Consider the following 71,090-nt stretch of genomic DNA (forward strand, 5'->3'; position numbering starts at 1 on the left):
ACAACCGATTCCTGTAGCTGGATCTCTATGGAAGATGATTAAATAGTAAGTTGCAAACTTTGGCAATTCTGCAGAGAAAAACCTGTGGATTTTGATGCTTCTGGGTTAACTTTGCTGATTTTAAACTAGCAGGTCTTACTGAAACAGCAAAGTCACGAGAGGTAAAAGTCTCCTTTTGGAGGGAATGAGTCACCACTGAAAGCTGAGTTTAGAAAACAGAAGCTGCCCATTCCCATTACCTTTCAACATCAAAAAAAGAATCACAACAGAAGATTTGACTTCTGGTATAGCCTGTGAACTTGTGATCATAGAAGATGGTGGAGGGAAATGCCTTTGTTAACGCCTTGAACATGCCCCATCGAGATCCTTGAACATGCCCCACTGAGATCAGCTGAAGGCGATGGGAAGAAATGTCAAGAGGGAGCTGCAAATTCGGCTCAATGGTTTGGCTAGTGTTTCTCAAGGAAGCCATCTGTGTTTTATTTGACCAAAACCAATTAATGTCATTCACAGCATTGCCACTTTGTGAATAAGCAGTCCTCTGAGTGTGATATTAAAGTAAAGAAATTAAAAGCACATACTAGAAATGACAACAGCCACTGAGCATTGCAAAAGCCAGCCCCAGTCACCCTTCCCTTTGCTTGGAGGGAGGTGCTGGAGCAGGACCAGGCACCTCCCCTCTCCTGAGCCACTTGCAGGTGTTCCCGTTCCCAGTCAGGCGTTTTTCAAGGCTTAGGACAAAGGCATCCTCCATAGCCCTTTTTTAAAGGCAATGACAGTCCCAGCATGCGTGCGTACCAGACCGAGACCACTACTCCCACCTCAGCAGAGGGGGAAGAGAAGCAGGGAGTGATGCCCTCGGTGCTGGAGGAGCCGAGCTGCAGGGATTCCCCCAGGGTCTCGGGGAAAGCCCGCTTTGAGCCGTGGGCTTGTGCATCCCCGGATAGCGTCCCCTCACCCCTTGCTGCCCGGTCCTGTCCCGGGGCTGGCGGCTCCAGCTCTGGGGACAGCCCTGCGTGGGGCTGACCCACGTCCCTCCTGCGCCCTATTAGGGCTGGGCGTGGGAGTTAGTTCAGTCACAAGCCAAGCTATGAATAAAATGTCAGGTTTCCACATGCAAGTCAGATCTTGAATTAACAATATTTAAAGATGCTATAGGAGGCGATGGTCCTAGAGCAGCACCCAGCGAACCTATAGCACTACAATCACCCACCACCCAAACGATCGACCGATTCTCCAGGATGAACGGGGCGCGGGGGCTCGGGGAATAAGGGGCTAACCGGGCTACGCGGCTGCCGGGGCGGAGGGAGGGGGGAGCGCCGCGCCGTGCCGCGCCGCGCCGTGCCGCGGCGGTGACGGGCGCAGCGCGCTTCCGCGCCCGCCGCCGCAGCCCTGCCCCCGCCGCCTGCGCGGCCGGCCCGGCCCGGCGGAGAGGCGGGGGGATTTCCAAGCGCCGGCGGCCTCGCCGCTTCCTCTCCTTGTTTTGCTTTCGGTCTGGCCCTTTCTCCGCCCGGGCGGAGGCAGTTAACTTTTAGTTTTGCTCCCGCGATTATTCAGCGCCTGTTTTCATTTCCATTTCGCGTCCCCTGGCAACGGCGGTAACCTTGAGGAATTATATAAGGGCCGCGAAAACGGGCCGGCAAGGTAATTTAAAAAATTTTTTTCCATTTAAAAAATTTTTTAAATAATTTTTATTTTTTAATTATTCTTCGCGTTGCGGCTGTTTTGGCGTGCGGGGCGGCGGGGCTCCCGGGGAGATGCGCATCGGTTTAAAAACAAAAGGTCGGGCTGCCGTCGCCGGGGCCGAGCCCGGTTCCGCCGTTGCATTTGGGAAGGGGCACGGCAGAGGGCGGGGGGGAGAAGGCGGCGGGTTGCGGCGGAGATGGGGGTGGGTGGGTGCGTGGGGGGTACCCGCCGCCTCCGGGTGGGGAGCTCCGGCGCGCAAGACAAAGGCGGGGGCGTTGGATCTGGAGGGCCAGGGCGCGGCGCGGGCTGGGCCCGGGGGAGGGGGGGCCTCCGCACTTGTTGCGGGCTCGGAGGCTGCCGGTAGCCCCGGTAAGGAACGGGGGGCGGCGGCGGTAGCGCAGCACGGGCTGCGGGCGGGGGTCGCCCTGTGAGGGGGGGGCGCTGCCCCCGCGGGTGCCGAGGGCCGCGCGGGGCGGGGCCTCTCCGAGGTCCCGCCTCCCCTCCGCGCCCGCCCCGCCCCGCGGAAGCTCCGTTACACAAGCGGCGGGGCGGGGCCTTCGCACCTCGCCCGCCGCGGCCCCCCTCCTCACCGTCCCCCACGATGGCGGCTGCGGTGCCGGGGTGGGTCCTGCTGCCCCTGTGAGGGGACGGCAGCAGCGGTGCGGAGGAGAGGAGGGGATGCAGCGGGGCCTGAGCGGGGAGGGTTGTGCGGGAGCAGCGGAAGGAGGAAGGCCCGCGGAGCAGGGCAGGCCGCTGATGGGCGGTGGTGGTTCCTCCCTCCTGTGCGGCAGGCCTTGCCGCCTCGGTAGCTTAAAGTAAACACACCTCTCGAAAGCAAGCGTTTCAGGGCTTTTTTTCCCCTTCCTCTATGTGGTCTGAGTGAACCCAGCGTTGACAAGTGCATCACTCGCACGCTTAATGGCCTCGAACCTCGCTCTCCGCTCTGTTTTTTTCAGGAATAAGCTCTTTTCTTGTGGGTACGGGCAGCGCTGCCGCGTCGCGGCTCATTGCGTGGCGGTTTGCAGAGCGCTGTCCTGCTCCGTGCCAGCGAGTGGAGGGCCAAGCCCTGGACGCTTTCCCCCGGAGGGAATGTATGAACAGGGGTTTTGTTTGTGTGTAGCGCAGAGGGTCGAATTCCAAGCGTCTCGCAATGTCTGGGGTCAAAGTTGCAAGTGCTTGAAGAACTGGATCCCTCAGCCCAGGTTCCCAGAGATATTTAGCTCTTTAATTAACATTTTGATTAGTGTGAGCACCTAAACAGCAGAGTTTTTGAGGCTTATTTATTTAGGCACAGAGCTCAGATAAAGGAGTTTCGGAGTGCAGAACTTTGCTCCCAGTTAGTGTACGGCTATAATTTATAGCCCAGCTTACCATGCTAAGATCTTGCAGACAGCAGTCACTTGGACGTAGGAGCAGCTGTAAATGACAACCTCAGTTTCTGGAGATTGAATATGGCATGTTTAAGTTTGTAGTTATTTTAGTTAAGTCTTAATGGGTTCGCATATAATAACCTTTGCAGAATGCCTGCATTAGTACTATAAAAAGAAAGTTGAGAGGAGCAGCAACATTTAAATTCACCCTAATACGGAAATGGTGACATAGTTATTAAAGCAGCAGAATTGGTCTGTGAGGCAGGTGGTTTCCGTCTGAATCGCAATCTTTCCATGCCACCAGCCCCTTTGGAGACATCAGTGTCCTTCTCTGGCCCCTGTTGGTAACGTCCCCCAGGGGAATTACTTCACGTGGCCCTAGCGTGCAGTGGTTCCTTTTCACTGGTAAATGGTGGCGGAAGGTCTGAGAGCACCGACTCCTTTGACACAGTATTGCTTTATTGTGGTCCTGTGCCACGCTGCAGTTCTTCAGCTAGGTACAGGCACAGCGAGGTGTCAGTCTACTGACCCCGGTGTTACCCCTTTGAGGCTGGGGGTCCCAGCTGGTCAGCAGAGGTAGGTAGAGCAGTCAGCCATTATATTTGACACGTGTCTTTGCGGTGCCACCCGGTTACTTGCCAACTGCCAAAGTGACAGATTTCAGAAGATGTCAAGTCAGTCTCTCGAGAAGAGCTGTTCATCACAGGCCACATTACATGGAAAGGGGTAGCTAAGAGGTACGAAAAGTAACATACAGGCTGTTAGGAAGGGGGGTTAAAGACCCCAGTCTCCATTGTGTGGAGGTCTTTGATATGTGGGACCAGGTGGAGTTAGAGAGAGGCAGGGTCTTAATGCACGGCTGAGAAAAGGATGCAAAAAAAAGGAGCTAAGTTTCAAGAGGAAATTGAAATATTTTTGGTCTAGAAAGGTTCTACGTTAGAAGAATGGGCTTTATGTAAACAAACTTGCTATGTATGCCTCAAAACATATATTTATTTATATATACTATGTATATAATAACATAAGTTTAAAAACCAAATGGTGGGGAAAAGCTGACAGGTGAAGAACATAAAGTTTGCCATGACACATCCTCTCTTGAAAAGGAGCATCATCCCCGTGGTATAAAACTGGTATTAAAACATCTCCATGATACAATACTTGGAGTATCAGAAGCTTTGTGGAAGCTTAGATATTGGAGAGACAGACCACAGATGGCATAGAGAGGACAGAGTGGCTTGCACATGTGTCAAGTGGGATACTTTTTGTTAAAGAGGAAATAACTTTTGGGAAGGAACACAGGATCTCACGAATTGATGCTCTAGGCCTATATAGGAAGAGTAGAGATAAGGGCTGTATGACTGTCTGTGCAACCAAGATGCTGACAACGACTGTCAGATATTAAGGGAGAGTAGAGAAGCTACAGACGTAGGAAATACTGTGATAATGGGAGGCTTCAGTTGTCCCCACGTAGATTATGTCATGCTGCAACGTGAAATGTGCCCGGGTCCTAACTTTTTAGATGCCAGAAGACCCTACTTCCTAGGTGTAGCTGTAGGGTACTCAGTGGGTAGCAGGTCTGGACCAGGTCCTGCCCAGCAACAATTAAGTTCAGAATTTTACGTTAAAAATGCTAGCCAGTTATGATGTGACAGTGATCATAATGTACTTAGACTCAATGTTGCTTCAGGAGCAGTAAAGCCAAGGGTTGTTGTGGCAGTGTTTAGTTTTCCAAAGTAAATCTTCATAAAGCAAGGATAAAAAAATAATAAAATGGTGAGAGGCAGCCAAAAGTGTAAAATACTTGCAGATGGCATGTAATTATTCAAAGAACTATAGTAAAGGCTCAGAGCAATTGCATGGCATCTGTCAGAAATACCAAAAAATCAGAGCAGGCTGACAAGCAAAGTAAAGGAACTCAGTAGAAGTAAAAAGGCATCTTTCAAAAGTTAAAGCTTTGTCTCTAAATGGGAAAGGTGGAAAAGAACATAAAATCTGTGTTAAACACAATAAGGTAGGCCTTTAAAAAGAGTCATGGAACAAGTTGCTAAAGGCATGAAAACAATTAGTAAATCCTCTTTGAAATGCATCAAAAGCAGGAAGCCTGCTGATAAGTGATCCGCGAGTAGAAGAAGTGCCCAAGGAAGATAAAGTCATAGCAGAACAGTGAAGCACATTCTTTCAGCCTTGCTTCACCAAGGAAGAGTTTAAAGAGATTCCCTTGCAGGAGGCTTTTTTTTTTTTTAAGGAGTGAGCATGTTGGAGGATTTCTCCCAAATTGAAGTTTCTGTAAGAGAGGGTATCAGAACGAACCATTGAGAAGTATGAAGTAGATGGCAGGAGCCGGTGCTTGTTGAAGAGTGTTGAAGGAACTTAAAATATGAAATTGCTGATACACTTTCCTGTTGTGTGTAACTTGTTGCGTAGGCCTGCCTTGGTGCTCCAGGAATAGAAGGTGACAAACGAGCTGTCAGTTTTTCAAGGCTTCTGGGGAGGCTGAGAACTCCAGGGTGGTCCTTTTTTGTTTGTTTGCCAGGGGTTAGTGAATGGGATTAGTGAACACGGGTATAAATGCAATACATTGACAAAGACTAGGCCTGACTTTTGTTGAGGAGGAGTTGTGGGTCATGAGTCTTCTGGAGTTCTCTAAAGGCATTGCTGAGCTGTTGTTGAGGTCTGGTTGATACAGTCCTTCTTAAAGCAGGGCCAGTTTCAAAGTGGGGTCAGGTTGCTCCAGGTCGTATGGTCCTGGTCAGTTTGCTCAATGAAAGGAGGTTGCCAGTTGTGCCCCCTGCCCTGGAGTCTGCCCAGGGTCTCTGCCATTCAACGGGTGGAGGAAGGGATAGGTGGTGATGTGACTAAGTTTGCTGGTTGTATTAACTCATTCAGAGCATGAAAATCCTGAAGGCTGAACTGCAAAGTCTGCAGAATGATCTCATATTGAAAGTCCAGATATAAGTTTTTCGAATGAAATTCAGTACAGACCAAGGTAAGTGTAATGCAGATGGAAAGGAATGCAATCTTAACTTTCTGTAGACAAGGATGAAGTTTGAACTGACTTTTTACTCAGGAAAAGATCATACAACACAGATAATCCTATGAAAAAATAAGCTCTGTGCCCAGAAGTGACTAAGAAAGGAGAAGACAGGTTAGGAAGGAGTGAAAAAAGAAATAGAAAACAGCGTCACGCCACTATAAATCTGTGTTGCTCCCCTCTCCTGAATAGTGTTAACAATTTTTGTTCCCCCATCTCAGAAAGGATGCAGTGAAAGTTGATGAGCTACAGAGAAGGGTATCAAAGACAATCAAGGAAAGAGCTTTTGTGAAAGGGTAAGTAGGTTGGAAAAGAAGTGACTGAAGAGGATGTGGGGATGTTCTTTAAAATCATTAGTATCATGAAGAAGGTGAATAGGTAATCGTACAGATAAGGTAAATGCAGCCCGAATAAAACAATTGGGAGGCAGCTTCAAAACAACAGGAGGTGTTTGCCCTGCGATACATATATTGTGGTGCTTATGGCCACTGCGTGTATGTCAGGAGTTTACGTGGGTTCGCCAGTGATTAGGCGGTCTGTGGGAGAGAAACTTGCTGTGCAACTTAGCAGTCAGAACGGTTCAATATCAAATTTTGGGCACTGACTGCCCACAAAGAATTACTGCAGATGCTGATCAAGAATTATTGCTGGAAACTGCAAATAGAAACCTTCTCCACTGAGAAGCATAAGCTACAGTCCATTTGCAGATAACACAGAGAAGCAAGACCGTGTATTGCCCTTTGTTATGTGAATTTTGTGGCATAAGATCTTACGAAACCTCCAGCAAAAAAATGTTTCTACGATGATCCTGTTTGATCTGTGCTTGTTACCCCTGGACTTGTTAACCTGACACAAGTTGCAGTCAGGTAAAGTGCATCCTGTGTGCATTTAACATTGCATAGGAGTGGTACCCCAGCAAAATTCCTCTGACGTTTTCAGGATTAGAACCTCAACTTGTATGTTGTGGATCTTCTATTGAAAGTCACGGTCCATTTGTAGGTAAAGAAGTAAAACTAATCTCATATTACTCTTACTTATCTCTGTGACTCGTTTGTAAAGATTGCCCTTTTGAAACTCGATTCTTCAAAGGCCTACAGTGATTGTGATATTGAGGGCATAAAGGATAAGGTAGTGTTTACAGAAGTTTTATTGTAGTTTGTGGTGCTATAAACTGTAATTAGTGTAAAACATTTTCTGGTTTGTCCTTTGAGATCACAAGTGCGAAAGCAAAACAAGAAATAAGCAGGCCAAAAAGATTCTGGGTACAGTGAATGAGAGGAACAGATTTATTAAGTTGCATATTCCTCACGTATGAATAACATTATGGAAAAAATCACTCACTGTAATTAAATAATTTCTCCTTGGTTTCTTTTCACAAGTTTTGTTGGAACTGTATGAAGGTTCTTCCTTTTATTGACTATGTGTAAACTCTTGTCTTAAGATTAAATTAAAATAACCAGTAAGAAAAACTGGAATCAGCAATTAACAGTTATTAACAGTTAGTGGAAGGGAATGCATGTTAACGGTTAACAGTTTAATGTCTGCATATATATATGCACATATACATATCTACATATATATAAAAATATAAAATTAGGTGTTTTGTATATAGCATAATTAATACATTGCACAGCACACATTTCTTATTGATAGACTGTAAAACAGTTTTAAAACTTGCTCTTCCAGTTCGTGCTGGATATATTTTCAATTTCTTGGAAGCTGATGAAACATTACTGGTTTTTTGAATGAGCTAGGGAGAAAAGAAAGAAGTGGTAAGCAGTAAAGTAATGTTTGGTTTCTCAATGTGTAATATACTGCAAGCCCGGCTTTGTATATATTGGAAACCTTCTGACCCCTTTGTTTGCTTGGGGGCAGATTGCAACAAATGTACAGCAGTCTTTAGTACAAGGCAGGCATTCTGTCCTGTTGCAGCTTGGACACAGGCTTCCAGGAGCAAATTCGCCTGCATGTGGCGTGTTGTTTCACCCGAGGTACAGAACTAAAGTCTAACTTTAAATTATTTTAACATTCGGTTCTTGCTATATAGCTTTCAAGATGAGCTTGGAAGTAATAATTTCCATGTTCTTGCCCCGTAAAGAGTAGAGCAGATTATGGTTTGATAGTTTTTCAGCTAACCTTTACAGGTTTGGTTTGTAGCCCCCAGCATATCTGGTGTTAGGAATGGAGTTAAGCTGCGGCAAAAAGTATTTACATTTGTCCTCTAGTTTGAAGTGCGTGTGACAGTGGATGTTGTGTAACCATTTCCCCTTTGCTGTAAAATTATTTTAAGTACTTTTTAATTTAAAGACTTACATGCTTAACATTGATGTAGCACAAAAGAAGGAAGTACTGCTTACGGTTTGTTTTAAGAAAGTCTGAAAGTGTGGTGAAGTTCTGCTTTTTGATGTGTACGGAGGGATGTATGTGACTTGAGGGGCTTGATGAGTGCACAGAAGACGAAGTCTATACTGTGATATTCTTGTTGGTATTGGACATTGCTTGAAAGCATTACAGACAAACCTCTTACAGCTTTATCTAAGCAATATAATACCTTAATTCTTTAGTAAGTTCAAGTAGCAGTAAGTTTAGGTCATTACGTGCATTTCATGCCTATATGTAACATGCACTTGGTGCACTGGCTCATTGAATGATGTAAATGTGCTTTATATGCAACTGAGATATGAGTGCAGTGGAAAATACTAAACTACTGAATTTCATTGAATGTGGCATGTAAATTTGTAAAATCAAATCCAAACACCCCCTACCCTCAAACACGTTCCAAAATCGTGACAGCATCTTACAAAGTTTATCGAAAATAAAAATAATTCCACAGTAGGAAAAAAGGCAGGATAGGAGACTACCGTTTTTAAATTACTGAAAGCTTTCCCTCAGGATCTAAAATCCCAACAGTCTTACATGAAAAAGATGAAAGCAAAACTCGAGGATAAAATTGAAACCAAATATAAACAAAAGTGAAACCGACTCCATTGGTTTTCATTTCCTAGTTGGCAAAAATGAAAGAATAAACACAGAGCAGAGTGAGAGCTGAACTTGAAAAATTATTTCAATTTTGTTATTTATTTCATCTGCTGGTAAATTTGACTTCTGCATGACAGTACTCCTTTAGCAGATTATGCAGCAGGGAGTAGGAGTTGCTCTCCCTGGTTTATCCGGGTGCCACGTTTCCCACCCAGTGGTCTGGGCGACGGCCCCACAGTACGAGAAGCGTCGTCTTCTTCAGTCACAGAAGTAACGTTTTGAAATGCTGCGGCAAAAGCGTACAGGAAGTACAGTGGAGGTGATGACATCCAGTATGATGAAAGGCAGCCATTCAGCTGGTAGGTGCCCTTGAAATTTATTCATGTTGAGATGCGAATTGCTAATAGGATGAGGTATAAAATATGTGGTGGGTTTCTTTTGCCCCCCACCTTTGGGATCATCCACTTAGATCTGGGTCAGATCAACAGTAACCAAAAGATGTTATCTGATATCAGCTTTGCTGATGACATGAAATTACTGTGAATGGTTTCACTCTATTTCCACAGATCAGTCAGCAGCTAGAAGGTCGGTTTTGACCTTGAGAACTAGCTGGTGAATTAGTCAAAAGATGGCCAAACACTGTGTGGCTGTGGAAGCTCAAATGAATATCCTTCTCACACATAGAGAAGCATGCTCCTGGGCTATGTCAACAGAAAGACTAGATGTTGAGGAGAAGCTTGGACAGTCGCTGCTCTGCTGAAGCTGTACCGGGGTGAAATGAAAGACTAATTCCAGAGGTCTAATTTGCACACATTTGCAAACATTGCATTTGAGTATATCAGAACTAAGTTATTTGGATGCTGAGACTGTTCTGGAGATTTGAGATTGATGAGGGAAGCTGATGGAGACTAGCTTTATTTAGTTTAATAATATTTATCCAGTTTAGATGAGAAATGAAGATGAGTTTAGTGGTCTCGCTCTAGCTCAGTAGTATTTTAGGAAACTTCCAAGATAGAAATAGCTGCTTCAGATCAGAAATTGAGGTTGTCTCGTTGCTGTTGGTCTGTGGTTAACACAAAAACTTTAAATGAAGAGCACATTTTGTAACTGATCCTATTAACTATTCATATCTCTACATGAAAATGAGTTAAGAAGTTCCTGTATATCCTGTGGCAGTGGAAAGAGTAGCATTTTTATAAAAAAGGAGAATTACATCATACCATTTCAACAAGCGTCAGTATTAAGCATTTAGTACTTAGCACTATTTTAAGTGCAAGCCTTTCAAGTGTATGCACAAAAGAAAGACATTTCTCTGTTAAACTCCTCAGTGTCAAGCAATCTCTCTGTAATAACTAACTCAATTTATTTTTTGTGCTCAACACATCTGCTTCTTTCATGGTGCTATTTTTGTAACTGTAAATAAGTGCATGTGACAGACGTGTTTCCAGTTCGCAGTGTGGATGATTCAGAGGATCCCAGCCCCCAAGTCTGTGCCTGCTGTGGTCTGTCTGTAAAGCAAATGTCTAAGTAAGCGTGAGATTGTTTTTTACAAATCCAAAGTAGCATATACTTTTCTTTAATACCTTCTCTTGCAAGGAAAGGAGAAACTGCTTTCTTGAAAGGGCTGGTTTTGGTACTCGCTGTGAGATTAAGCAGAGGTAGTTTATGTCTTTTACTCTCGGTTCTGGGTGCTGCGCTAGTGATTAGAAGTTTGGGTAGCAAAAGTGGAGGTGTGGGTTAGCTATTAACTTCAGTGGTAGAAACTGCCCTTGCCCAGACAATAAAATGAAAGCTTTAAGCAAATATTAAATCGCACTTTAGTGTAGTGTGCAAATAGTTTTTGCTGTGTGTTGCAGAACAGTATGTTATACAAACAAAGGTAGCTGCGAGAAACAAGCCCAATCCGAGCAAGGTGGATTACATCAGGTGCAGGTCATGGCTGGTGAATGTGAAAACTCTTCCTTGAACACATTTCTCAGTGTTAGCTATCTGGAATAATTTTTCTGCTTCTCTAAGTGCCTCTAAAATGTCATTGTCTTCGCTGCAATCCTGCCTGAGCCTCACAAGCCACCAGTGTGGGAACATTGAGATTAAGAATTTGTGGTTTACGATGGCTGCTTTTCTTATATATAGCACCCTATAAAGCACTGACCCTGTACTTAGGCAGAAGAATGCTAGACAGAACACGGAGATGAAGTCTGCCCAGGCTTTAAAAAGTATTTTTACAATTTAAGATCCTGATCTTGCAGATATTTGCATGTGTGATTTTCCACTGCTTTCAGAGGGACACACGTAAGAAACATGGGCTTGTTAGAAGTTTTAGGGATGTCTCCTGTAAACATAATCACAGAGCACATAAGAGTGTATTGGTCTAACAGAGCCATGGAGAGACTTAAAAAAATGCTGTTGAGTTGCATCAGTATGGTAAAAGAAGTGATTCTTGATAATTGTTTGAGCCTTAATAGCCTTCTAGTTTTCACCAGGCTGGAAAATTCTTTATGAATCAGGTGTCAAATGCTGAGTTTTCCTGACAGCTTTCAAGAACGCACAGGGCTTGGCTTCTGTGAATGCTGACTGACACAGCTAAGCAGCAGCAGCTATTACGTGTGGGTATTCAGGAGTGGAGTCGTGTGTGAGCACTTAATTCCAGAATAAAATTGATTTATTGGGGGATAACTGCTCCCCAACACAAGGAATTAATTATTCCCTGACAACCATGCCAGCAATTTTCTTGTTGTAAACAAGCCCTTCTCAAACTTGTCTGAGTGCAGTACAGCTCTACTACTGAAAAGTCACCACCGTCTCTCTTCTAGACAGCTTTTGGGGGAAAAATAGTTAGACATCGCAGATAATGAAGACAAGTCTTGAGCAATCATCAGACTTAAAACAAAGCTTAAGAAGGATATAAATCAGGTAAAATTTTTGGCTGCTTTTGAGACTCCTGGAGGAGGTGGCAGGGGAAGAGTTTTCTGTAATCACATGCTGTTGACTATCACTTGCATTGTCATCCTGATGCCACCAGAATCTGGCATCTTCATCTTCACTTCAGGCAAGACCTGGGAAACAAATGAAAGAAACCCCCAGGAAACAAAGTATTCCTTTACAGCTGAAAGTAAAGCAATCATTTTGTCCTGTCACCAGACTTGCAGACATTCGTATGTGTGCAGATGATTGTTGTGGTAGGGATGCTGCGAAGATGATCTTTAACAATCTATTTGTTAGAAGCCTGGGCCAAGTTCCCAGTTGATGTAAGTCACTGAGATGCCGAGGAAGTTAACGGGCTCAGCCACAGACATTGTGTTGTTCAAGTGTCATGATAATGTTCAACATAGGACCCAGTGCAAGGGAAATTTTATTGTAGGTATTGAGAGGTTGAAGCATTGTTTCGTTACAGCTAAGTCCAGAAGCAAAAAAAACCTTCTGCTTCTGTTGTATTAAAATAAAATGTCTGTTCCTCAGTGCATTTCTAGCCTGCAGATCCAAGGGCTACCTTTAATGGTGCCTGAGATCACTGCAAAATAACAACTCACGTCTTTGCTGCTGAGGGAGGATAAGCTTTGCATGGAAACCAAAGGAAAGAGTCTGTTTTGATGTGTAATGTCTGAATCCCAGCCAGGGCATGTTAACACCCTTTGGGTGGGACAGAAATGCTATAGGGCTGATGAAACACACTCTATATAAAGTATGAGTTCCCATTGTATGTTTTCCTGGGCATGTTTATCATGCAGTCTGTAATGCTGATTTCAATACAGGCTTGAGGTGTTTGCTGCCTTTGTTTTGTTTGGTTTTTCAATTTTTTTTACAGGGAGTGTTGCGTTGATTGGGTTGGTTTTTGCTCTCTGTCTCTTTTCTTCCTTCTGCCTTTGTGTGTCTTTCTTGGGTACAGCAGCATGAGAGGAGGGCATGCTGAATGCTTCCCTCCTTCTCCATGTACCTTGCACCTCCCTACAGCCCGAGGTGGGCACAACCTGGCCCCTACCAAGCAGGGGCTTGGGAAGTTGGGTAGCCGTGGCTAGCTTGAATCCATCGCACTGCAGCCTCGGTTACCAGGTCTTTCACCACCCCACAGAGCTTTGCCTTTACTAGCCATGGTCCTGTTGTAGCCTTCCATGTTTGGTTTGGGAATCTAGGGAAGCAGGTGAAATATTGCTCGTTGGTTGCCTGTACAGGTTCTTCCTAATGGCCAGGCCGTGCCTTACACCGGTCTGCCCAGGACCTGCGTCCTCCCACCCTGCCTGCTGTCCAATTCTTGGCTTTCCAGCCTGTCTTGTTGGGAGTTTCCTCCTTCCTGCAGGCACCTGAGCAAATAAGATACCACCTTTCCTGCCTGCGGTGAATTATTTTTCTTGGTGGTGAACAGGAAGGAGATAGCATGGTCACGGCGTCTTTGCTGCTGCCACCAAAGTGTTAGGAAAGAGCAGGAAAAATACTGCCATTGCTACAGTGTGGATCAAGAGTTATAGCCAACACAAGAGCCGGGTCTGTGGACCAGTCAGCTATGGGGTATGCTGTAAGAGAGCGCAAGGCAAGGGGTGCTTAGCAAAATTTGATACGCAAATCTGCCAGCAGAGTCTCGATAAACATCCCTCCCTCTTCAACAGGGCATCACCGACAGAGTATTCTTAGGGAACAAAAGAGGCACCATTACATGCAATTAAAAGACCAGAGAGGGTAGGTTGTGCTGTCTATCCATGAATCCAGAAAGTCTCTCATAGGGTTTTATGTGTTTTCTTGCTTCCTATCTGTTTTCAACGCCAAGAGCTTCAGGATTTTATTTTGAAGCCTTAACCCTTGCACCTCTGAGAATGGCAATGCCCAGTTTCCTCATTTACTGATCCTACTTTAATTATGTGTTTTGCTGTTGGTTCCAAAAAAAAAGATAAAGATATTTGCATAATTCGGGGTTATCATAAAGAAGGCATGTTAATTCTGCTTCCACAGCATCAGTGGTGAGATTCTCCTTCTGCATGTGGCGGATAGGAAATGCACTGGGCAGAGGTCTGTCTCTTCATGGGCTGCGGGCAGGGGGGTTTCAGGTGTCCAAAATCAGAGCAGCTGAGTGAAGTGCAGTTCAGTTGTCTGAGTTTCAGTGTCAGTCTCACATTTCTGAAGTATTTCTGAGCAAGTGAGGCTAGCGGGTTTTCTCACCCAGGAAAAGACTCAACCCCTCTGACGAGCTTGCCTTCCAAGCAGGGCTTTGCTCAGAGTACGTACGGGTAAACATGTACTTACCTTTGAAAGGGGCATCCACAGTGGAATAGTTGAAAAAGGTGGTCCTATGTGCAAAATCGTATATGAAGGCAGAGTCCGAGCTGTGACCAAGGGACAGAATTTTGCTCCAAGTACTGTTCCTTAAAATAAGATCATGTTTCCTTGTATCCTGGAACAGTCTTGGCACAGGGACAAATACAGAACCCAGTTCTCTGAATCCTAAAATTAGCGTATGGTCTCGTTTCAGCATATCTGTTTGGTCACACAGGATGATTGATGCTTTTCTGAACTGCATCAGTGTTGGCAAACAAAGGGAATACTTTAGAAGTTTATCAGCAAAGCACAAGTACAAGATAACTTTTTTCCAAAAAATATTCAGTTCTGTATTTGGAGAGAAAAGGGAAATAGATACCATGCAGTGTTCTGCACAAGTCCTCTGGGAAACAGATGTTTTTCACAGCTCTGGGGAAAGGCTGTGACCTACTTCACAAATGCACCTCGAAGTATCTTATCCCACCTTACCTTCTCACAACCATTAATAACATTTCCATATACTGGCAAATCTTTTAACTGGGTACTTTGTGACAGGGAGAGAAGAATTGCTTTTTCAGATTTTTTTTACTTCCGTAGAAATATATTTTTAAAAAAATATCCATAGGCATAGAGTAGCTTGTGTTTTTGGGATAACCTTTGTGCCTTTTCAGTTATCCAGATGCTGTCAGAGGGAGCGAAACTGAAGGGAAGAGAACATCTCGTACTGCTCAGATTTAATGCGTGCCGTGCTGTTGCTTTCACTTTCTGTCTACAGCTGCTGTAATTCTAGTGAAGAGCTTTTCATTCTCAAAGGTTACGCTTTCTGTATGGCAGGAGTGTTATCTCTGTCAGGGAAAAAACAGAAGTCAGACTTACTGGAATGTTTTAGCAGAGAGGACTACAAGCTCTTTATTGAACATTATGGAGTGAAAATATTTGTATGTATATAGAGGTTGCAACCATCACTTACATCTTTTCTGATGTCTCTTTGACGATGAATAGGTCTTGAAAATAACTAGTGTTTTTCTAATACAACTTTAAAAATGAGCGCTGTGAGTTTCCTTCTGAAGCATCTTGCATAAATAATCTTAGAAAAACACATCTTGCAAAGTAGTATAGAGCTGAAATTCAGTATGATCTATTGCGACTCAAGGATGCTGTGGTGACAGCTACCTGCTCAATGGCCTTTGTGTGACTGCTTCTAAAAATGTTGTGGTACCTGTGTTTCCCTCTCTTACGCCATTGTGACTCTTTTTTCAGCTGTGTCTATCCTAGGAAGTGCTTCGTGCCCAGCTGCTGGTGTGGTTCCCATACAGATAGCTCATTTTCAAGTGCACCTTGTGGTAGCAGCAGCAGTGTTATTGACTGGCCTCCTCTTGGTTTCCGTGTTCCTAACTGGGTTATGCTGGCCTGGCTTCAGCAGATCCTGTGCTGTCTGCCATCCGCAGCACTCTTCCTCTGAGTCACGTCTGCAGGATTAGGACAGTTTATAGCTTGTCGGGGGGTAGCCTCCACCATGTTTTTGCGGTATGTAGTTGCAAAAAAAAGGCTGAGCTGACTGCAGGACTAGCATGAATAGTAGAGTAAATAAACCTTTGAGAAAGGTCAAAATAATCCCTCCATAAACTGTGGCATCAGCGCATGTGTGGGCCATGCTTCTTGCGTGGGGTTTGGCTGCTCCCAGGCTCCCAGTGGCCTCCCCTTCCAGGCAAATGCTATTGAGTTGGGGTTAGTGTCTCACACGCTTGGTGCCTGTTCGGGAATAATTTTATTGATGTCTTAGTGTCTGTCGATACATTTAAGCTCCCACCACCGAAAAGGCAACTGCCTCTAACTACAGCCCCCTTTAAGAAAGAGGCGGGTGATAAAAATGGATCAAAAAAAGGGAAATGATATTCACAGAGCTACCAGCCTTAATACATTTATAGGAGGTATGGTGAAAAATTGTGGCTCTTGAAGGCTGGCTGCCTTGTTAAGAATGGCAAGCGTTCATAAAATGAGCTCCCCTTTTTTTGTAGGGTAGAAAACTGCTTTCTTGGGTCCCATCTGCATTAGCAGTTGACTACGTTTCTTGACGGTTATTCTTCCCTTCCCCCGTCATGGGACAGTGCTAAACCAGAAGGAAAACCAAACAATTCTTTTCAATGTAATACCAGAAAGTTTGTCTCCAATGTGGGTCTCTGGGAGTGTTAAGCATTTTCCCGTGCTCTCCTCAAAGAGATGCTGGAGTTCAGTAGAGTCCAAGTTTGAAGCTGTGGTTTAAAAGCACAGGGGCTTCATTAGCAGTTTTGGATTAAGGGGTTCCTCCCTGTCCTCCCCAGCCACTCGTTCCTGCTCCCATGCTGGAGTGCCCTTCCCTCTCAGTTGTGCTGTCACGCACGTCTTTGAGCAGGATGAGAGCCATGATCTGGGTTCAACTGGACAAAAAAGCTTTATGGAAAGAGGTGTTCCTTGTAAGCCTGCTGAGTTCCCTGGTCTTGTTCACAAAACTGCATATGCATAGTGTTAGCGTGTGACAAAGTTGGGAAGGGACCAAAGAGTGGGAGTGATGGAGCAGAGGTGCTCCTTTGCTGCTGGTGGAGCTGGAGCTGCTGCTTCCCCCTGCAGCCCCAGCCAGCTCCTCTCCTCTCCGCTCCCCTGCCAGCTTGGCCATGTCTGGCCATGGTCTCTGAGGCGGAGGAAGATAGTACCAAGTGCCCTAAGGCAGGCATTAAGCCATTTTTCTCCCAGTTAACCCAAGCGCAAAGGTTCAGGCTGGCAAACAAAACTGTGCTTCTGGAGAGGTTTGCTTAGGGCAGCGAATGGGTGCGCATGGCTCAGGAGCTCATGGTGGTGGTGAAGCCGAGGGGAACTGGATGCCTTGGCAGCTCTGAAAATACTGGGAGGAGTCCACTTGTCCCAGTACAAAAAATACACTTACACATAGCTGCTTCTACGTGTAAATGTGAAGGGGAAGTGCAGTGTTAACATAGACCAGGAATGGGAGATAGGTGCATAGGTGCTCCTGGTTTTACAGCCTGCTTCAGATTATAAATGTTGATGTTTCGTTCTCCTTACAAGGATCGACTGTTTCTGCTTTTTCCTTTCCACTGGGTACACTGGAGAGAGACTGGAGCAAAGGAACTTGGCATGCCTGCTGTTCTGTATGGCTCACCTTAGTTTCTGGCTTTGTAAGTCTGCTTTATGATTAATGAATTCTGATGGAGGATGAAGCTGGCTTGATGTTAGGTAATGGCCCCTGAAGCTTTACATGCCTTTGCTGCCTATTTTGGAGAATTTCAAAGGTCTTTACAAACTTGAATGACTCTTAATGGCAGAAGGTGATTGTCCCTACTCACTGATGGATGAACTTCAGGTTCTCTCACCTGGAGCCATCAAAATAAGACTCCCAAGTGCACCCATTAACCCTGCTTAGGGATAGACAGAGGCTACTTTTAAGGCACTGCAGAAGTTGGTGTTTCCTTCTGTACAAATAAATCATGTGTTTGACAGCTCTGGAGGGGACATGTGGCACCTTCATTTCCTACAGGCAATTACTCAGTAGAGTTGACTTGGTATTTTCATCACAAGGATGTTGTTGACATGCAACTGCCAAAAAACACATTATATTTTAGCACCGTTTTGTTCAGCGCTGTCCTGAGGCAGACAGGTCTGGGGGTGCCTTCTGAAGACATCAGGCTTTGTTTTCTGCAGCACATTCTTTTAGAGGAGCACGGGGTGTGTTTTGATGAGCAGCAGCATGCTGTGCTTCCTCCCCTGTGAAGGATGTTCCCCCAGAAGATGCCCACCATTCCCTCCAGCTGGACACCATTGCAGGTTATTTTTAGCTGGGTTTGGTTTTACTTTCAGATAAACAGATCTTGGGAGCCACTCCTCCCTTCTCGCAAGCCAAACCTCTTTTCTGATTACCTCATATGAATTTGTCTGAGTGTGGGTGATGGATGTGAAGGTGTGTGCTGACAGCTGCAGGTGCTAATCCCAGAGGAGTCCCAGGGTGCCGAAAAGGAGACGAGCACTGCAGCATCTGTGAGGGAGCAGCTGGGGGAGCCCCCGGGGACGTGGGAGGGAAGAGACGACTGGCTCAATCGACTGTGCTGTTTTGGGCAAGACCAGCTTCCTTGTAGTAGCGATGTTGACAGCTTTCTCGTCTCCTGAAGTGCGTTGCTTTTGCACAAAGGCAGCTTCTGTTTCTTCCGTGTTGCCATCCCAAGTGGGATTCTGGTGCCGTCAAGAAGACTTTTCTGCCTTCTGTCTAATTTGTTCATTCAGATGGGCTTGAAATTTGTCTTAGGGGCTCATTACCCAGAAGACAGGACGAGTCCCACTGCTAAATGGGAGCACTCATATATTGAATGCTGAAGATGAGGCACAGTGTTTCCAGGAATTGTCTCAAAGTGCATGCATACTTAAAGATATCTTACACAGAAATGCATCGAAGGTGATCGTTGCATCTGCTTGTTTCTTCCTTGACAGACAAATAAAATTTTGCTCACTTTTTTAGTACATTGCAATTTGCATTTTTCAGCTTTGACCCAGCACGTAGTAGCGGAAGATGGTACAGATCTGTACACACTCTGCGACCTGGATGAGTATCGTGGGTGGGGGCCAAAAAAGCTGCACCCGCATCACCCTCGCCCAGAAAACAGCTTCCCTCTTGCACAGAGAGGGGTTTGCACAAGGGCTTGGCTGTTGTTGGGTTCTGGGGTTGGCTGTTTTTTCGTGTCTGACATGAACCTGAAAGGGAGCTGAGCGGTTGCAACCATTTTCGGAGCTATTTTAGAAATTCATAGTCACTGGAAAAGGCTGTGGCTGAAGTGCGAGTGCCCAGCTCCATGCAGTAGTAAATAAAATGCCAATATGTTTGCTTAGAGATTAGCGTGAGCACAGTTGCTGGTAAATTCTCTGAACACATCAAAGAGCCTTATTGTTGCACTCAGGTTTTAATTCCCTATTAGTTTCAGGAAATACATGTCCTCAGAGCAATGAGAGGAAACTTTGAACATTTTTCTTCCTCTTTTGCTGGGTGTGGGTTTGGTATTGAGTAGTTGTTAGTCTGTCTGATGCCTGTACTCCCATAGGAAGCAAGAACAAACCCATTTACATTTGTGTCATTGCTGTGTGCTTTCAAATACGTGGCCTACTCATTTTTTTCTTTTTTTCTTTTTTTTTTAAGATCAAAGGTGACAAGAATAGTGGAGCAGAGAAGTTAAGAATGATGCAGAGAACACAGATGTGAAGAATAAAGGAGAGGGGAAGGAGCTGAGCTCGGTGCAGAGGGTGAGAGGAGAAGAAGAAGCCTAAATGCAAGTACTTGAACGTGGAAATGATGAGTTGCAGGCTGCTTAATAGGAGTTTAATGCGGTGCTTTAATCTGCATCTAGTGCCAGTTGGTGCTTTCAGAGTGGTGCTTGAGATAGGTTAATGTTTTTAAAATTTTCTGCCTTGGGTTCAAGACTTTGGACTTTTATGTCAATAATTTACAGCTCTAAACAGGGAAGTGGCATCAGGGTCACGTGTATGTGTGAGAGAGAGAGGGGGGTGGTGGGGAGAAGTCAGTTTGAGTCTTAACTGAATAATACAATGTGGCATGGTGCAGCCAAGGGGGCTGTAAAGCACTCACTTCATAGCTAAACGGTATCTAAATGTAAAATATCAGCTAAAAAATCAGTGACTGGATTGATCAGAGAAAGCTGGAGGGAGGGGATCAAACTACTCAGCCGGAACCAAAGTGGTCTGATAAATTGCTATGATGTAAAATGTATTTTTCATAATTTTAGTCAAGTTTATGGGACAGAAACAGCCATTTGAAAGCACTCTCGTTAGCAGGTGCATCATTTTAGCTAGTACAGTGATGCCTTCTGCATGTGTATTTTTTTGGTGACATTTTTTTTTCTTGGCAAGAAAAGGTCATGTGCAAATGCAGGTATGTGGGCCAAAAAGAGGTCTCTTCAGGAGCATAATAGTTTTTCTTTGTGGCCTCTGGTATCCCTCCTGTATCAACAGGCAAGCTTTTGCCAATATGATGTGTCTTCTTCAGGTGATGGTTTTCCTAATCCATGTGTACCAGAAGAGCGTTTTCTGCCATAGAGAGGGCTTTATCATCTCAGTTGCTCTTAGGGGAGGCTCTTGCACAGATCCAAAGTCTCTATTACGTTTATAATTGTTTGATGCCTGCAAAGCTTTAATAAGTCTGTACTGTGCAGGGATGGGGGAGCTGCCTGGGAGTTCTTCCTGGAAAACAAATAACCTTGTTCCTTGTTCCCTGCAGCTTCTTCCTGGGTGGGTGACAATGCCTGTCGAAAGGATGCGGATGCGCCCCTGGCTAGAAGAGCAAATCAACTCTAACACGATACCGGGGCTGAAATGGCTAAATAAGGTAAGGGGGGTGCATGCACGCGCATGTGTACATGTGCTGAAGAGGGACTTTATAGTAGTGCCTGAGGTTTGGATAGGTAAATAGCTCATTCCTGGTTTTCAGAGGAGTGACATGGGGAGGAAGGGCAAAGCCGAATGCTTCCTGCTGAACCTGTTCCTCCAGCCTCGCCTGCCAGATCTGAGGCGCCCTGCTTTGGCCTGGTGGATTTGTGGCTCCTTTGAAAGCATTTTCCAACTCTTTGTTGTTGGAGTGAGTGTTTCTGGAGACTCCGCTAGGTTTTTTTTTAATCTGGGAACAGATTGCTCACCAAGTAGCATCAGAGGGATGTGAACAAAATGCTCTCCTGAGGTGGAAAGCTATATTCTGTGTTAGACTCTGAGTTGAAGCAATGATCTCCTGTTTCAGACTTGTGTGACTTCTCTAATACTTCTCAACCTGGGATAAAACAGGGTAAATTCTCCCCTGCCAGACCCAAACCTAACATTCCTGGTCCTGAGCTCTTACGGAGAGCTATAGACACTTCGAGAGCACAAGCACAGGCTCCAAAATGTCAGTGCTCAATTTGAATTTTTTATAATTGGCTCAATAAAACCAAGGAGTGTATTTGAGACTTTGAACAGTAATAAACCCTGGAAATACTGCATGCATTCTGTGGTATGTAGGAGAGTAATTCACCACATTGAAAAGCATGAAGCAGTTCTGGCTACAGAGGCTACTTTATTATCAAAATGGGTGGAAATGCACAAAATCAGGTGCAGAAACATGGGAGCTGCCACTTTGGTTAAGATGTTAACCCAGTTAGTTTGGTATCCTCACCGTAGTAGTAGTTGTGGTGCTCAGGTGTTCATTTTTAGAGCTGAAGAATGGCAGTTAAGATTACTACTTTTTATTTCAGCTTTCAAAGCTAGAAATGCTCTTGACTATGAAATTATCAGGAGCCCTTTAAATTTCAGCTACAAATTATCTTTCTTAGGAACTTCCTGCATCAGTGGCTCTCACATGCTGTGGCTAGGTAAATAAATATTGCTTTATCCATTCCCTGGTTAGCTGCCCTGTGAATTTGAGTAGGTCCTTGTTCTTGCATAATGGGGTCACAGCTGAAGAGGAGGAAGAGACCAGTTTTTACTGTTGTCTTTGTAATTTGAGTCCCACGTTCAGGTCCCTACGGATTCTTCTCTCGAGTATCTCTACTTCAGTGTCAGGTCTCTGCTGCTGACAGTCCATGTCTGCTCTCCTTTGCTGGCATTCCTGCCCAATCCTGAAATAGTTTCTCTGCACTTTAGTAGGGCACAGTATTTCAGATTTGAGCACACTACTCTTAAATATAATGTTGTCATCTTTTTCAGTACACCCCAGGCATGTACTTGCCTCCTTTACTCTGCAGTGTGATAACGCTGACAGCGTGCTAAGGGCTTCATTATTCCAAGTTCAGCCCAACAGCCCATAAAGGCAGTTTGCAAGGCATTTCATGTTGTTTAATGTTTGCAGCCCTCTGATCGTGGTGTTACAGCAGTTTCTGCCGTGTGCTTCTGACATAAACTGTTTGCATGCAAGAGCTGGTAGGAGATTTTGTCCTTAGTTAGCATATACTATATTAACCAAGACTTGTTTCACAAATAAAGTATTTTGAAATGTTTTTTTTTCCTAAAACAAAGCCCTGGCTCCTACCAGAAAGAGGATACAAGTGGACTGCCTTGAGGTTAATTAAACTGTGATTCCCCACTTCTACCCTCTGATTTGGCATCATGCTGGGTTGCCTTTATTGTGCTCAACGAGCTAATTGCACTTCTGAGCATTTCTGTTTAAAAATGTTTAAACATTCATTCCAACAGTGAATCATTAAACCAAAAATATTTATATTTTTACTGTAAATCCTGACCATAAACAAAGCCATGCATGGAATCAATGATACAGTGTCATGAGTATCGCAGCCTGTTCTGTACCCACAGAATCAACTCTGGAGGCTGTAGGATTTTGAGATTTGTGTATTTTAATCAGAGTTTGGCAAAGGACAGTCCACAGTACAGAAGAGAAGGTGGGTCAGATTAGCAAGAGAATGGCACTCCTGTGTGTGCACAGCTTTTAAGGAAATAAGATTTAAATACTAAAGAAACAACTACCATTCTGGGTTTGTCTTTGTCTGTCTCTTCTTGGGGAATTTTTCCAGACTGAGAATGGAATTAAACCTCTCTTGGTCCAAAATGACAAATGAGGTACAGCTGACTTACCTAATTCCTTCCCCTACTGTCAGTGGATCACATTATACCTCCTGCTTTGTGTTCCCCTCCTGAACAGACCCCTCTCTATAGGGCTTAAAAAATAAATACTTGTGTACCTCCCTGGTGAAAATGTTATCCTGCAGAATGGCATGAGGGAGGAAGGGACTTTCTTTACCTTCCCAGAGAGACAAAACTGGGAGGTGTGAAGGAAATTACATAGTTCAGTAAAGGGCAGAGGTGGTGTGAGGAGGAGGGGAATAATGAGAAGTCAGTGTCCCTCATGGATCTGGAAAAGGAAATTAGAGTGGAAACATTCAGAGTAGCTGTAACAGAAGTTGAGAGGCAACCTGCTGCTTTGACAGATGACTGGAGTATTACCCTCCAGACAGAGGCCGCTATTTAAAATTTGTCCTATGACTTTCTAGTTAGTGTGTGATCTCATGCTCATTCACCTGCTTGGAGCATTTTGCAACGCTAGGGTTGCAAGTGTTCCATACTATTTTCCTCTTCCCGCCTATTTCTTAAGAATGTGACACCTTTTCCCTTTTGATGTCCCCACTGGAGTTTGGTAGCAATTCCTGTTATGCTGCAGAAGTTTTGTGGATTGTGCTTTTGACTTTAGGCAAGGCTGATTTTTTAATAGAAACACACGGCTCCTACTCCAGTGATGGAGTGCTGTACCAGACAGCATGTAGTTTTCCAAGTCTAAGAGAAAGCACTGATGAGCCTTTTCCTATTAATGTCATAATTAGGAAGCATCGACTGAAGAAGGATGTAGGTAAATGTTTCATAATGTGTGAAATAAAAAAATTAGTATTTAAATAGAAAGCATCTAGGTAAACTAGAACAGAACACACAACCACAGGGTATTGCTGCAGTCAGCAGCCGTGTAGGATTTCAGAGAAGATTAGATATTTGATAGTTGATGAGAAAATCCGTAGTTTCTATATAGGTATGTAAAATTATATATGTATTATAAAATCATAATACACGTGGATTCTATGATTTTGTAATTTATATTATAATTAGCCATAAGTTTGTATGCTTCAAGACATCTGGGAAGAACTTTCTGTAATGAACAAAAAAACTACTGTAATGAACACTTAAACTGCTGTTTAGAGTGTCCTGGCACCTTCCTTTGAAGCAGTGAGTACGGTTGATGATGACAGGATGCTGTGTCTGGAGTCTTGTTCGGTCTGCTAGTTCCTATAGAATTTTTGAATTATCATACGGCTTATGAAATCCGTGGTATAACCTCTGTAGCATTGTGTAGCATTGTTTAAACCTCTCCCCATCACTAAGCATGAGGACTTTTTAATGTGGTCAGTTCTTAAAGTTCTTGTTGACAGAAATTGTTTTCTATGGAAGTATGAATTTTTTTCCACGCTCATTATAATCTATGGGAGAGTAAAGGCAAGGAAGCTTATTCTAGCCCTGATGAATGCCATAGTGCTGTGGACCACAGGACAGTGGGGTTGAAGCTTTCTTTAGACTTCTTCTTCTTAGGGAAAGAGCAGAGCATCTCTGTAGGATGATTTAACTATATAAAGAGGGAAGAGTAAGGAGGCAAAAGGCATGTGAGAGAAGTGATGGGAATAGATGAAGAGGAAGAATGAGATTGTGAGAGCCTGAAGGGGAATGAGGAACGTGTTAAATCTGTGCTTTCACCAAATTAAAGAAAAGATGAAGCCAAGCAAGAAGGGAAGAATGCAACTCTGAACGAGTGAATGTAAATGAGACAAAGGATTGAAGACGAAAGTTGAAGGATGGTACAAAACACAGGCTCAAAAAAGAAAAGATCCCGTGGAAAGGAAGGGAAATAAACCTAACCTTGACATTAGTGAAAGATTAACCAGACAGACAAGGAAGAAAAGTGGTTGTTGGAGGAAGGGGAAAGGGCAAAGGATTCATCTCATCTGACCACAGACATCTACAATGTAGTCGTTTAAATGAGAGCTGTCTGTCTAGAGTTGTTTGTAGTCAGTGGAGAGAAATAGGCTCTTTTAGGATGCAGTTCAGTTGGCATAGCTCAGGTGGCCACCTCAGGAGAAGGAGGGTGCATTTTGCCCTGGAAGTGCTTTTCTCTTCACAGACTGAGAAGTGGATCTAAACCTGTAGTGGCAGTGTTTGTAGCACAAGATATCTGCATGTGAAGCCAGATAAGATGTATTCCCTCCAATAGGGGAGAAAAAACAAGTGTTGTGGAACAAACTCCGTCTGTATGGCTTTGCAGAAATGAGTGTGAAGAGTTCTGAAGCAGCCCTGTAGGTCAGCGCATAGGAATTTGTTCCCGTGTTGTATGACATAAAAGCACATCTGACCCAGCATCCATCTGGCCCAGTATCCTGTGTGCTGAGTGCTTGTGGAAGGAGTATAGGGAACGTGCTGTTCAAGCTCTGAAAGCCATTGGGCTCCCAGAGCTGGAGCTGCATCCCAAAACTATCATCATCTTTAATAGTCACCAGTATACTATCTTCCATGAGTTTTTCTGATCCCTTTGGGAGTCAGTTTATACTTCCACCACATAAGGCACGCCCTGGTTTAACGGCATGTTGTGTGTGTTAAAAAAAAATTTTTAAAAAAGCCTTCCTTTGGATTGCTTTAAATGCACTTCTCTTTGGCCTGAAGTTTCTAAACTAAAATATGTTCAACTGTCTTTAGTGCCACCCCTTCACATGGATGTCTTGTATTTTTTATCCCCACTGGAGAGGTGTCTACAGTTGATATATTCATATGTCCATTTGGTGGGCATATAGATTTGAGAGATCCCTTTCCTTCATCATGCTAGTATTTTACTGGCTGAATTCTAAATCCCTTGAATTTGCTCTGTTCCTGTGGTGGTTTAGTTTCATACCTAATTTTTCTGATCATAAAAGTGTCTGTGCTGCTAAAACTAGCCTTCGTTTGAATGTTTAGAAATGTGTAGCACTGCATGTTTTATCCATGTGTCAGCTTGGAAAGCTGCCAGGCTCATCGTCTGTGAAGGGGCTTCTGAGTATTTCTCAGTATACTAAGGGCTGTATTCTGCTTTTGGTGACGCCAGTGGATATTTTCCTATTGAGTTCAGTGACAGCGACACTGGGTTAGAAGGAAGCAAAACACTTGCAGATGCTGGAACTGTGCTTTTAAATAAGTGACTTAAAGTCATCAGAAGATCCCTCAAGTCAATCAATGTTGGCATTTCCTGTTTGTTTTCCCTTCCAGGAGAAGAAGATTTTTCAGATTCCCTGGATGCATGCCGCAAGACATGGGTGGGATGTCGAAAAAGATGCTCCCTTATTTAGAAACTGGGCAATTCATACAGGTATTGGAACTCTCTTTCTGCAGGAAAGATTTCCACATTGTTTTCCCTTTTAAAGTTACGTTTTCCTTCTTTCTTGTCTTTGCTTTTACTAACACGGAGAGTGAATTTAAATTGCTACATTTGTGGGAGGCTAAGGGCTTTTTTCAAGGCCTGCGGTACTCTCCAGCTTTATTGAAGCGCCATAACTCATTTGCATTGAGGAACACAGTAAAACTTAATTGATTTAAACGTTAACAAGACTGGATTCAAAACTGTTGGGAGTAGAGCACACTCAGCACTTTGTAGACTTGGGCCCTCAGGCTTTTTATGCCTTTCTATGGATTTGAGCCAGACATAATAAAGGTAAATGCTGTGCAAGCTTTTCCACATTGTTGTGGAGTCACATCTGATCTGTAGTGCTCTGGGTCTTTCTTGAGCAGAAACCCTTCATCATGTGTTCTAGAAATGTGCATGGGAATGAGATCACAACACTCTCTTGCAACCTCAGCTATTGTTTGAATGCTTGTCGTGGGAACCGAAGGCTGATACCTTGAAGTTAACCTATGATGTTATTAATTTGCCTTAGGTTTTCAATTGCACATCGTGTGTGCCTAACTTTCCTTTCTTGCTTAGGAAAATACCAGTCAGGAGTAGACAAACCCGATCCAAAGACGTGGAAGGCAAACTTCCGTTGTGCTATGAACTCTCTGCCTGACATAGAAGAAGTGAAGGACAAAAGTATAAAGAAAGGAAACAATGCCTTCAGGGTGTACCGGATGCTGCCGTTATCTGAAAGACCTTCCAAAAAAGGTAGAGGGGAGAGCTTGTCAACAGGAAAATGGTGTTGGGGGCGTTGTTATTATTTTGGGGACCGCAAAATGTGCCAGTTCTACTTCTGCTGTGAAGCTGGACATTTTTGTCCAGATATTCCCCAGAACTTAGGAACAGCTGCATGAAAAATGGTGTACATTCAGTTAAGAGAACAAGCCTCTTGGAGAGAGGATCAATGAGATGTGATAGCCCCAAGCTGGTGATGTGTGTAAATTGTGTTAGTTCTGTTAAAGCTGATGGAGTTGTGTTCAGATGCTGGTCCCAGGTCTCCTTCAGTCAAGGAAGACGATTAGGGGGATATTAGAGATCAATGCATTGAACTCAGTAGGGCTCATTCAGAATACAGTGGCAGACATTTTGGTATCTTTTTTCAAGCAAGGGTCGAAATAAACTGGCGCTCTGTTGAGCTGAGTGGGAGTAGTACACTCTCTGCTCAGAACATTAAACTGTGAAACCACTTTGTTAATTACATAGCTACACTAGGCCCTGAAAAACCAGCTCCCACAGCGTGATAATGGTGAAATGGGAAACTATGTTTGAATTCCCAAATTTAGGGATTAGGTCTCCCACCTGCCAGGGAGGACCTAACCACCAGGTCAATCTCATGAGTATTTGGTTTCTTGTGGAGTAGAAACATTGGCTTCTTTAGGACTCATTGGCTTCCTTATGGTTTCATTACTGGTTTGTGAAGTGGAACGATGGCTTCCTTAGTCCTCTGATATCCTCTGGTGTCTACGATTTTTGGACAAAAAGATAACCTGCAAACCAAACGCATAGTGTTCCTCTAAAATCCAATTCAGTTCACCTGTAGCTCAGTTTGCTATTTTTTTAAATTGAGAAGTGAAAGGCACGTCTTCAGTTTAAGGTCAGCATGATTGGAAATTATGAACTCTGGCATTTTTGGGGCAGAATCATACTGTGAAATGCAGATCAATCTGCGAAAGGTAGAACATTTGCTTTGAAAGTGTTTCCAGTCACTTGTCAATGGTGTATTTTGTACGTTCAGGCGTATTTCCCTGAACCATAACCTGTCCGGTTGTGGTAGATTCCTCTCATAGCTGTAAGAACTAGGAAAGTTCATCATGAAAGCTGAGATTCTGGAGGTGGGGGCTGTATCAGGAGAGGATTCTGCAGCAAGTCCAATTACTATAAAACTCTGACATATTTTGTGCCCTGTACTAAAAAAAATATCACATGCCCTTCCTACATGGCACATGGCTAAGTTTATGTGTGAGTGAGAGCAAAAGAATTTGTCTGCAATCATTTCTAATTCTCAGTGCTATCTTGTAGTAGAGGTGGGAGAAATTCCTGGGACACATCTGTGCAAACAGTGGGGTAGAGCTGAGCTTGCACCAGCAGGTCTGTGCTTCCTCGTCAGGGTCTCAACAGGTCAGAGCAGGGGCAACAATGCTGGGGTCTGCCAAGGTACATGACATTTTCAGAGGGTCATATGCTGTATGGTTTTCTGGATTCTCAAGTCCGGCATGACTGCATAAACCACTTTTGCATGAATTATAATATATATTTCCCCTTTCTCAGGTTGCAACTATTTACAAAAATATTTATTGAAGTTTATTGTAGTGTCTTTGCATGTTAACTCAACAATCTCCCTTTTCCTATAGCTACAGTGAGTGTGACAAATGTGATGAGACATACATTTTGATTTTTTTTCCCTTTAAGAGTATTTTTCTCCCCCTTCCTTCTTTTTTTTAACAGGCCTTGTTGCTTAGTTTGTCACTCTTCCATATTTTTCACCTTGATTTTTTAACTGAAATTGCTTTCCTCAGCCCCATCGTGGTTCTTCTTTGTAGCCATTGAAAAACAAATCACAAAGCCAGAGTGTTCAAGGTGAATTTTTGACTGCCAGGCCTTAAGGGGGGTTTAAGATTAAGCAAAATATGGTCTCCCTTTCCTAGGAAGTGCTGCCATTTTGAGGCACATTTTGGGTCTACTTCTTAGTGAATGTAGAAGGATAACTCATGGCACACAGGACTTTAAAGAATCTTCCTTCTGTTGTTGCAGGAAAAAAAACAAAGTCTGAGAAGGATGACAAATTGAAACAAATTAAGGTAAGAAGTGGCTGTTTAATAGTGTGAGAGCTTGTGAAAACAATCTGTTGCAATTTTTTTTAATAGCCCCAATAGTATATTGTGGTGGATATTTGCAAATCTCTCGTGCTTGTGGTTTAGTTAAGTAGCTACAGTTACATTGGATGTTTGGGGTTTTTTTAAAAAACGTGAAGGCTGTTAAGAGCCGTGACTGACGTCATCGGTTGACACAGCCCTTGTGTTGCAACGCCTAGAGGTTGGAAAACTGGCAGCCTCGGCAATACATTTGCCATTTGTTTGTCTGTGTAAGTAGAAATACAGTAATTACGGAAGGAATGCTTCTGAACAATAGAGCTACCTTTTGGAGCAATTAATTTCTGTGTGGAAGGCACTGGAAATTCATTTTTGTTTAGGCAAGGGGGAGAAGTTTTGTCAGAGCTGCATGTTCTGCTCGCAGTTTGTAAGTCAGAAGACCTCAGTTGTAAAGCTCATCAGTCGCTGCTTGAGATTTCTGCCTATTCAGAGCATGAACCCAGACTGCTTTCCCTACAAAGCGTGGTGTTCCCTAGCTTTCACACTTCTGCTGAGCGCCTCTTCAAAGTGGTCAGTGTTACATACCAGCAGGGTTTGGTCTGCCTTTGATTTGTTCAAAAAGAAAATCGCAAAGTTTTCAGACTTTCAGCCTTCAGTAAGGCAAAGGGGGCTGTGAGCAGGTCTCCCACCTCACAGATAGATCTCTGACCACTGGGCTTCGGGGCAAACAGAGTTTCTCCATTAAAACATGAATTCTCAGCAGTGGGAGGAGGGCGTAAGTGTCTGAGTAACCTAGATAAAAATAGGCTCTTTCCTTTGAAACAAAATTATGGGCTGAACTGCCTGCCTGAGGCTTAATTTCTACCTTATCCTAGATGTATCCTTTTGCCTATGCATGCAGCTCCCTGTTGAGACATTTTTAAAAATCTAAGTGACACCTTTCGCAATGCATTTAGCTTAGGCTTCCAGCACGCATCTGGACACTGAAAATTTAGGTGATTTAACAGCAGCTGTGCCTGTGTCCAAGTCCCTTGGTTGATCGAAGTTCCAGGATGCGTATTTGTTTCTGCAACTCGGAAGAGGCTACTAAATAAATTTCCCTGTAACCAAGCCTCAGTAAAGCTGTGCAAGGTGCTGTGTGCACAGCGTTCCCATGAGGGCTGCTGTGTTTGCTGGGGCATTGCACAACACCAGAAACTCTGGGCTCCATTGTGCAGCCCTAACTTGTCTCTGCAGTCAGTGATCCTCAATGGATCAATAGCAGCTAATTTTATCTTTTCTGATTCTCCAATTCTTCGACCTGTGGATTGACACAACCAGTGAAGCTCATCAAAGATCTAGTTGCCATCAGCACTAACTTTGCACTCCTCTGATGTGCAGAGGGGCCTTGGGACAGGGTACGTGTTTGCCTTGCTTCATAGCTGGGAAGGTGCAGACTTGTGTTGAAGAGACAGCTCTTTTTGTGTGGATCACCATCACAGCATGTGGCATCCAGGAAGGACCTGTCACGCTGTCCCCAGTTTTTTGTCCCCATGACAACAGTTCATACAGTTAGTACTGTAAAGGGCTGGCACCACAAGTCTTGAGGTTTGCCTTTGCCCTGCCCTTGCTGAAATGCTTTAGAGCAGTGAAAATGGGCATGGCGTGGCATCAGATCCAGCTGGCCGTTCTGCACCTTTCTGCAGGTGTCTTTGGGTCAGCAGCGAGGCAGAACTTCCCTTGCAGGGCTGGCACTGCCAGCCCAGAGTAAGAGCAGAAGACTTCCAACTTTGTAACCGATAACCCCATAAGGGAGCCAATACCAGGGAGGAGGTTGGACCTGTAGATAATTCTTTAAATGTGTTTATAGCTTTTTTAAAGAAATCTTGAGTTTATGGAATTAAACTTTTTGGTGTCTGTTCTGAAGGGAATTTTTTAAATTCCCACTTGAGTGTACCAGACCTACAGAGATGCACCTTGTGGAAAGCTCAGTCTGTGTAGAACAGGTGGTGCTTTCCCAATGCTGTTGCCCTGTGGTAATATTTATGATTTGATCTTAAAGGCCGTATTTAGTGTAAACATTTTGGTTTGCTTTCAGGCTTGCTGCAGAGAAAAATTAAGGCTAGAATTTAGTAATTGCTGTACAGAAGCTAAGGCTTCCTTTCAGAGAGTGCTAAGAGATAACAGCATGTTTGGAGGGGAATGAGGATGAATATTAAATAGAGTACTGTTTTAAAGCAGTGTTTCTTTCTTGTTTGTTCCAAATGTTAATCTCTTGTAGTAAATAGCACGCTAATTTCTTGCTCTCTGAAGGCTCGCTCTAAATCTGAAAATTAAAAATAGCTTTCATTTCAAAGCAGAAGATTTGGAAATGGAGTAGACTCTGGCTTCTTCTCAGAGAACCAAAATATTAGTTTGAACACTGTGTCTAACAGAGAGCAGGGGGTATGTGGCAGGCAGAAGTGATATGAGTTATTACCGCCTCAGAACAAAGAGATGAACTGAGTCCAGGCTCCTAAAATAAACCAAACCTGACCCAACTGTACTGTTTTCATTCTAGCAAGAGCCAGTTGAATCATCTTTTGGGATTAATGGGCTAAATGATGTCACTTCTGACTATTTCCTGTCCTCCAGTATAAAAAATGAAGTTGACAGTACAGTGAACTTTGTAGGTAAGTACTCCTGTGCTTTTCTTATATGCTAAGCATACAGGTGACTTGAAAAACTCTTTTTAACGCTGCCAAACTCAGCTTTTCATCAGCATTTCACACTTTGGAGAACACCACGGTTACAGTCAGGTTGACACATTTTTCAGTAGCCCAAGCCACGCGAGGTCCTGGTTGCAGGTCAGTCCCGCCACCTTGCAGAGACAGTGAGCACCACCGTGGCAGCGTGATTCCTCTGAGAGCAAAGCACTTCCAGACATGCTCAGGTGGCTTTTCCTGACATGAACTTACTCCAAAGGGTAGTCCTCAGCTAGGAGGAGATTGTAGACAGTGTCACGTGGGAGTTAAACTACGGCTGGATGGCAGTTTCCCATTGCTCAAAGCAGAGGTTTGTATAGGGTACCAGTTTATTTGGGAGTTTAAACCTGCAGATGAAATGGAGGAACTTGGTTCTTTTTACTGGCACCTCAGTAGCAGAGTTAGCTCTTAACGTCACTGAGCTAACAAGGAACACGGAAGACTGCATTTAGAAACTGATACATTAGGAATTAGCTGTGATCTCAGCATGTGAATAATTGGTTCTTGGTAGAATAATGGGGCTGGTTTTTGACAGTTGTTTTTTGGCTGAGGTTGTCACTGCAGTGAAGGCTCCTAGAAATGTGATCCATATACCATTTTCTCTAGAGTTCCACTTCTATATGTGTTAGAAAAGTGTTTGAAAAATATGTTAGTCTTCTGTTTGGAGAGATGGCAGAAATTATGTGCAGTGGATATTTTTGATGCCTATGTCTTAGGTCACAGGGCTTTGCACAGTCATTCCCCTCACATACTTCTGTGGCTGAGGAATTTGTGAATAGTTTTCCTCTCTTTATGGCAGTTCATTTAATCAGCTGTTGCTTTTTAAGAGTGTTAGAACACAATTGTTGCTCCTACTATTACAGAGGGCTTTATAACTTGAAGGAATAGCACTGTAGTGCTGTTAGTGCTTCCTGTTCACTGACTGACTCAAACGAATCTGAAACATGCCAAGGCCAATATGCAGTCCCAGGGAAGAAGCTTCATACACTTTTGCTTTATTTTACAGTCTTAAAGTCAAACAGAGATCAATTAATAGCAGTCTTTGGAATGTACCTGGTGTTCCCCAAAATACGCTAACATCAAGGAGAGTCATTTTGCTGCAAACATCCCAGTTTTTTTCAGTACAGTGTATCCTGAACTCCTGTTTGATTTTATGATGAGATGGATGCATGTTGCACCTTGGAAGATCTCAGTAATTTACAGGACAGGACCCATAGTGACAACATCAGCATCTAAAAATGGTCAAAGGTCTGTCGTGGAAACCAAGCAAGAGGTTCAGAGGAACAGAACTGAATTTGCACCTTAAGGGCTTTCATTTTTCTCTGGCCTCACAGAATCCACTTTCAGGGGTAGGATAGCAAGGCTCGAGTGGGTAACTGTCATCCAGTAGTGTTTAATTAATGGCTTGTGAAGTGTGCTGATTATGCAGACTGGAGAGAGAAGTCCTTATTTAGGATCGCAAGCAGGATTTTAGTGTAAACGGGGAAAAGGGTAAAATAGATCCGTTCCTCCTGCAGAAAGGAGGGAAGTCAGCTGGAGGGGAGGAAAGACAAACAGCACCTGCTGTGTTTCTGACATACGTGCAGCTCATGGGAAGGTGGTGGCATATTGCCCAAGTGAGCAGTAATTTTTGTTGGGCAAGGTATCTCTCTGGGTGGGTAAGAATTCGTCAGGTATTGAGGAGAAAGATAAAACAGTACAGATGGCCTGCTCGTACCCTGTTGAGGTTGCACAATATTGGTTTCTCCCAGATAAAAATTAACTCTCTGTGTGTGTGCTTTTGCTCCCCTCCCCACCCCCCCACCCCCCTCATAAAAAGCATATTGTTTCAGAAACAGGAAAGGTGGAAATACAGTGGAAATGAAATATCTGGAACAAAATTGTAGTAATTGTAGTGATTCAACTTCCAAAAAAAAAGACTGTCGACTATTTATGTAATTTTCTTTATGCTGGAATTGTCTCATAAAATACACATCCAGCTTTGGGGGACTTTGCAGTAGTTACCTGGCACTTCACAAAGCAAAATGACATGCAGCTTTTCTCTGGGAGAAAAACCTCTCAATTTTCTTTTTCAAAAAGTCATGTTCTAGCCTTTTCTAAAGATAGGAGGCAGGAATGGATTGTATGTATATACATGTGCATTCATGTATATTTATCTTAGTTTATCCAGGAATAGATGCTATCTTTTGCCTTTTTTAAAATTAATCATTAGAGTACTTAGGTCACTTAACAGAAGAATTTCAAGATCTACTGTTTCATTGCCTACATTTTCTTCTCATCATGGGTCTAGAAAAAAATGTGATGTCTGAATTTCTAACAATACAGTGCCCTGTTTTTACAGAATTTGTCTGTGTGACGATTGTTCCTTTTGAAGCTTTATGTTCCAATGAAAGAATGTCTATAGTCCTTCCCTTTCTCTTAGACAACTGTGGATTCAAGTTAGCCATCCTCAGACAGCTCCATCCCTGTGTGCTCTTCAAATCTAGCTAGTGGCTTTCAATTCCATGCTGGATTAATGCAGTTGTCATGTATTCATACTGCTGGGATTGATAGAGGGGTTGTACAAGACAGAGGGAATTGTCTCAAGCAGCTCCAGAGAAGTGAGATTCTGGCTTTCACCATAGTTTTGCTTTGCTCAGTAACTTCTTGGTACTTCAGTTTATTCCCCTGTTTCAAAAGGGTGTTGTGTAGCACAACTAATGTTTGCAGAGCATTTCAGGACACTTGCAAAGCATCTGTGGTGCCTTCACTTCGTAGAAATAAATAATGTTCCTTTGGTATTAAATATCATGTGCCTGGGGGAACAGGAAAACCCTCTGTTAATAACTAACCAGACTGTAGCTTTCAGTCACAGACCATGGGGATTACAGACTACAGGTACAACCGTGCTTTTCTGCATACCATCACTGGCATTTCAAGGATCAATGAGAATAAGCATCTAATTGGAGGAGGAGTTTTTCACAGATTCATGTCATGTATAAATCAAGAGTCCCACCATGTTTTACATGACCATGTGGCCAGTTTTTTGCATGCCAGTTCTGGTCTTCTGGTGTATAATTTACATGAGAACATCCAGGGGCCGTGGGATGTTGGCAGCTTGCTGGGTGAGGATGCTTTCCCAGATGAGGAGAAATTGCTGTGGTCCGCATGTCCTGGTGAGACCACGTTTCTGGGTGGAGGAGGAGTGTGGCTGTGGTCTTCCCTGGAAAAGCCTCTGGACAGCTGGTATGTCAGGGAGGGCTCAAGGATATTATGTGTGAGAGCCGGGGGAGAGTTAGGCATTTTCAGTTGTCACAAGTGGGGAAAAAAATGTCTCTGAAGGTGATGGAAACTAAATAAATCACACAGGTTTCCTTTAGAAGTCCCATTGAAAGCAGGTGGTAGGTATGGAAGAAAGTGCTGAGATAGTATGGAAGACTCACTCAAATACCGAGCGGGCATCAAGGACAGGCTCCCAGAGATCCAGCGGGGTTGAGGAGTTATGAGTAATCAATTTTTTATTTCTAACCCCAAGTTGTAGGACAGCCGCACCTTGATGGCAGCAGTGAGGAGCAGGTGATAGTTGCCAATCCTCCTGATGTTTGCCAGGTAGTAGAGGTGACAACAGAAAGCGACGAACAGCCCCTCAGCATGAGCCAGCTGTACCCCCTACAGATCTCCCCGGTCTCGTCCTATGCAGGTAAGCATCCTGGCATTTCTTTACACTCTTTTTTTGGAAATGTTTGGAAGACACTGGCAGAAGGGGACTCTTCCAGGGTAGCTGGCAAAGATCCAGAAATGTCTATTCATCTGCCTTTTGCATTTTTAATGAAACGCAAAAACTCAGTCCTCGTTACTCATTTCACCTTGGAAAGCAACTCGGAAGATCTGAGGTTGGAAATGTAAGCTGCAGATTTTAGCCTATGACTAATGGAAAAAGAACCTTTTTAGATGTAATGCAGAGAGGTCTTTTCATCTTCTATTAGAGGTGCATTTTCAGTGGCACAAATGATGTGCTGCAAATATAGTGTGTCTGCCTTGCCCCCTGACTTACTAAAGATTAAAGGTCTTCCCTGCTGTATGTTTCCTCAGTGCCTAGCACAGTGGTCACGGAGTGCTAAGGGCCACACTAATGGTATATAATGCAGATGTGGAGCTGAAGGCCCTGGGGGAATGGATCTGTCTTGTTACAAACAGTCTGCAGACTAGAACAGCCATGTGGGGACTGATAACAGAGCGGCAGAGCTGTGGACGTCTGCCTTCCAACGTCTGCCTCCCATCTGGGTTCTCCGATATCTAAACCGGGGTGAGATAACAAGCTTTTCCCCAAGTCAGGGTGCTAGTGGTTTCTCTTTTTTTGTCTGGCCCCTTGTTTTCATAAAACTGGTAGGAAGTTAAAAGTCTTTGGCACTTATTTGTTCCTTATCCAAGTCTGACCATTTGTTCAGAAGTTGTTAGGGGAGAACAGACACAAATGCACACATGGGCACACTATGTAGAGTCCCTGAAATTGTATAAGCCTTATTTCCATAGGAAGCAGGGCAAAGCCACATGTGAAAGTAGAGAAGGTTTCAGATCCAACCTATCCTTCCTTTTTTAACATGTTGCTAACTTGCAAGCCTTGGGAGACTGGGTAGAAACATAACTATAATCTTTTTAAGCAAACTAAAGTATTAATTGTTCCCTATGCAATTTATTATTTTACACGTGGTTTTGTCTTTGACTCATTAGGCTGAAATTACTTCCAGACACATTTTTATAAAATATGTATTTAGGAATTTTTATCTTTGGGTCTGGGTGAACAGTGTGATGTTCTTTTGAATAGCCTCCAATGTTAGTCTCACGCATGTTGATAAAAGATCATGCTTCCTGGTGTGTTTAGTCTGTAATGGCCAGAGCATTTAGAAGGGCTTTGCAAAGCATAAGGCAGGGGGATGAGGGTGCTTTAACTTATTAGCAGCTGGGAGACGGGGCCTTTGAAACATTTGTCCTCTTTCCAAATGCTTCTTGCAAAACTTTTCCCCTCTATGTACACACGACAGAGATGCTTTTCTTTAACCTCAGCTACAGGATCTAAGTTCTTGGAATGCAAACAAAAGTCACTGTCTTGGTCTGGAAGTCATGGTGTTTGCTTGGGATGGGACAATAGAGAGGGGTGGTCTGGTGACAGGAGAACCACCCTGACATGAGCAAGTCATGAGCTACCTCCTCTAAAGTCAGTGCAGCAAGCCTGCATAAGGAAAACGAGGCATGACTGAAGTACTTCTGCTATCCCCTTATGTTGTCTTGGTATCCTGGTGGCCTTCAGCTGTCCTAACTTATACCAGGACCTCCTAGCCCATAACTCAGATAACACAGAGATGATTTCATGCCACTGACTTGCTTTCGAATGCATCTCAAGGCAGCTCTTGGTGATCCTGGTTACTCTAGCTAGAGGCCAGTAAGAAGTGGAGCACTGCAAGAGTCTGTCCTGGGACAAGCCCTATTTAATAGACCAATGAGCAGAAGAGGTGGTGGGAATACACACTTGCGAAGTTTACAGGTGACACCAAATAGGGGACACCAGTCAATATGCTTGAGGGTGGGGCCACTGTGCAGAGAGACCTGGAGAGACTGCAGGAATGGGCCAGCAGAAACCTTACGAAATTCAGCAAGGACAGATGCCAAGTCCTGTGCCTGGGAAGGAAGAGCCTTTTGCAGCAACAGAGGCTGGGGCTGATGGGATGGGGAGCAGCTCCGCAGAAAGGCGGGTGGGCAGTGAGCTGAATGTGAGACGGCAGAGCACCCTGGCCACAGAGAAGGCGGCCACTAGCTTTCAGGAGCATGGCCAGTAGATCTAGGGAACGGATTATGCCTCTCTACTCAGCACTAGTTACACTGCTTCTGGAGTATTTGGTCCAGTCTTGAGATCCCTAGTCCAAGAAAGATTTGAACAAATGGGAACGAGTGCAGGGAAGGGCTATCAGGATGATCAAGGGCTGGAGCACTCACTCTGTGAGGAGGTACAGAGGGGCTGGGGCTCATTCAGCCTGGAGAAGAGATGGTTTTGAGGGCCTCATAGCAGCCTGCCTCTACCTGCAGGGATGTTATTGAGAAGGCAGAACCAGGCTCTTCGCAGCAGTGCGTGGTGGGAAGATGAGAAACAGCAGGCATAAATTGAAACAACAGAACTTGGTCCAACTGGATATAAGAAAAAATGTCATCCTTTTCACTGCAAGGACAGTCAGGCAGGGGAGCAGGATGCCCAGAAAGGTTGTGCTGCCTCCATCCTTGGACATTTTCAAGACCTGGCTGGATAAGGCCCCGAGCAACCTGATGCAGTCCTGTAGCTGGCCCTGCTTTGAGCAAGAGGTTGGGCTATAGACCTCCTGAGGTCCCTTCCAGCCCAAATTGTTCTATAAACCTCTTCTTTTTAAAGCATGCATTTGCCCTTGAGGCAGGAGTGAGGGCAGGGTCTGTGGTTTATTAGAACCCTGAAACTTGTAGGACACTCTTGTGACTGTTTCTGCCTTTGTCTTCTCCACACGAACCTGTACAAGAGAGCCACGGGATCCCTGGCCCTGTGCTCGTGGGTTTGGTGGGTAGAGGTGCCTGCTCTGTCAGGTGCTACCGCTGAATGGCAGGAAAGAGTATGACCATAACAGCTGTGCAGGAACAGTTAGTTTAGCTCTTCTGAAATAACAACAACAAAAAAAAGTAGCCTGAGGTATCAGCTGTCCTACATAAATCTGTTTTGTTTCAAAAACACTCTAGTTCCTTTCTGAGGTTACTCAGGCAAATGATATGAGTGGCTTTTGTGAGTTTTCTCATATTTCCACTGACATCTACGAAATCCATTTTTTTTAGTACCGAGGCTGTTGTCAACCTCCTCTTGTGTTTGACACTGATTCAAATAACCTTCTTGATTGAAATAACCTCTCTAACTTTCCATGCCCGAGTGGCTAGCTTCCCTGGCTTTGCTAACTATAGTGCTATCTCTTGCTCAGCATTTTGTTATGTATAAACACCAAGGATGGATTCCTTTTCAGCTGCATCACTCTTTTTTTGTTCCCACATGTTTCTTAATGTCAAGGAATATCTGTTTCTTGTCTCTAAGTGGATTCCTTCCATTGATTCTATCTCCAGGGCCATTTCTCCTTTGCACAGGTTAATTTCTGCCTCTCCTCCCCCCAGTATGGCTTAATTAGCCAGCTTAATCATGTTGGCACATCCCTCTTTACCTGGGCCAGTGAATGAGAAGCCCTGCAGAGTGTTAACTTCACAGGACTTCGCAGTTAGATTTAATGTTTTGGACTGCTCCTCTGCTTACTGCACACTGCAGTGGAGACTCTGGTGTAGGGGAGGTGCTGGCTTTGGAAGTAGTGGTCTGGAGTAGCTGAGCTGCCTGTGTCCTTGCTTCAGAAGGACTTTGGGTGCAGTTTAGATCCTGGGGTCTGAAAGAGCAATTCAGACCATTGGTTTACAGCCCTCTGCCTAAACCTAATGCTTAGCCAAGCCTTGAGAGAAGGGCACAAGGTGCTGCCAGTATCTCTGAAGACATGCAGGGGCACGATCCACGGGGCACAGTCCGTGCACCCTTTGCACTCATGTCATGTCCAGTGCAGAGCATGAGGTTACTCTCTGGGAAGGCAGGATTGTGGTTTATGGTTGCAGGTGTGCAGGGGCTGTGCAAAGCAGTCTGTATGGGCTAAAATGCATAACACGGAGCAGAGAGTGGAAACTGGGACTTGAGAGCTCCCTATCTTGCTACAGTAACTCATCATATTGTTCCTTCAGCCTTGTAATTTCATAGAATCGTTTCTAAAATCATAGAATTTCTGTGTTCCCATTGGCTGAGGGCGTTGGAGAAAGACCTCTTCCAAATGCTGCTGGTAGCCTGATAGATGCCCAGGGTTATCCTCCCAGGAAACAGGACACAGTGGTTCAAAATCCCATGAGCTGAAGGGGACCTGCAATCCCAGGCCTTCCTCCGCTTTTCTGGGTGAGGGTCTGGGCACCGGGCAGCTGTGCTGAAGGCAGCAGCCATCGCTGCAGACCGGTCCTGAAAAGAGGGGTTTGTGCCCTGTCTCAGATGTATCCGAGGCACGGCACTCTCAACCAGCCCATGGGCCAGGAGTCTGACCCTCAGACACTGAGGGACCTGTGTTCAGACACACGTGGGCTTGAAAATACAGTCAAAATTCCTGGATTTCAGGCTTTTCTGCAAGGGAGGGATGGAGCTGCAGGAGGATGGCCCTCCTGTTGGAGCTGCACCTCTGTGTTTGCACTCTGGTTGAAGTGATGAGGGTGAGGGAGGCTGTGTGCGGCAGGGGGAGGTGATGGGGCTGGAGACAGTAGCATTTCTACTTGCTTGAGTGGTGAGTGAAGGGTTGAGAAATAGGCTGGGGGACTGGGCACGGGTGGCAAAAGCAAAACAAAAGCCAAGTATAACAACAGTAATAAAGCACCAGAAGTGACAATAAGCCCTGGAGGCATGCTGAGATAACAGTTCATGAAACAAAACCACACTTATCTCCTCTGGGGTGGAGTTGTTGCTGGTTTTGCAGGGAGGTAAAAATAAGGATTTGGACAGAACTTTGCTCTTTGCCAGGCCTGGAGCACCAGGAGAGGGAAAGGGAGAGGGGGCATCCCCCGCTTGTGGGAGGCTCTTCCCTCTGCCCAGAAACCACAAATCTGCTTCTTCCCTCTCTGCTGCTGTCTTTTCCAGGGTACAGCCATGTTAACTGTGATAACCATGTGAATTTACCCCAGTTGTTCAATGCAGCTGTGCTGTCTAGCCCTTGGATTGCTATTGCTGCAGCAGGGGGTCCATGCTTCTCCATTGTTTTCTGGCTGTTTGGTTCGACTGCTTCCACTTGTTGGAAGTAGATCAGGCCTCTGGAGCTGGATTTTGCTACTGTAGATAGAATAGCGTGAGTTTCATTTTTGTTTCTGTTTTGTTTGACAGAAAGTGAAACAACCGACAGCGTTCCAAGCGATGAAGAAAATGCAGAGGTAAGTGTTTTCTGGATTTTTAGCACTTTGGAGCAAGGTCTCAAGAACAGTGTCCTGAGGTATTCTTCCCCCTTCTCCAGTTGCAACTCTGTCTACCAGTGGAGTATTCATTTTAATAATAGCTGGGGGAGAAAAACAAACCAGGAAGGTTCAAGGGAAACAGACATTTGGATGATTGTTGCAGAATGGATATCTCTACAAGTTCTTTCCTCCTCATCTGTCCAAACTACAAGGAGATTAATTTGCATGATGAGATGTTCTGGAGAGCCATCAACAGTGCAGCTAGTTTGTTAATATGATGCATTGACATTGCTGGGTAATGAGTATTTTATCTTGGTTGAAAGCATGCTCACTTTGTTTTCCTTAAATGGCACCTGAACTCATACAATTGGAGGAAATGCTTACACGTGTGATGGAAATGCAACTTGAATGTTTGAGGTATGTGAGGCAAAAAGCTTTCCCCAGCAGTCAGTTGGGTATTGCTGGGTGAAAGGAACCCATGGAGAAAATACTCACACCATGAATGTTTCCTGAGCTGCGCCTATGCAAAACCAGCGCTTGCCTTTTCTTTTGGGGCTGCCGTCAAGTGACCAGACCTACAGATCTCCATGAGTATTTAGAGGCCAGGGGAAGTTCACTGAGGGCACTTAGATGCCATGTGCTCCAGCTGCATTTTTGCGGAAGGCCTCTTGCAAATCACTCTCCTGCTGTGCTCCCCAGAAAGCCCTCTGAATCCTCCTCCTTGGAGAACACATTGTGACATGTGTGATGGGGAAAGGACTGGAAGCTCATCTTTCCTTGGTGAACCTCCTCCCTGTGATGGGGAACACGCCATCAAATGGCAGTGGTTTTCCCAGCAGCCTCACCTGTGTTGGCAGTTCGGGTGGTGCTGTTTGAGAGGTCTTAGGTCTCTGTGCCTGCCTGTTGGCTGGAGGATGCTCTCTCTGGTAGTGAAGGACATGCTTCCATTTGGAGCTTTGAGTGTTTGGTCATCTGTGTCCATTTTTGACTCTGGCGTACTGGGAATAAGGCCTTTATTGTGCATCAGAAGAGTGGGCAGAGCCTCTTGAGTGCTGGAGAGCCACCAAGGTTTAGGCACATGACTTCAGAAGAGGAGAAGTGGCTGAGAGCAAAGACATTCAAAGCCAGTGGCTAGAGGCTCAGGCTTTTGGAGATGGGGTAATTCCTGTACAATTTGTGGATGTTTCTGTCTTCGTCTTGTTACTCAGAGCACTTCGCAAAGTCTCATTCGCTCATATAGTCTTCCCTCCTTTTTTTCCCCCCTTTTCTAGGGACGACTTCGTTGGCAGAAGAAAAACATTGAAGGCAAACAGTATCTCAGCAATCTGGGAATGAGGAACACTTCTCATATGCTTCCCAGCATGGCAACTTTTGTAGCCAACAAGCCTGACCTCCAAGTCACCATCAAAGAAGAAAGCTGCCCACTGCCTTACAACAGCTCCTGGCCCCCTTTCCCAGACATCCCTCTGCCACAAGTAGTGTCCACAGCCTCCACAAGCAGCAACCGGCCGGACCGCGAGACACGGGCCAGCGTCATCAAGAAAACATCAGACATCACCCAGTCAAGAGTCAAGAGCTGCTAAGCCTTTGGCGGTGTGTTTTTTTAGCTTTGTTTTGTTTGGTTTTGTATTTTACGTTTCTCTAGGAGAGGTTCATCCCTTGACGCACATGAGACAAATCTAAGGTAAAGCCTTGGCAATATAAAACATTGCTGTGTCCGACTCCAGTGCCGGAGTGTTTTTAACTCAGGACTCCAGCCGTCAGTATGTACACCTGAACCCAGGAGGATTTCCAAGGTTGCTACGTAGGAAAACAACCCGAGAACTTTGGCCCACTCGCAGGTTCCAGTGTTTCATAAGAGGACCAACCGACCACAAGGGAAGTGGTGCTGCTGTGCTTCTTGCTGTCAAGGCTGTGATGGAACTGAAAGCCTCAGAATGGAAGAGAAAATGTGAACTAGCTGGAATATTTTTAAATAAAGAAAAATCTATTGTAAATATTGTACATAGTGCAGTACTAGCAACGTTGCAGTCTGCTTCTGCACCTTATTAAGAAAGCACTTACGAAAGGCCTTTTATTACCTTGCTCTACTTAATGGCACATTGAAGGTCCCTCCCTACCTGTATTCTTTTCCAAGGCTGTTCTTGCTAAAGTGTCTTTAAAGAATAGAGGAGATGAATGGAAAGGAAGTTAAAACTTCCCATGTGGATTTCATACATTGTAAGACTGCTTTTCTCATGTTTGTTTCTAATCTGCTATGCTTGAATGCCGCGTGGTACAATAGGAAAAAAACAAAGATACCTATTACAGAGATATTATGCAAATTCCCAGATTTAAAAAAAGAAGAAGAAAAATACTCTAATTCTAACCAGAGCAAGCTTTTTTATTTTTTATACAGGGGAATATTTTATTCAAAATAAAATTCTAAAGTGAATATAATTTTTTTTAATCTTTTCTACAGCAAATTTATAATTTTAAGATTTAGTCCTTGGTTATCAGCAGTTATTACATCCTTGTGGCACATTTTTTTTTTAATTTTGTAAAGGTGAAATAGCTTTTATGAGCTCATGTAGCAATCAGATTATCCTGTGGATTGGTAATAAATATGGTATATAGTTAAATTTTTAATAATCCTCTTGTTTATCTCTCTTTTTTAATCTTCCGGAAGCCCCAGATGGCATGGGCTTGGCAAGTGGATGTGACCTCTCGGAGTGAGCAATTGGCGTGAGCCGCCTGTACAATTTCCGGTGTACCCGTCTAGCAGGATGGGAAGTACTGTGCTTGAGGCAGCTCCCAGCAGAAAGAGGAACTGGAGTTTAAAGGTGGCATGCTCAAGTTTGGCCTCATGTGCAGAGGCTGGAAGTTGGGGCACCTCTTCTGCTGTTATTCTGTGGTCGGGCTTTGAGCAAGTCACCTCATGGAAGGGATCTTGTGGAAGTCCAGCCCCCTGCCCAACGCAGGCTCAGCTTGCCCCATTCCTCATAGATTTCTGTTTGGCTTGCTTACAGTTTCCTTGTCCGGAAAAATCTCTTTTTCGGAGTTTCAAGCAATAACTTCTTACTAGTGGAATGAATCCACTTATTAGTGGAAGGCTGGACACTCTTCAAGAAAGAAATCTTAAAGGCGCCGGAGCAGGCCGTCCCCGTATGCCAAAAGACGAGCCGGTGGAGAAGAAGATGGGACTGGCTGAACAGAGAGCTTTGGCTGGAACTCAGGAAAAAAAAGGAGAGTTTATGACCTTTGGAAGAAGGGGCAGGTGACTCAGGAGGACTACAAAGATGTCGTGAGGCTATGCAGGGAGAAAATTGGAGGGCCAAAGCCGATTAGAACTTAATCTGGCTACTGCCGTAAATGACATAAAAAATGTTTCTATAAAGATATTAGCAACAATAGAGAAGGGCTGAAGAGAAGTGAGGGACCGAGCTGCCTTTTCCATGCGTCCTGCGTGACTTTGGGTGACAGCCTGCCTTCAGCAAGCCCTGCTGGTCGCTGGGGTAAGGACATGGTTGCCCAAGGGCTGCCTGAGTGTTTCCAGGTATATAAATGCTTGTCTGTCACTTGCCAGGAGAAGGATTTGCTACTCTTACCATCAGCCATCATGACAACTTAGGAGCAGTCAATGGGGGGAAAGGCAGGCACCTCCAGTTTAACTCATGTATTAATCTTTACATAGCTAAAGCAAGTTACCTGCCTCCCATCTCACCTCTGGTCATTGCACGCGAGAGTCAGCGCCAGCACGCTGATCGGCTGGGTATAACTTGGTCCTGTGAGGAGGGCAGCTGAGCTGCAAAATCACTAACCCCCACCCTGCTCTAGTAGCTGCGCAATGAGACACACACGCATAGCTCTGGGTACGGTGTGCTACTTGGTAAATTCCCCTCTTCCAAGGCTTATATGTTTGAAGCTCTTCCAAAGAGGTATTGCAAGCACTGGACTTACCGTACGTATCCATAACACTATTCCATCAAAGAGAATATCCACCGCGCAAAGGCGGTGATGCCTCTGCCAACTTGCTCAGACCCAAAGCAGTTGGCTGACTGCAAAGGAGGATTTCTTCGGGCTGGGACATCAGCCATTTATCTGAAACGCAATCTCCAATTACGCTTGTTATCCGTTTTTGCTTGCAAAAAACTACACAAAGTCATAAAAAACCATCCAGCCCTTAACAACGGCAATCCGCCCATTTGGTTCTGAAACACTGGAAACCAGATACCTGTCCATCAGCACTACGAGTAACACCAAATTAATTTTGTCATGCAATTTTGTGATGTGGTCAGCAGGCGAGCCTGCAGCAATCTCCCAGAGCGGGGGCTGGGAGGGAAGTAAGGGCCAGGCTTTCGCTGTGCAGCACCCACACGGCTTGTGGCCAGGGCGCTGACCGTGCTCTGATGGCTCAAGCAGCCTCCTTTGGAGGAGGTCAGCTAGTGAGGAGCCATGATACCAAGGTCTCTGGCAAAGTCTGATCCCCTTGAAAGGGCTGTCCATGGGGCTGAGGTAGGAGAAAAGTCATCTGAGGAGTAGCAGAACTGGAGAAGATGGATTTGCTTGGGATCTCAGCTGTGTTCAGAGGTGCTTCCTGGGGCAGGGGATATTGCTGAAGCTCCTCTGTTGATTAGGGCACTCACACAGCCTCCCTCTCTCCACCACTTGGTCTCCTTACAAACTTTCTAGTGAAGGGTTAACCTACACAGCAGCCTCTTCCTCGGTGAGGATCTAGTGAGAGCTGTCTTTTCTATCCAGGCACCTGTTTTCTCAAACTTGTAGGAACTTTTCGTCAGTAGGACATGTCCTACTGCAGGGTTGTAAAACAATTTGGGTCAGGCGGGGCCTCTGGAGGTCACCTGGCCCAACTGCTGCTCCAAAACTACAAAGGTAGGTCAGGCTGCTCAGAGCCTGATTTGGTCAAATTTTGAGTATCTCCACGGGTGGAGACTGCTGCCTCTCTGGACCCCTGCTCCATGTTTTCAAAGTGTGAAGGGTGTGGGAGACACAGGCTGATGGAGTTCAGCATGATGACATGTGTCTCACATCCTTGGGAAATCAGAGGTTTAGTCCATGGAGCTGAAGGCTCCCTGTGGTATCAGCTAGGGACCTGGCTGCATGAGACACTGCAGCCGCAGAGAGAGCAGCTTTGAAGTCTGAGACAAAGCGAGGAGTGGCAGTATTTAGTGAAAAAGGAGATTATAGAGCACAGGCTCCTCCTGTATTTGCAGATCTACCACAGGGGGAATCACCTCCCTTTTACTGTGGGTGCCTTTGCCCTTGGCTATCGCTGACATCCATTGCCTGGGCTTGAGTTTCTTGTGTTTTTCGAAGTCGACTGGAGTCAGCCTACCATTACTTGGAGAAGGCACCAAAGTATAAGTATTTCTGTAGCACCTGAGGAAAAAAAGAGGTCAAGTACAGGGTCTTGGGGATTTAAAAGTTGCAAGTCTGACACATGCCATGAGGGTAATTTTACATGCTCTTCTGCTCCCATCCCAAACATGAGTTTACTGAGCGGATGGTGCCTCGAGGTGGATGGCATTTCCATGGGGGCAATATATATACCTGTGTGCAGGAGATGAGTTTACAGACAAAGCAGTTAAGGGAAGCTGGGTTAGATCTGTTTGGAGGGGATCTGCTCCTTTGCCCAGGCAAGCTAAGCCCAGGCATGTCCATTTTTTGCAGGATAGTTAATAAACGAATGTAAATGATTTTTTTTCTCAGGTTTTGAAGGGGCCAAGAGAGCTGCTGGAGGACTCCTGCAGAGGCAGGATCATCCCTTCTGTAAGTCAATAGAAATAATGGAAAAAATGAGGGAGAACGTGAGAAAAATGAAATAATGGCCCCAAGCATAGATTTATCCAGGTGTGCTTATGAGTCACATAATGTTACAACCTAGGCTCCCGCTGGTGTCCGGGGCTGCCACTCCTGATGTCCTCCTGGAGCCCGGCAAGATCCTTGCACACAAAGATATTCAAATCCCATTCAAGATGACGCTAGGTGAGTCAGTTCAAAATGCCCCAGGATCAGGCCTTCACTTTTTTTTTCCCCAGCAGGCAGTGATGGCCTCGGTTCCTGGTTGTGTGTAACCACCTGGCTGTCCCCCTCCCTCCCTCCCTCGGCTGCACGCATCAGCGTGGGGGCAGGCAGTGAAGCTTGGTTTACATCCTGATGCACTTGCACCTGTGCTGGAAGCACCTGGGAGGCAGTAGTTGTATGTAACCTGCACGCAGCTTTGCCACAGGTCTGCAAAATACATTCGCTCTGCACTTGGATAAATGGGAGAAAGATGCATCTGTAGGAAGCGTGAACACTGCCCGTGCCTGTCCACGCTTTGGGTTTCCTCAGGGCTCCCTGGAGTCACGGGGTTTGCTGCAGGGCTTCTGCCTGGGCCAGCAGAAACCAGCTTTGCCTTTAAATTGTTTCCCTCTCACCCAAAATGTGTCTCTTTCCCTTTTGTTTCTCTCCCACCCTGCTTGCAGCTGGGGCTTCCCCCAAAGAGGGAGAAGGGCGCTGCCACGTACCCTTTGCTCCGGCCTCTCCCTCCCCATCACTATCTCAGCCTGGGAGGCGGCCACGGCACAGGGCTTTTTGATGGTGGCCTTGGGAGGGTGTGCACGAGGGCCAGGGGCTGGGACTCCCAGCCCGCATCCTCAGATGCCCAGGGGAAGCACTCCCTGCCCCTGCGCCCCTCATGGCAGCATCCCCCTGGTAACGCAGGCGGCAGGCCAGCTTAGCTTCATCCCCGCTGCCTCACGTTAGTTGTGTCTGCTGTCTGTCTGTTAATTACTTTTTTGCTGATGGGATTTCATGAGGAGGGGCCGGTGGTGGGGGCTTGCTGGCGTGGGTGTGGGCATTCCTCCTGCCGGAGAGGCCGCCCTGCCTCCCTGCCCATGCCACGGCAGAAGGAACAGCCCGGTGACCTTTTCAGCACGGGCTCAGAGAAGGGTTTCCTCCCCTGCGGTAAGAGCAGCAGGTGCAGGATTTTTCTGTCAACAATAATGAAAACAGTGGTGGGGAGGAAGGAAACCACGGGGGCCAACAGTGACTGCTGGCATAGACGGCGCTTTGAGCAGGACCCTGGGCCACCTGGGGAGGCGAAGATGGCGGCAGTAAGGCTTGGGGTGCACGGGGTTCAGCTGCTGGACGTTACAGCTCCTTGAATGAGCTTTTCTCCGTGCGTGGCAGCTTTAAATAAACCAGCCAAGGCAGAGGAAGGCCTACCGGCGTTCAGTGTGTTATTTTTTGATGAGAAGCTGACGATAGGTAGCTCCTTTGGACCAGTTCTGCTCTCCATTACACGCCTGTAAGACTAAATAATTCAGCAGCAGCTAAAGGTGCGCTGTCAGCTGCCCGCGGCTGCAGCTCCCGCCGCTGCGCCTTGGCCTCCTCGATGAGTGCTGTGCGGAGCTAATTTTGGGCTGGCATAAGGAGGTGAAACGTCAATGGAAACAGTTCCTTATTTTATACAGGCTGATGCTGGTGCCGGGATGGTGGAGCGGCATCAGAGTTACTGTTTTTATTTTAATTTTGTAAGGACTATCACCTTCAGCCCCTAGTGCTGTAGCTCCTCTCCAGAGAACACCTGATAGCGCTGCCTTCATTCCCTCCACTCATTTGATGTACTATGGTTTCTCAGCTGATTTATACACCTCATCCTGCCCTTTAAACTTAGTACCTTTGCGTATGTTTTTCCAGGGTGTTTCTTAGGAGAAGGTGAGCTTTTTAAGGTGCGCAGACCCCAGCGGCAGGCTGGGCATTTGCCTGGGTGCTGCGTTATTCAGCTCTCGCAGTTCCTGCCTTGAAACGTGGGGGAGCAGCAGGAAACCGGGTGGGTGCTGAGGCTGTTCGCTGTAGCACTTGCTTTTGCATGTGCCCGTTTAAAGATGCTATCTCTCACAATGTTGTCAAGTTTCAGTTTTCGGTAGTATTTTTACTCTCAGGCAAATTTGGTTGGTTTTTTTTTTTCCTTTTTTCAAAGAACTAAAACAAAAAAAAAACATCAATGCCACCCGACCCACTGTAACATTTTAAAGGCCATTTTTTTTCCTGTCACGTGTGACAAAGCACAGGTCTGTCGGGTCCAGCAGCCGGGATACCTTTCTGAACACAGTCCTCTTAAGGGCAAGAAAATACGGACACGTAAATGGGGGTGCAGGTTTGTTTCCAGTGCGAGCCCCCACGAGCTCATGGGTGTTAAAACCTGCTTGATGCCTGTGGCAGTGGGGTCAGTCTGGGCGGCTGGGGCAGGCTGTGCCAAGCTCCCCTCTCAGCCACTTTGCTCAACCTTAGAAACAAGCGCAGGCAGGAGCCACCATCCAGGCTCGCAGGAGGTAGCGGCATCCATGTTCGGCCGCCCAGGCATCCGTGGGGCTGCTGCAGCGCTGGCCCCATCTCCTCCTGCATTCGTTTTTGTTTTCCATTTCACCTTCCCTCTCTGCTTCCTTTCTTTGGCCGGGTTTTAACCGTTTCACACATGCACAGTGTGACTCCAGCAGCTGGAGCCTGCTTCATACCCCTTTCGGTCTGGTTGTCCTTCCCCTGCATGCTTCCCCATCAGTTTGCACAGTCCCACAGACCCCCCTCCACTCCACTCCCGATTTTCTCCAGTTAGTAAATGAAAGAGGAACCGTATGGCTTGGTGCTTTCACCTTCTCACAAGTAGCCTCCAGCAGCGCTCTGGGCATCTGTAGGGAACACACTGATGCCATCCCATCCCTGGGGCAGAGGCCAGCATTGCCATCATGCTGCCCAAGCCCATTCCCTCCAGTGGACAGCCACGCGATGGAAGAGGATAAACCCATTCACATGGATTATATAAAACACGGCACGGAGCAGCCCTGAGGCAGCAGTGTGGGGCTTTCCCCTGCCCCAAAACACTGCCTTGCTCCTCCTGACACAATGCGGGGACCATGGCTTGGGCAACCCTTTGCCAGTGGGTGTATGCATGCACCCACGCACCTGTGCAGCCCGGCTGCCTTCATGGGCTGCTGCACCTTCCCATGGGGTGCTGCGGTACCCCACTCCGCACAGCCACATCGCTGCCAGCATGAGGGCAGAGGGCCCTGCAGATGACGCTGTTCAGGACGCCTTTCCCTAAAAGGTGTTTCCCTGAAGGTTTCTGCTGCCCCAGCACACGTGGTGTGACTCATTCTTGTATTTGTAAGGGTGCTCAGTTTTTGCAGCTTCCTTTTGTGTTTGCTATACTTTGCTAGAGAAAATAAGATGATTCCCGTTTTACTGGAAGGCCTTACGATGCCATGACACAGTGCATTTTGGGTGAGCATTGCTGTGTCGCTGGTGACTGTTGTTTGGAAACACAGGTTTCTTCCTCCTACAGAGAGACTTTATGAGCATTTTTCATTGGTTGGTGGAGGAAAATTTACAGGGAAAATGTAAATTATGAGCATGAGCAAAGCTGATAGAAGACCTCTTCATGAGCATTTCAAGGGGCTCTTCTAAAATTAATCAAATTTCACTGCGAACATCCTGAAAAAAAAACAAAAGACCCGTTTAGGGTCATTTACCTAGAGATCAATGACCACTCTGCCATGCCCAGCCCCCTCTGCTCTCCTGGGGAGGCTGCCAGGCACCTGCATGCCCCGTGCCAGGCTGAGCACATTCTTCCTCAGGGACCAGGATGCAGCCGAGCATCCCAGCAGGCTCCTGCTGCAGCTGGAGAGCGGCAGTGGTGCTCCCCACCAGCACAGCAACTGGTAAATGTGAGCTGGGAGGGCAGCAACATTGTAACAGCAAGTCTTCCTTGGCACAGCCCGGATGGCCACCTCTGCTGAAGTTACTGCACCAGAGGCCATTCATTTTATGGTTTTACACAGTTTCAGGTTCCAGATGGGATGGAAGAGAAGCGAAACCAGAGCAGCACACTAGATAGCGAGAAATTACATTTACGGCAAGTCCACATTTATTCATGGAAATCTGGTTAGCTAGGTTCTAATCTCTTAAGTTTCCATCTGAATAAGGTCTTTGAAAGCAGACAGATGATGCTAAATCAAGTTCACTGCGGGCTTAGCTGCGGGAATAAGTTACCCCATTCCTACTGATCCGCTCTGACTGTCTGCAGTAAATGCTAATTTGAGGTGACATAGCCTTGATGAAAGGGAAAAAAAGGGATTTAGCTAAAGGAGTATCTGTCCCAGCGGGTCAGAGGGGTGGTATTCTTATTTAGATGCTTTAATTAACCAAACATGATCTCCATGTGTAAGCAGCTTCTTGCTGCTCCAGGGGACAGAGGGTGTTCAGGCGCAGGATGGCCGTGTCAGTGGCCGCTTCGTTAGGATCATTCATTACCCCTTCGCTCTCCGCGCACGTAAACACCTCAGACCTGCCAAGCTAAAACAGTGTCCCAGCTGGGTCACTTCAGGTAAAGCTGGCAGGATGTGGAGAGACTTCCCTTCCCTTGGCAGCAGCACAGACAGCCCCAGCGCCCCGCTGGGAGCAGGTACCTGTGGCCAGACACATGTTGTCCATCAGCAGCTGTGGCTGGCACCCTCTAAAACAAGTTGTCTTTTTTTTTTGCCTGTACTAAATGCCTTGTGGTGCTGGGCCGCTCGATTGCCTTACAAAGGAAAGCCCAGGTTCAGTAGGGGTGCAGCTGCCTGGGTTATTTTTGTCATCCTTTGGATGCTTCTTTGTGTGCTGACTTCTAGGAAGTTGTCATGAAGATAGGCTTCAGTTTAAAAGAGTGGCATGAGGAAAAGCAAGCTGCCCGCCCCGAGCTGGTTGCCTCCAGTGGAAGGGAGAAGGCTGTCAGGGATGGGGTTGGGCTCCGAAGCTCAGAAGCGGACCTGGACACTGCTGGAGATCAAGGATGGAGTAAAGTGGTGTTGAGGGTTTCTAGAGAAGTGCTGCCATGGGGTCTGGGGAAGGACGTCCCACTCAGCACTTCCTCTGCTCTTTTGGATGGCTTTGATTGATCTGGAGGAGAATGTGGCTTGTCCCTTAGAGCTACAACAGCTCTCATGGTATATCCCTAAAGCCTGCACTAAATAACCCCCCACGCACCTCATTAGGACAGAGCTAGTTAGCAACACTGTCCTCCAGGGCCGCTACCCACACCAGCTTGGATGCTGCTGCCCAGGGTACTTCTGCATCAGGAGTGCAGGGCCTATGTGGCCGTACCCTGATGGCCAGAGGGCTCAGGCTGGTGGAAGCTGCTGCAGCTCGCAGGCCAGTTGCATTTTGCTCAGACACCTCTCCCAGTGTCAAACCAGCTGTGTTTGACAAAAGCCTGGGTCCCCTTTCTGAATGCTATGTCTTGGTTTGAAAAGAACAGGGACCCTCTTTCTTGGAAGGGTAAATCATGCTCTTGGGTAAAAATCTGTGCTCATTTATCCCCAAAATTTTATCCACATGATAAAAATTATCTGCATTGGCTGAGGCCAGTTCTGGATTATTGGCAGAAACCAAGCTGGTGAAGACCTTACTCTTAGGAGTGTCCTCTGGCCTTCAGCTTGGTCTGAAGGTCATTTACATGCCCATTATTCTAGCAGCAGCACCACCTTTCACAAAGTTAAGAGTCATTCATTCAGTCAGCCCTGTCCTTCAGCTGACAGTCTGCACGTCTCCTTACATATTAAAAAATGCCAGTAGGTGTGTTGGCCACAGGGCTGCCCTGGGAACTCACACTTGATACTTTCCCCACCGGGAACCACACACCATACATCATCGCTGCTTTCCACGATCCAGGGCAGAGCCTGACCCCCTTGTTTCCAAGCTACATACCTTCATGCTTACAAATAAAACAGTATAAATATTTTCAAAAATGAAAGATCATTCCTCTCTGGCCCCATTTCTATTTAAAATCCTGCTAAACTGAGTGTCTCCTGCAAATATGGGAGCGTTTACTATCAGATCGGCAGCACCGCCCGAGAGCATTGGGCTCAGCTCCATTTTTGTCATGACTTTGGGCAGCAGTTTTGGAGAAGTCCGACCGTATCTTCCAGAGGGACTGCCCTCTCACTCTGCTTTTGTGTATCTCTGGTAGGTGTTTCTGCACTGCTTGGAGCAAAACTCATTTTCTCGTTGCTTCCCCTGGCTGAGTAAATATGTGCTCAGTGCCATGCCATTGTTCTTTGGGTTTGGGCTGTTTCCAGCTGATTAATTATTACAGCCACATTAGTTTTTACAACAGGAGGATGGGGATGTGCGTCAGATCACTGGCCCGACTGGACAGGAACCTGTGTCCAGAAATGAGCTGGAACAGGTATTTTGGAGAAGATTATTGAAGCCAGGACAAGTTTAGAGTGATTTTTCCTTGGTAAATCCTCCCAGCAATTTGGAGTTTATGAGCTGGATGTTGCATCTGAATGACCCTATTTGTGTGTCTTGGTGGACATACCTTGAACAAATTTGTCTAATTCCTTTTTGGCCCTGTTCATGCTTTTAGCCATTCCAGTAGCCCCTGGTGATGAGTGTCTCCATCCAGCTACACATGTGAAAGGTACTGCTCTTCAGCCACTTCAGAGCAATTGCCTGATAATTTAACAATAAAACAAACATTCTGATTTCGTCAGGTATGCAGGCTGTTAAAGTGAAAACGTGCCATATGGTCTCAGATTTCCCCGAACCATGCGCATGGTTTGGGCACACATTAAATCTCAGTTACCTGGACGAATGCATTAGCAATGAGAGTCTCCAGTGACACTCCCTGGGCACACATGTCTGGTCCCACCTCTGGAGGAGCCCAGCTGAGACCTACAAAAACTGGTTTTACTGGGTCACTGGGGCATGAAACGGAGACAGAGTGTTGCACGGGAGCTACTGTTCATTGCTGGGTGCTCCTGGGCGAAAGGCAGCGGGATGGGTATGCAGGGGCCTCACAGCACTGTGGTGGTGGCAGCGATGACTTCGCGGGACACCAACCTGAACCAGGGCTGACCTTTGCTTGAGGGTCCCATGGCATGGACCGGAGCAGCATAACTGTACCGAGGGACTTAAAATAGCAGCTAGCTAACTGGTGCTGTGCTAAGAGTGTGGCGGCTTGTACGAAAGGTGGGTTGGAAGAACCTGCCAGGCCCAGGAGGAGTGCCAGCGTGAGCGGTGCTTTCAAGCACCAGCAGCTGAGCGAGAGCAAGTGCATTGCCAGTCCCCACTGCTATGGAGAGTGCTCCAGGGCTGCCTGCCTGACCGCGAGGGGTACGGCACCCTCTGAAGGGGCAGCACATGCGAATGTCTTGGGCAGCTCTACTTCCGACTGTGCAAAGAAAAAAGCCCATCGTGTGCAATTAACAAACCTATTTTGGGGAGTTTTTTTAGAAGCTCTTCCTTCACGCCATTGTCTGGTTTTCACTGTTACTCTCTTTCAAAGAGAAAACGAGTGCTTAGAAAGGATTTGGTTTTGCAGCAGGGGGAACCTGCAGGACACATGGCCTCAGCTCAGCCTCACTGTGCCTGGTCCAGAAAGCCCCGCTGTCAGCGGAGCCGCTTGCGCTGAGCACCCCCCAAAGCCTGGCCTGCGGGGCGGTGGGCTGCACCGGCCTGGCCTCTCCGCGGTGCACGCATACTCACTTGTGTGCACACACACGCCTGCACACGCACACGGAGGCCATCCCTACTGTTGACTCTTAGCTGGTGAGCAGCAACCTGAAGGGCAGCAAGCTGCCTTCACTTTTTCTATCTGATAAAAAGCAGAGATAAAAGGCAAGTTTCTAAGGTGACAAAATGGAGCTGAAGACAAGCGTTGCTGTCAGTCAGGGGCCACAGCCAGCACTCTGTACCTTTAGGAGTCGCAAACTGTAGCTACAAAGCCTAGAGATGAAAGGGAAGGGAAGTGGGGGAGAGAAAGGTGACACCAACTGTTTCTCCTTCCTTCTCTCTGTCTGCAGACTTCTTCTACCCTTACTTTCCAACTTGGATGAAAGTGGCTGCTGGGCTGAGAAGTTTTTGAGAAGGATTTAGTAGCCAGAGAAATAGCTGGCATGGCTGCTTCTCCAGAAACCAAGCCGAAACCAAGATTTTTTTCTCCTAATTCACAGAATTTTGAATGAAATAAACACAGGTAATCTCTTTTAACCAGAGGTTTATTTTATCTCATTGCTTCACCGATACTTTGACCATTTCATAGTAGCTGTGGATGAAATGCTGTTTTATTATGCGGGACTTACAAGCCCAGGGACAGAGACAGTGCAGCCTGTTCCTGCTACCCACCCTCACGTTTCTTCTGACAGCAGTTTGCAGGTGTGCCCAGCCGGGGTGGCTTTCCCGCATGTAGCCATGGCATCTGTGCCCAGATGGATGCTCTGTGTGGCCTTGGGGACCAGCAGCGAGAGGGAGCATGCTAGAGATAGACGGATTTCTCGGCTATCCGCTGACAAGCAGCCCTTGGGGCAAGGCCAGCGCAGAGTTGAGGAGCAGAGGTCAGCGTCCTCTTGACACCCCACGTGAGAGCGCCTGTCCCCTGCTAAAGCTGAGCCAGGGGAGAACCGAGCTCTGTGTCATGCTGGGGTTGCAGTCTCCACACCCTGAGCTGGTCCCTTATTTCTGCTTTGCCATGCTGTGAATCCAGAGTTCATGAGTATATGCTGAGACCTGAACTGATTTATTTTTTTCTAGCAGCAGTCAGGCAATTTCCGAACACGACAGAACAAGACACATGATACATACATTGGATGTCGTCCCCACTTTACCATGGCAGTGCTAAGTCAGGAGTCTGGCACATAGCAGTCTTTGATCCACATTAAACATGCAATCACCTGTTTTTCAGCCTGGCTTACCTATCTAAGGGAGAAGCATGCATTTTCTTTGTGCTTCAGGAGTGGGTAACTGCACCCCATGAGGGTTTATCACTTCCCTTAAGCCCTGTGCAATGAATAGTCACACGAGTTCTTGAGCATCTTGCTTGTTCGTGCCGGTACAGCTCTCTCACTCACAGGAGACGCTCTAGCACACCAAAATAAGCACCTGTTTTGGTCTGCAAAACCTATGTATTACCCCTGCATTCAGCAGAAAGCAATCAACCTGCAATATTTCAGCGTGTGATCCGTGAAGACTTTTCTTTCTAAAATTGCCGCTGTATGGTGTTAGCTGTTTGTGGCAGCCGCTTCCATTCCCCCCCAGATGTTGGGTATTGCTCAATGCAGGAGCTACCTGGGCATGAGCAGGGAAGGGGACAGCGTGCTCAGCCCTCCCGGCTCTGCAGTGCTTTGCACGGGCCCCGCTGAACAGAACAGAGAAAAGAAAAGAAATGGGAACTTTTTTTTGTAATCATATCATCCCAAAACTGAAAGAAGCAGCGAAATGTAAATAAAAAGGACTGGTTTTAGTAAAGGGTGGTGAACTTGCTGCCTTGTGGTGAGCAGTTCCCATGCTGAGGTCTATGGAGGGATGGCTGGATTCAGTGCAACGGTTTCAACTCCTTATCTCCAGTCACTAATCTGTATTAAATATCAGCTGGCATTACGTGACACATTCCCTCGGTATCTTCCAACGCACAGGGAAATCTCAGACTGCCTCTGGAGTGAAATTTAGCCAAAGAAAACTGCTTAAGCCTCAGTTTCAGAGTTATTAGTAAAGCATTACATGAAAGAAGGTACAGCTTTGTACATCCACTGTGGTTAGCATGACATATTAGATACTTATGTTAGCCTAAAAAGAAATAGCCCTTGGACTATTTTTCTGTGTCTGCATTAGAGGTCAGAAAAAGAAACAATACCAAAAGAGAAAGAAAGAGGGAAAAGAATAAATGCCAAACTTATGGTTGTGAAATCACACTTTGCAACTGAAATTTCCCTCAAAAACATCTGACACGATAGAAACGTGAGCCTGATTTCCAGATGAATACTTTATATGGTTTTCACTTATGAAGGCTGATAGCAGCACAGTGGGAACTCACACCCAGCAGGGCTTTCAGAGATGGGGGGGTGGTAAGGCCGAATGGCAAGTCAGGAAGATTTTGGCATCAACTGTAGTGCAAATCTGGCCCAAAATCCTTATTAAGCCCCAGGAAGAGAACCTGCTAACATGTACCTGTGGCCTTGCAGGTGTCGCTGGGCATGCACCACCTCTGCTCTGTTGGGAGAAGGGCCCTGAGACTTCCCTTGGTTTCATCACTGCATCTTGCAGGTATGGTCAAACCCGATTTTGCTCAGAAGAGGAAACCCTGTTTGCAGATGGCAAAAGGGAAAAAAATGGGATAATCCAAGCGTTGTTCTTTATGGATATGACTAATCCATAAAAGGATGCACCAAATTATGATTTCTTTAGGAAAATAAATGAAAACTCTGACATGCTCTCCCACAGCTTCCACAAGGTAAAACTTCAGTGTGACCCGGAGGTCAGAAAGCAGTGTCGCCTCTCAAAGAAACGCAGGACAAAGCATTCCTTGAAATATCAGTGAAAAGTATTGTTCTGGGCATTTCATAAGATATCCAGCCTCAGCATGATCTTTGCATCTGTTGCTCTGAGAATAAGAGAACATTTCATATTCCTTAGCCAGAACTAGGCTAAGATGGAATTACAGCTGGGAGCAGATTAATAAACGCCGAGTAAAACATATTGCAGGACCATAGCAACTACCTATCAAAACCAAGCATGCTAAAACTCTGGAAAAATCAGACTTGCAGGTGAATTTACATGGAAATGTAAACACATGATCACAGGGAGACACAGGAAGCCAAGTGTGGCAGGGATGATGGTGCCTCTGCAAGCATGATGGCAGTCCTGCCCCCCCCCTGTTTTGGGGCAGCATCTTACGGGATACTCCCCCTTCGTCTTCTCTGTGTTCAGATGATGGCCCTGGGGCCTTGTTCTTCTGCAGTTTTCCCCCTGTTTAAATGAAAGAATATGTGAAAAATGGTGCTGATTTATTTTCATCAGAACTAGATACTATCCTGGAGCTCTTCCATCTTGCTGGTACAGACACTATAGTATGTCCATTCAAATTCTCTAATTTATGATTAGTTCTATATTAAGCAAGGTCAACTACAGCATCTTTATACAGGAACTAAAACCACTTAAATCTTCTCTTTGTTTATATGGTCCAATGTAAAAAAAGAAACTGAAAAACAGAGCAAAGCTTTGAAATTAGCTACCTACTACCAAAAGAGGTATCAAGCCATAATACATACTTGCCAAGCAGCCTACTAAAAAAGTGTATCTATTTCATATGCCTTCCACCAAACTTTGTCCCAGTCCACGAAATCACTTCAGCACATCCTTGGACTGATGGAAATTCTCATGTGTTGAGCATTAAATACGCACTTTTGTGCTTGGTAGGATACTGCCTTATCAGAACAAGCACCACTATGGCAAGTGGGCCAGTGCTGGTGGTACTGGTGTTAATGAGCAAGCACCGCAGGACCCAAAGGCTGCTGGTTCAGATGAGGACATCACACGCTGTTCTTTCCTGGAGACAGTTATAAGTTTAATTCCCTACCAGACGTTGTATTTTATCATACACTGTAAAAGGTTCCTGTACGACTTGTTCTAAAAGCCCTGAGTTACCCCCTGTGTACTGAAATAAGCATCGGAACACATCCAAATCATACTAAACCAACTCACTAGCTGTATTTGCATTATACTGAGTATGTAGTAAATGGGGGAAAACAATACAGGATTTGCCACATAATACAACTCTGGAAAAGTCATAATTAGAAGGACTGATTGACCTTGTTGGAGATAAGATTATTTCCAGGACCCTAACTGGAAGTGCACTTGCACATATTTGGATGTTTCTACAAATTTCTACAAATGCATTAACAGCAAAAGGAGGGTCAAGGAGAGCCTCCACCACTTGCTGAATGAGGAGGGTAGTGTAGTGTCAGGGGATGAGGAAAAGGCAGAGGTACTCAATGCCTTCTTTGCCTTGGTCTTTAATGTCAGGACCGGTTGTCCTCAGGAGACTCAGACCCCAGAGCCTGAAGTTAGGGACGGGGGGCTGTGTGAACCTCCCGTAATCCAGGAGGAGATGGTTAGTGACCTGCTGTGCCAGTTGGACACCCACAAGGCTATGGGCCCGAATGGGATTCACCCCAGAGTAATGAAGGAACTGGCAAATGACCTTGCCAAACCACTCTCAATTATCTACCGGCAGTCCTGGTTAACTGGAGAAGTTCCAGCTGACTGGAAATTAGCAAATGTAACACCCATCTACAAGAAGGGCCGGAAGGATGATCCAGGGAACTATAGGCCTGTCAGCCTGACCTGGGTGCCAGGCAAGGTGATAGAACAGATCATCCTGAGTGCCATTACACGGCACATGCCGGACAATCGGGGCATCGGGGCCAGCCAACATGGATTCATGAAAGGCAGGTGCTGCTTGACCAACCTGGTCTCCTTCTATGACCAAGTGACCCGCTTAGTAGATGAGGGCAGGGCTGTGGATGTAGTCTATCTAGACTTCAGTAAGGCATTCGACACTGTCTCCCACAGCATCCTCCTAGACAAACTGGCTGCTCGGGGCTTGGATGGGTGGACTCTTTGATGGGTTAAAAACTGGCTGGATGGCCAAGCCCAGAGAGTGGTGGTGAATGGGGCAAAGTCCAACTGGCGGCTGGTCACTAGCGGTGTTCTCCAGGGCTCAGTTCTGGGGCCGGTGCTGTTCAATATCTTTATAGATGATCTAGATGTAGGGATTGAATGCACCCTCAGTAAATTTGCAGATGACACCAAGCTGGGTGGGAGTGTCGATCTGCTGGAGGGTAGGAAGGCCCTACAGAGGGATCTGGACAGGTTGGATAGATGGGCCGAGACCAACGGCACGACGTTCAACAGGAACAAGTGCCGGGTCTTACACTTTGGCCACAACAACCCCATGCAGTGCTACAGGCTGGGGGAAGAGTGGTTAGAAAGCGGCCCGGCAGAAAGAGACCTGGGGGTGCTGATCGACAGTGGGCTAAACATGAGCCAGCAGTGTGCCCAGGTGGCCAAGAAGGCCAATGGCATCCTGGCCTCTATTAAGAATAGTGTAGCTAGCCGGTCTAGGGAAGTGATTGTCCCTCTCTACTCGGCACTGGTGAGGCCGCACCTTGAGTACTGTGTCCAGTTCTGGGCCCTGCACTTCAAGAAAGATGTTGAGGTGTTGGAGCGAGTCCAGAGGAGGGCGACCAAGCTGGTGAAGGGTCTGGAGGGTCTGACCTATGAGGAACGGCTGAGGGAGCTGGGGTTGTTTAGCCTGGAGAAGAGGAGGCTCCGAGGTGACCTTACTGCAGTCTACAACTACCTGAAGGGAGGTTGTAGTGGAGTGGGAGTCGGCCTCTTCTCCCAGGCAGCTAGCGATAGGACAAGAGGACATAGCCTCAAGCTTTGCCAGGGGAGGTTCAGGTTGGACATTAGGAAGAATTTTTTCTCAGAAAGGGTCATTAGACATTGGAACAGGCTGCCCAGGGAGGTGGTGGAGTCACCATCTCTGGATGTGTTTAAGAAAAGACTGGACATGGCACTTAGTGCCATGGTCTAGTTGACGTGGTGGTGTCAGGGCAACGGTTGGACTCGATGATCCCAGAGGTCTCTTCCAACCTGATTGATTCTGTGATTCTGTGATTCTGTTTCTATCCAACTGGACGAGTGGTTCATTTGCAATACAACCTTGGTCTGTATGTCCAATAATACTGGTGCAGGGCTGTCACAGTACACTGCAGTCTTGGCCACAGCCACCTCAGAGGGGAACCGCACGGAGGTGCCCGGAGGGCTGCCTGGGGGTCCAGGCACTGCTGTGTGGGGAGGCTTTACCTCCCTGTATGGTATAGAATAGAATTATAGAATCATAGAATCGTTTTGGTTGTAAAGGACCTTTAAGATCATCAAGTCCAACCATTAACCTAGCACTGCCAAGTCCACCACTAAACGACATCCCTAAGTGCCACATCTACACGTTTTTTAAATACCTCCAGGGATGATGACTCCACCACTTCCCTGGGCAGCCTGTTCCAATGTTTGATAACCCTTTCAATGAAGAATTTTTTCCTGGTATCCAATTTAAACCTCCCCTGGCACAGCTTGAGGCCATTTCCTCTCATCCTGTTATTTGTTACCTCGGAGAAGAGGCTAACACCCACCTCGCTACAACCTCCTTTCAGGTAGTTGTAGACAGCAACAAGGTCTCCCCTCGGCCTCCTTCTCTCCAGACTAAACAACCCCAGTTCCCTCAGCCACTCCTCATAAGACTTGTTCTCTAGACTCTAGACCCTTCACCAGCTTCGTTGCCCTTCTTTGGATTCGCTCCAGCACCTCAATGTCTTTCTTGTAGTGAGGGGCCCAAAACTGAACACAGTGTTCAAGATGCGGCCTCACCAGTGCTGAGCACAGGAGGACGATCACTTCCCTAGTCCTGCTGGCTACACTATTTCTGATACAAGCCAGGGTGCTGTTGGCTGCCTTGGCCACCTGGGCACACTGCTGGCTCATGTTCAGCCAGCTGTTGACCAACCGCCCCAGGTCCTTTTCCACTGGGCCGATTTCCAGCCACTCTTCCCCCAGCCTGTAGTGGCGCATGGGGCTGTTGTGCCCCAAGTGCAGGACCTGACACGTGGCCTTGTTGAACCTCATACAGTTGGCCTTGGCCCATCGATCCAGCCTGTCCAGATCTCTCTGCAGATCCTTCCTACCCTCAAGCAGATGAACACTCCTGCCCAACTTAGTGTCATCTGCGAACTTCCTGAGTGCACTCAATCCCCTGGTCCAGATCTTTGGTAAAGATATTAAAGATAACTGTTTCCAATACTGAGCCCTGGGGAACACCACTTAGTATGTAACAGTATATGTAACTATCTATCTTGCAGAGCGTGATACCATCTTGCAGGGCATGGCTGCCTTTTAAATGAATTCTCTGATCATTATCACAATTATTTCTTTAAATTTAACAAGGATGAGGACCCCACATCCTGCTGCATTTCAGAGCATGGCAGCACCTGGTGATGAGTTGCTAAATACTTTCTGTAATGAAAGCAGCGGTGGTGGGGAAACATCATGCAGAAGGGGGAAACCTATCTTCAGAGGCTGCTGTTATGGATGAGTACAACTGCTTGCCTTTGGGTGACGGGTTTTACAAGAAGCATTTAAAAAAAAAAACAACCCAAAACAACAAGGTTGTACTGTGGCACTCCAGCCTCCATCATAGATTTCTTCTTCCCATGGAAATAATTTGTAATGCCTTGAATTCAGAGCCGTGCTTCAGTTTGCAGAGGGTAAGGCCGATGCCCCTTGCAGAGCGTAGCTTCCTGAGCACGGCTAGGTTGATCAGGTAGCCACAGATAGCTGTGTCTCAGTGTCACCACGGTGCGATGGCCAGCAAAGCACACGGCAGAAATTAAAATAGAGTGCTTCATCCAGCTATAGAAGTGACAGGCTGTGGGTGGAGAAGAGTAACTCACAATCTTTCTTTGATCCTTTTCTGGCAAGTAACAGCTTCCTTTCCCATGCAGTCCTACCTTCTTTCACCTCATCTGCTTAAAGAGAAACTAAAACAAAAAAAAAAAATCCAAGAAAACCCTAAACATAAACCAAAAAAAGGGGAAGATACTGATGCAACACAGCTGAAAGACACCGGTTTAGCCGCCATTGCTAGATTGCTCAGGAAAGCTTGCCAGCCGAAATACAGCTCTGTGTGCTGTTAGAGCTCTTCGCCTCATGGCATCAGGCCATGAAGACATCAAGGCTCTTCTACCTTGTGTAGCTGAAGCCACCTTGGAAAGAGGATGGCTCCTGGTGGAAACATGCTCCAGAAGCCACCAAGGGCACTAAGTTAGACCTTTCGCTCCCAACCCCTGCTCCCTATGCAAAGGCCAGGGCAGAGAGGAGGGCTGCTGATGGCTGCTCCATGGCTGGTATAGCTCCCTTTCCTTGCTCAAAGTTTCTAACTGTCCACTGTCATATCTTCATAACTTGGTCTTTCTCTGTAAAAAAATGTAACCAGGATCAGAGTAGAAGTATGTCCATGGTGATCTGTCCTCCACATCCTCCTGTGTCTTTCTAGTGGTCTCCACACCCATTGTAAGCCCAGATAAGACCTTGCCTGAACCCTTCCCTTAGCTTTCCAAGCATGCCGCCGCTTCACCTTTTTATAAATTTGTAAAGCTTCATATTAAAAGCAGTTATATCATCTCTTCATATTAAAATCAGTTATATCATCTCTCCGTATTAAAAAGCAGCTATATCCCTCTGGCATTCATGGGAAGATGGACCCCAAATCTCTTGTGTTTGATATTTTCTGATGTCCAGACCCAGCTTACGGTGCGTTAGCTGACATGCGTAGTTCTTTGACATGAATGGCTCCCTCACCCAAATATTTACTCTTGGCTGTAGTTACCAACAGCAATCCAGCAATCCCACCTACTTGATACCTAAGGAGCCAGGACCACCATCTGTCCCCGCCGTTCCAGTTCTGCCTACTGATGGAGGAATAACCTCTCCCCCTACACGCAGGGATTTCTTTAGACCCAAGCCTGTAAATAAACCTACTTTGAGGTTGGAGTTTCATGTCGGTTTTAGGTCAGACTGAAAAATGCTTCTAGTAGCAATAAAAAAAAAAAACCCCACCTTCCTTTCATTTCAGCTGAAGTTTAAAAAAAATCTCATCCAAGTTGTTCTTCTAAAAAACAACTTCTCACTCCCTCTCTCGAGTGGTTTGATGGGGCTTTTACATCTCCTTCTGATCTGAAGGGATTTTTCCCCAGAGTATATGTAGTGCCCGCTGTCCCTGGGGCAGGTAAGCAGTGTGGCTGGCTGACTGTCGGGCTTTGCTTCAACTCATTTCTTAGAAAGCACAAACCATGCTGAAAAGCTTGCTGAAAATTCACTGCATGCCTTAGAAAGCGAAAAACCTGCTCCTGGGCAGGTCCTGAAAGTCTGGGTGTTAGCACCATGCCATGAGAGCTCAGAGGTGATGGAGCTGCCCTGCAGCCCTGGGTGGGTGGCGGGTGGATGGGGGTGGGTGGCAGGGCACCCCAATCCCACCCCTCCAGCCTCCAGTGGCTTCACTGTAAGCAATCAGTAAGTAACCAGCATGCAATTTAATGGCATATATTTATGTATGCAGCAGAGCCAGTTTCAAAATAGGTTTCTTGGTGGCAGCCCAGGGTCCCCGTCCTCCTGCCAGGTGCAGGGGTCTGCACAAGGCAGTGTGTCAGCCTGGCTGTGGTGGGCATGCAGGCAAGAGCATTGCCCAGAAGAACGTGAACTCAGCAACTGTTCCTAACTAGTTGCTGCAGATATTTTGGAGGGTGCCAGTGAAGGTGCTGCCATGGGTTGGTTTCATCCATACTCCTGAATTGAAACTTATCTCATCTCTAACAAAAGGGTACAGAGAAGAAGAAGCACTGGGACCTGTGCTGCTGCAAGCTCCTTGGCAAAGTGGATTTGGATGCAAAGCAGATGCGCCATGGTCTGGACCAGAGGATACAGAAATGGGTTGTGTCACAGTGATGAGCAGAGAAAACCCCAGCAGCAACAGCCCCCCTCCAATGGTCCCCAGATGAGGTGTAAGGAAGAAACAGGTACGGCCATCCTGAGGTAGGGGCATTTCCATCCCCCCTGCACAACAAAATCTTTTAACATTTTCTAAGATTTCAGGCTGTGATGCTCAGCTTTTGCACAAAACCAAGTTGCTGGCCCATAGTCTGAGGACTTCTTACTGTTACCTGGTAGGCTGTGCTTTCAACAGGCAGACAGGGAGTGTTAAGATCACTCTTACAACGCACATCCTCAAGGAAAGCTAATCATCACGTACTTGTTTTCGCCATACGACAGTAAGACTACCCAATGACCCATTGACATACACCCAAACCAGTACACAGCTGGAAAAACTGCAGTTTGCATCAGACATTGGCTTGAATCAGATGGTTTAATAAGCACAACTCGCAGACACAGCCTGTTTTCTGTACCTTCCATATTCACCCTCACATAAAGTTTTGCAGATGGTTTATGAGATGTTACAGTCTGCGCCCTGACAGCTGCAAGATGTTCAGGTTGTTTATAGAGACTAGAAGGGAACAAGTTCAGCCCTGGCCCCTTCCCCACCTACACGCAAAGCTATATCTGGAACAAAGTGTCTAAAGTTTGCACTGAACCTCACCAACCTCACTTCCACTTGCAGAGCTGAAGACAGGAGGAAACAAAAGCAGAAGACTGCAGGACCTGAACACAAGTTCAGACATTCACTTGAGTCTTCTTCCAACGCCCTGCTCTGCAATATAGCTTTAAACTTTTCACTGTTATTCTGATTGAGACTTCTTTTTAATATGATCTTACTGGGGAGAAAAGGCACTTCATGAGGAGATCTACAGCTGTGCATCCCGAACAGATACACTAAAGTATCTGTAACCTCAACATGACAGGAAAAAACCTTTGCCCTGCCAATGCATCCCACCAGCCCTTCTCAGGCTTGTCATCACTCGGCAATTTTTGGTGTTCAGACACGCTGCTGACAGCACTGTGTGAGCTGCTTAAACAGGAGAATCTGTGCTCAGGGTAACACTAGTGGATCATGATGAAACTTTCTGGGAAAAGGTTTTCATCAAGGTTAGCCAACAGAGCTGTAAAGTGACCTACCTCAGAGAAGAATGCCACATATCAAACAGCAAAGGGAGAAAAGTCTTGGCTAAGTGAGGGAAAGGCTTAAGAAGCAACATTACCTTCTGAGGGAAAGGATAACTATCGTGCGGGCTTTCATTTGCTGTCACATAAATTAGACATAATGGTAAATAGCATTTACAGAGACTTCTGCCTCACCTTGCAGCAGCTATGAAATCCAAGAGTACCAGAACAGCAAAATCTGGAGCTTCTGCTTGGTGTGCATTGAAGGGACGGCTCCAAGCCACTGTCTCTGATGGGTCAGCCTTGCCCTGCTGCACAGTGTGACAAAAGCTGACTCTGCATTGTGAAAGTTGGTGTGGTTGAGGAGCTTCACCTACAGCTGAGAAGATTACCTAGCTGACTGAGATAAAAGCAGTGACGTCTGAAGGTTTGTGTTTCATCCTCCCAGAAAAGGTGCTTCAGAGATCAGGAGCCTGATAATGGGCTGTGTTCCTCTGGGCGTGAAGAAGGTCCCTCACCATGCAATGGGAGATGTGACTAGGCAGAGAGCCTGGGGGGAATTTTCTCACAGAATCACAGAATGTTAGGGATTGGAAGGGACCTCGAAAGATCATCTAGTCCAATCCCCCTGCCGGAGCAGGACTACCTAGACCATATCACACAGGAACGCGTCCAGGCGGGTTTTGAATGTCTCCAGAGAAGGAGACTCCACAACCTCTCTGGGCAGCCTGTTCCAGTGTTCAGTCACCCTCACCGTAAAGAAGTTTTTCCTCATATTTATGTGGAACCTCCTGTGTTCCAGCTTGCACCCATTGCCCCTTGTCCTGTCAGGGGATGTCACTGAGAAGAGCCTGGCTCCATCCTCTTGACACTTGCCCTTTACATATTTATAAACATTAATGAGGTCACCCCTCAGTCTCCTCTTCTCTAAGCTAAAGAGACCCAGCTCCCTCAGCCTCTCCTCATAAGGGAGATGTTCCACTCCCTTAATCATCTTCGTGGCTCTGCGCTGGACTCTCTCTAGCAGTTCCCTGTCCTTCTTGAACTGAGGGGCCCAGAACTGGACACAATACTCCAGATGCGGCCTCACCAGGGCAGAGTAGAGGGGGAGGAGAACCTCTCTCGACCTGCTAACCACACCCCTTCTAATACACCCCAGGATGCCATTGGCCTTCTTGGCCACAAGGGCACACTGCTGGCTCATGGTCATCCTGCTGTCCACTAGGACCCCCAGGTCCCTTTCCCCTACACTGGTCTCCAACAGGTCTGTCCCCAACTTGTACTGGTACATGGGGTTGTTCTTGCCCAGATGCAGGACTCTACACTTGCCCTTGTTATATTTCATTAAATTTCACCCCGCCCAACTCTCCAGCCTGTCCAGGTCCCTCTGAATGGCTGCGCAGCCTTCCGGCGCATCAGCCACTCCTCCCAGTTTTGTGTCATGAGCGAACTTGCTGACAGTGCACTCTATTCCCTCATCCAAGTCATTAATGAATATATTGAATAGTGTTGGTCCCAGTACCGACCCTTGAGGGACTCCGCTAGACACAGGCCTCCAACTGGACTCAGTCCCATTGACCACCACTCTCTGCCTTCTTTCCTTCAGCCAGTTCACAATCCACCTCACTACCCCATCATCCAGACCACACTTCCTCAGTTTAGCTGCGAGGATGCTGTGGGAGACCGTGTCAAACACTTTACTGAAATCGAGATAGACTACATCCACAGCTTTACCATCATCTATCCACCGGGTTACGTCCTCATAAAAGGCTATCAAGTTGGTTAAGCATGACTTCCCTTTGGTGAAGCCATGCTGAGTGCCCCTAATGATCCCCCTATCCTTGATGTGCCTAGAGACAGCACCAAGAACAAGTTGTTCCATCACCTTTCCGGGGATGGAGGTGAGGCTCATCAGTCTATAGTTACCCGGGTCCTCCTTCTTGCCCTTTTTGAAGACTGCAGTGACATTCACTTTCCTCCAGTCCTCAGGCACCTCTCCCGTTGCCCACGACTTAGCAAAGATGATGGAGAGTGGCCTAGCAATGACTTCCGCCAGCTCCCTCAGCACCCGCGGGTGCATCCCATCAGGGCCCATGGATTTATGGATGTCCAGGTTGCTTAATTGGTCCCTGACCCAGCCCTCATCTACCAAGACAGATTCCTCCTCTATCCTAACTTCTTCTGCAGCCTCAGGGGTCCGGGGCTCCTCAGGACAGCCTCCAGCAGTATAGACAGAGGCAAAGAAGGCATTCAGTAACTCCGCCTTCTTTTTATCCTCTGTCTCCAGGGCCCCCACCTCATTCATCAGTGGGCCTACATTGCCTCTAGTGTTGGCTTTACCTGCAATGTATTTGAAGAAGCCCTTTCTGTTGTCCTTGACCTCTCTTGCAAGGTTTAATTCCAAGGAGGCCTTAGCTTTCCTAGTTGCCTCCCTACATCCTCTGACAACAGACTTATATTCCTCCCAAGTGGCCAGCCCCTCCTCCTTCCATGATCTGTACACCCTCTTCTTCCACTTGAGTTTGCCCAGCAGTTCCCTGTTTAACCATGCAGGTCTCCTGGTACCCTTCCTTGACTTCCTACCTGCTGGGATGCTCTGGTCTTGAGCTTGGAAGAAGCAGTCCTTGAATGCTAACCAACTATCTTGGGCCCCCTTACCTTCTAGTACCCTGTCCCATGGGATTTCCCCTAGCAATTGCTTGAAAAGGCCGAAGTTGGCCCTTCTGAAGTCCATGGTTGTGATTCTGCTAGCTATTCTGTTCCTGCCACATAAGATCCTGAACTCTACCATCTCATGGTCACTACAACCAAGGCTGCCCTCAACCTTCACCTCTTCAACCAGACCCTCCTTGTTAGGGAGGATCAGATCCAGCAGCGCTCCTCTCCTAGTTGGCTCATCCACCATTTGCATCAGAAAGTTATCATCAATGCACTGGAGGAACCTCCTGGACTGAGGATGGCTGGCTGAGTAGGCCTCCCAGCAAATATCAGGGTAGTTGAAATCCCCCACGACAACCAGGCTCTGCAATTGCGAGACTGCTCTCAGCTGCCTGTAGAAGGCCTCATCACCCTCCTCATCCTGATCCGGTGGCCTGTAATAGACACCCACAACAGTATCACCCCTGCCAGCCTGCCCCTTAATTCGCACCCACAAACTCTCAACTCGCTCCTGATCCGCCCCTGGACAGAACTCAATACATTCTAGCTGCTCACTCACATAAAGAGCAACTCCACCACCTCTCCTTAGTGGCCTGTCTTTCCTGAACAGGACATAGCCATCCATGACCACATGCCAGTCATGCGAGGTGTCCCACCAAGTCTCTGTAATTGCCACTAGATCATAGCCCTCTTGGATGTCTTGGATTAAAGGAAAACGTGATTTTCCCAATTTCCGGGAATTAATGGTGAATGGTAAGATCAACTGGCTTGATTTTTGTGAACATTATATTATTGAACATCTGGGAAGAGAAAAATGTGATTGAAGACCTATCCAAAGAGCGACTTGCTCAGGATTTCGTAAGGGGCAAAGCTTCTCGTGGGACTCTGAAAACAAAATAAAGATCAGATGCAACAACCCAGGACCCCAGTTGAGTAACTGAAAGTTCCACCTGGATTTTTTGAGCCACAGAGGTCAGAGATTGATTTCAGGGCACTTCTTGGTTGTTGCCATGAAGAAGTGTTACAATTAAGAGACTGCAGAGCACAATACCACTATCCAAATAAGTGGTCATGCTGCAGAGGTCAGAAATGGCATTAAAGGCATTGAGCTAAGGTCTAAAGTTTTGTCTTAGTGGGTTGTTAACTCAAAACAAGTGCAAGCCTTGAATTCTGGGAAGAGAAGTTGAGGAGAGGAGAGGAGAGGAGAGGAGAGGAGAGGAGAGGAGAGGAGAGGAGAGGAGAGGAGAGGAGAGGAGGGAAGGGAAGGGAAGGGAAGGGAAGGGGAGAAGAGAAGAGAAGAGAAGAGAAGAGAAGAGAAGAGAAGAGAAGAGAAGAGAAGAGAAGAGAAGAGAAGAGAAGAGAAGAGAAGAGAAGAGAAGAGGGAAGGGGAGGGGAGGGGAGGGGAGGGGAGGGGAGGGAAGGGGAGGGGAGGGGAGGGGAGGGGAAGGGAAGGGAGGGGAAGGGAGGGGAGGAGGGGAGAGGAGAGGAGAGGAGAGGAGAGGAGGGAAGAGAAGAGAAGAGAAGAGAAGAGAAGAGAAGAGAAGAGAAGAGAAGAGAAGAGAAGAGAAGAGAAGAGAAGAGAAGAGAAGAGAAGGTCTAAAAGCTCCTCCATGGAAATCCTATGTACTTGCAAGTTAAAAGCATAAGAAGAAAGGTGCAGTCACTAGAGGCACAAAGATCAATGCAGTAATCTTGATATTATTTGACTGGGGAGGCCCGAAACTTCAGATGCATGAGGCGCTTGTTTCTGTGTCATAGTGGATATTGCTATGAACCATGAATATTTTGTTCACTTTGGCATTGAACAGATGGCAAGAAACTGGAAGGGATTCAAAGAACAGTAGACATGATTTAAGAGACACTGGAAGAACTGTCTTGAGCAACAAGCAAGCAAATGTAAAACTAGGGATGGGAAACGTGCTCGAGCTATTTAGAGAGTATAAAGCTACCAAGAGAGGGGAACTATTTAGTTTTACAGAACAGAATATAAACAAAATGAACATACCATGAGTAACAAAGGGCTCTGGAAAACTAATACTAGCTGGTCTCACTGCACTGATTTAACTTATCAGTCCTTTTTCTTGCACCTCCGCTACAACTGGGGCAGCAGCAAGAGAGGCAGTGCAGCCTCCCCTCCGCTGGCAGCCCAAATCCTTGCTGCTTCCAGGCTAAAAGTGCACACCACACTGTGAGGTCGGGTGGCCAGTGCAGGTCTGCTACCATTGCTCCTGCCCCAATATCTCCAGCAGCGCAGGGACAAAAAGGAAACAGTGGGTGGCAATTTCCACAGCTGCCCCATCAAAAACTTCTTGTGGCTATGTGTAACCCTCAGCAGCAACTTCTCTCCCAGGGAGCTCAATAAATCCATACTAAGGTGAGGTAACAGGAAGAAACACCTTGCTTCGGTGGATAGCCCACACCAGAACCCCTCTTTTCAGTACAGCTGGCTCCAGTATATACTGAACGTGACTTAAATTGCTTCTTACGGCTGCCTGGCTGGCAGCTGCTGGGTGTCACTCCCCTCTTTGGCTGTGTTACCCGCAGTGTGCTCACAGACCATGGGAGCCCCAACAACTTCATCTGATCTCTCCCTCTCCTTCACAAGCCCTGTGCACAGCAGAAGAGATGACCAGCAGGAAGGGTGGGCTGCCTCTGCAGGGTAGCCCACTCCTCCTTGAATTGCTGGGTGCTGGCTTTTGCTCATCACCTTCATGACTTGCATGGGCACAGAGAGCTGGCAGTGTGTCAAGCATCCTTGCAGTCCCATGCCCTCCCTTTCTAACACTTGTCCCCATTTCCAAAGCAGACATAAAGTTGCAGCTGCCCACGCTGAGCCCAGGCAAAATATTTTACCGTGTTCACATTGGAGCTTTTCTGTGATGCATGGCTGGCTCGTGGCTGGTGGCAGTTTGTGGGATGCTCATGCCTGCAAGTGAGCAGAGAGATGCTGGCCCCCCAGTGGGATGCCTGCCCATGCACCTGTGCACCCCTGCACCCATGCACCCGTGCACTCCCACACCCATGCACTCATGCACCAGTGCACCCATACACCTGCACACCCGTGTACCCATGCACCCACACATCCGTGCACCCGGGAAGCCACAGCAGCTCCTGCCAGGGCTTCGGCAGTGCTGTTTGCTGCCT

At 46.3% G+C, this 71,090-nt stretch overlaps 1 protein-coding gene across 3 annotated transcripts; it reads left to right on the forward strand.

Annotated features, from left to right (window-relative positions):
* The first annotated feature begins 1,393 nt into the window (after positions 1 to 1,393).
* IRF2 (interferon regulatory factor 2) lies at positions 1,394 to 43,448 on the forward strand. 3 transcript variants are annotated; one of them, XM_068403285.1, is made up of 10 exons: positions 1,394 to 1,644; positions 19,484 to 19,617; positions 20,579 to 20,686; positions 26,110 to 26,209; positions 26,822 to 26,998; positions 29,042 to 29,088; positions 31,640 to 31,751; positions 35,338 to 35,502; positions 40,750 to 40,796; positions 42,089 to 43,448. In XM_068403285.1, the coding sequence occupies exons 2-10, from the start codon at positions 19,612 to 19,614 to the stop codon at positions 42,398 to 42,400; spliced, it is 1,074 nt and encodes a 357-aa protein (XP_068259386.1). In that variant the 5' UTR covers positions 1,394 to 1,644; positions 19,484 to 19,611; the 3' UTR covers positions 42,401 to 43,448. The 3 variants fall into 3 exon arrangements, with proteins under 3 accessions (XP_068259386.1, XP_068259387.1, XP_068259388.1); XM_068403286.1 differs by having other exon boundaries at positions 19,484 to 19,613; XM_068403287.1 differs by having other exon boundaries at positions 19,484 to 19,587.
* The last annotated feature ends 27,642 nt before the right edge of the window (positions 43,449 to 71,090 follow it).

The sequence above is a fragment of the Nyctibius grandis genome, chromosome 6, assembly GCF_013368605.1.
Source record: "Nyctibius grandis isolate bNycGra1 chromosome 6, bNycGra1.pri, whole genome shotgun sequence".
NCBI lineage: Eukaryota > Metazoa > Chordata > Aves > Nyctibiiformes > Nyctibiidae > Nyctibius > Nyctibius grandis.

Coding starts and splice junctions, on each gene's coding strand:
- IRF2 (XM_068403285.1), top strand. Junction 31,752..35,337: donor CAGTACAGTGAACTTTGTAG/GTAAGTACTCCT, acceptor TCTAACCCCAAG/TTGTAGGACAGCCGCACCTT. Junction 40,797..42,088: donor GCGATGAAGAAAATGCAGAG/GTAAGTGTTTTC, acceptor CCCCTTTTCTAG/GGACGACTTCGTTGGCAGAA.